General features: G+C 52.9%; 4 long non-coding RNA genes across 4 annotated transcripts; all 4 read right to left on the bottom strand.

Moving 5' to 3' along the window:
- Positions 1-29,277: 29,277 nt before the first annotated feature.
- On the bottom strand, positions 29,278-33,224 carry LOC128916144 (uncharacterized). Its single transcript, XR_008468852.1, has 6 exons — positions 33,142-33,224; positions 32,648-32,748; positions 32,180-32,215; positions 32,041-32,103; positions 31,657-31,836; positions 29,278-29,429 (listed from the first exon to the last, which is right to left on the bottom strand). It is a non-coding gene; the product is annotated as an uncharacterized LOC128916144 (long non-coding RNA).
- Positions 33,225-34,796: 1,572 nt separating this feature from the next.
- On the bottom strand, positions 34,797-36,126 carry LOC128916146 (uncharacterized). The gene is made up of 3 exons (XR_008468854.1): positions 35,947-36,126; positions 35,591-35,807; positions 34,797-34,863 (listed from the first exon to the last, which is right to left on the bottom strand). It is a non-coding gene; the product is annotated as an uncharacterized LOC128916146 (long non-coding RNA).
- A 77-nt stretch (positions 36,127-36,203) lies between these two features.
- On the bottom strand, positions 36,204-37,234 carry LOC128916145 (uncharacterized). Its single transcript, XR_008468853.1, has 3 exons — positions 37,157-37,234; positions 36,614-36,688; positions 36,204-36,405 (listed from the first exon to the last, which is right to left on the bottom strand). It is a non-coding gene; the product is annotated as an uncharacterized LOC128916145 (long non-coding RNA).
- A 553-nt stretch (positions 37,235-37,787) lies between these two features.
- Positions 37,788-46,572, bottom strand: LOC128916330 (uncharacterized). The gene is made up of 7 exons (XR_008468923.1): positions 45,177-46,572; positions 44,712-45,069; positions 44,308-44,626; positions 42,437-42,818; positions 40,688-40,976; positions 37,992-38,094; positions 37,788-37,917 (listed from the first exon to the last, which is right to left on the bottom strand). It is a non-coding gene; the product is annotated as an uncharacterized LOC128916330 (long non-coding RNA).
- Between the last annotated feature and the right edge of the window lie 25,517 nt (positions 46,573-72,089).

Raw genomic sequence — 72,089 nt, forward strand, 5'->3', positions numbered from 1 at the left:
TCCAAGAGCGTCTACAATGACAGTGAAGAGAACGACAGGGCAACGCAATGCAAGATGCAGCATGATACAGGGCGCTACAAGGCAATACGCAGCCAAATCAAGAACAAACTTTAAAAAAAAAAATGGAATATGGAGCAGTACATACCAGAACAGATCAGGTAGTCAGGGCGATTACAGGGCAATACAATGCAAGACAACACACGATACCGGGCAGGACGACACAAGATGTAGTCAAATAATGACCTGCTGATCGAAAACCCACGGACGAGTGCGCTGCAATCCCGGTCGCAGATGGCGGTTGATAAAACTGAGCGATAGAATCCAAGACTTAACATTATAGGGGGCAGTATAATGCAATAGGCAGTCACATAGAGAACAACCAATTATGAAACTGACAGTACAGTTCATTATGATGACAGAATATTTCAGATATCAATCAAGACTGTTCCAGAGCAATACAATGCAAGACCTAACAATATAGCGGGCGGTACAATCTGATACACAGTGAAATAAAAGCAACTGATTATAGGACTGCATGGTACTGAGAATTTTTTTAACACAATCTCGAAGCTGATAATAAATACAGTGACAGGGCTATACAATGCGAGACGTAGCACCACACCGGACAGTACAATCCAATACGCGGTCATATAAACAACAACCAATTATAGGACTGCACCGCATTATGAATCTTTTAACACAATCTGTAAAATGACAATCCAGACTACAACATGTCAATAGAATGCAAGACATAACAGTATAGTGGGCAAAACCAGGCAATATGCAGTTAAAGACCAGCAAATTATAGCATGGCACTGTATTGTGAATTTTTTAACGCAACGTCTAAAATCACAAATGAAACAATGACAGGGCAACACAACGCAAGACATAACATTGTACATGTCAGTACAACCCAATACCTGGTCAAATAAACAGCAAACAGTTATAGGACTGCACGGGGTTGCGAACTTTTTAAACGAATACACAGTCAAATAAAAAACAGCCACTTGTAGGACTGCAGTGGACTGAAATTTAACGCAATGTCTAAAACCAAACACGACAGTGACAGGACAATACAATGCGAGACAGCGTAACAGCGTACATGGCAGTACAATGCAATAAACCGTCAAATAAAAAACAGCTGATGAAGGAAGTGACAATATGGTGGCGTACAATGGCAGAATACATCAGATGACAATCAAGACAACAACAGAGCGATACAATGGAAGACATAACATCACACGGGGCAGTACGAGGCAATACACAGCCACATAAGAACTCATGAAAGACATCACAATACAGTCCAGTCCTAGGACAGATTCTCTAACGTGACCGTCAAGACAACAGGGCAATACAATGCAAGACGTAACACAGGCAATATGCAGTTGTGGCGGGCGCAGTGATAAAATTCACTCCTAAGAGAGACGTAACGCGATACGGGGCCCTACCAGGCGATACAGTCAAAGAAACAACAACCCATGAAAGAATTCACAATACGGCGCGGTCCTAGGACAGAACGTGTAAAATGACCATCGAGACAATGATTGGGTGATACGATGCAAGATGCAGCACCATAGCAGGTGGTAACAAGGCACCATGCAGCCAAATGAAGAACAACCGATTAAAAAACCCAGCATATGTTCAACTGTAATACCAGAAAAGATCAGAAGGCAATCAAGACAATGACAGCACTATAATGCGAGAAGTAACACAATACAGGGTAGTACAAGGCATTACACAGTCAAATAAAGAAGAACCGATTAAAAAAAACCACACAATACAGTGTGGTGCGATGCCAGAGTAGATCAGAATGCAGTCGAGATTAAAATGGGGCAATATAATGCGAGATGTTACACAACACAGGGCAGTACGAGGCGTTAGAAAGCCAAATGAAGGACAACCAATTAAAAAACCCGCAATACAGTGTGGTACGAGGCCCAAAGAGATCAGAAGGCAGTCAAGGCTATGATGGGGCAATATAATGCAAGACATAACACAACAGAGGGCGGTACAAGGCATTACACAGTCAAAGAACAACCAATTAAAAAAAAAAACACGCAATGCGGTGTGGTACAATACCAGAATAGATCACATAGCAGTCAAGAGCGTGGCGGGGCAACAAGATGCAAAACCGATACTGAGCCAGGCGGAGCAATACTATTTCAAATATACAAGAATATAATACAGGACCGAGTTCTTAAGCGTATGACACAAGACCAGAGACGGTCATTTGAGAAAATGGCAGTCTAGGAAATTACTGAGCAACGTAATGCAAAAACAACACGCTGCCCGGCAATGCAATATGTGGTCAGATACAGAACAATCCGTTCCAGAAACAACATATCGAATAGTACAACTCCACGGTCTCAGATGGCAGTCAAGATATATGCAGAGCAACACCATGCAAGACGTAACACAATACAGGGCAATACAATAAAATACATAGGGTAACTTAAGAACGATGAATCAAAAAACCTGCAATACAGAGATTACAATGGCAGACAGCCTGAGATGGCAGTCAAGACGATTACAGGGCAATACAACACAAGACGAAACACGATATGGGGCGGTACCCTGCAAAACCATCCCAGACGGCCATCGGGGAAATTACAGAGCAATATAATGCAAAAACAATGCCCTGCCCGACAACGCAATATATGGTCACGTACAAAACAATCCGTTAAAGAAACAACATACGGAACAATACCATGCGAGATGGTTTCAGATGGCGATTAAGGAAAATAGAGTGATGTGATGCAAAACCGAAATAGCACCAAGCAATGCAATACAATTTCAAATACACAGCCTTCAAATACACAACAAAATACTTAAGGATACAATGCCAGAGTGTCTCACGTGACAGTCAAGACAGTGACAGACCAAAATGATTTGAGACGTACCGTGATACACGGCAGAACAATGCAATACGTGGTCAAACGAAGAACAACCAAATAAAAAAAAATAATCCTTAGCACCATGCAGAACGATGACAGAATATATCAGATGGCTGTCAAGACAATGACAAAGCCATATGCTGGAAAACCAAAACACGGCCAGGCAACGCAATAGAGGTTCAAATACGCAGCCATGCGATTCAAAACAAAACATGGAAGGTTACCATGCCTGATCATCTCAGATGGCAGTCAAGACAATGACTAAGCAATACAACAAGAAACCGAGATACAGGCAGCCAAAGTGATACAATTTAAAGTACAGACTGATGGAAAGCCACACAAAATACAGAACTATACGATGCAACGCAGTCCGACGTGCCGGTCAAGACAATTATGGGGCGCTACAATACAAGACCGATACAGAGCCAGGCAATGCAATACTAGTTCGAATACACAATACAACACAAAACAAAAAATACATAAGCATACAATGCAAGACAGTCTCAGACAGCAGTCAAGACAGTTACAGAGCAACGCAACTCAAAACCAACACAGAGCCCGGCAACGCAATACAGTCAGATGCAGAACAATCCATCAAAGTAACAACATGGTGAACGGTACAACATGACAGTCTCAGATGGCTGTCAAGACGATAACCGAGCAATACAGTGCAAGATGTAACGGAATACAGGCGTTACCATGCTAAACCACCTGAGACTGCAGATGAGAACACTACAGAGCAATACAATTCCAGACTAAACACAATACAAGGCAGTGCAATGCAAGATAGTTTCACACATGTTCAGGACAATTACGGCTCCGCTTACATGCCCAAAGGGCACTGCTCCTGGAGAGCCTGGGGCACTACGCTAACTTTTAAATGCCTTGCTGCTATTTCCAACCCTGTCCCCTCCCCTCCCCAAGGAAGCTCCGCTGCTGGTACCTCAACTTTGCTGAGGGCCGGGACTCTGGAGCCCTGCTCGACAAGAAAAAAAAAGTTACCGTACATCAAATTGATTCATCCTGGAGTTGCTGGGTTTCCTCTTCATCATCTGCAAAAACAAACAATGGAACCCCGATTTGCACAAAATGGTGCCATCAGCCACCATTGTGTCCGTCAACACTAAGTTGTACTGCAATATCCCCCACATCAGATGCACCGTACCCTTCTGCTCACCTGCTCCGCATGGATTCCGGATTCGGACTTTGCGGCACTCTCTGGTTCTGGCACCTAAAACACCTAAGACACACAATATTACTGTTGAGCTTACAGGAAACCACCACCCCCATGCGTTACCTCTCTACTACCCAGCTCACCTCCAACACTCATCCGGCTCCAGAGGCGTGCAGCACCTGCAAAACCAAAGACAAACACTCCAGTGAGCTGCAATGTAGTACTGGGCTATTAGACACCAACATGTCCACAACTGCCTCACTTGCTGGGACTATTCAGTGGGCACGCAGCATCGCCCCTCTGACCCTGCGTGTCACACCAACCAAAGAAATGCATGCTGACATACCGCCCAAAACCCTAACACGTACGCACCTATTCCTGTTTCCCACTCCCTCACCTTGCCCGACCATCCTCCCAAGGCATGCAACCTGAAAGCTTGCAAACCACCTGTAAAACCCAACCAACATAGGTTGCTTAAAACTTGAAAGTTGCTCCCTCTGAGGAAGATGTGATACTTCAGCCCGCCCGCCGCTGCTGACCTTGACTGACTCATCCCCATCCCCACATCCCGTGTCATTCATTGCTTCAAAACTTCAAATTGAAAAGAACCAATTCATATAGCACTCAAAGCCACATCTTCTCTCTAATACCATGTGCTGACTCACCTTCTTACATTGCTCTCCTCTTCTACGCTGCCCTGCCAAGCTTGTCCTGTTGCATCTGCAAGAACAACATCAGAGAAATCACCCTGAGGTAGAGCAATAGAGTCATAACAACAAGAAGTCTTGCACCTTTTTACAAATACCATCTAAGGTCCAAATACAACCGCACACAAAGAAAATTACAAAAAAAATCCACACAAAAAGCAGCCATACCCTCTTCCACATGAACTCTTCTTCACTGCTGCTGTATTGCCTTTCCAACATGCCTCTGCTCTTTCCAAAGAAAACAGAAGAGGTATCTACACAGCCTCCCGATGGCTACCCTGAGAGAACTCTAACACCTTTGCCCCGATCTACATAAATTCGTCTACTACATATAGACTCTCCACACAATTCCGCCCACCCTGGACGCTACGCACCCGGGCAGGGCAGCCCCAAGCCAAACACTCACAGTTACAGACAGACACTACACAGAATGCTACAAACAACGCGCCTCAAAGATGAGAGAAAAAACTCTCAGCAAGAAAGATGACACGGGGACCAAAGTCACCGTTGTGCAAGAAAATCTGGGGGGATCGTGATGATGTCGACGTGAAGACGCTCTATGGAACCCCCAGAAACAGACTATAGAACGTGATGGTACGTAATAAGAATGGACTGTCGAGCTCAATAAGATGGACATGCAGGAAGCCTGGCTTCAAGACCTAAGAACGTAACAAGGCAGGGAAGAAATCCCAGTTGCGGAAGTGGGCCGTCCAGAAACTTCCGAGACACAAGACCGATGCATACTTTAAGATGCTAACGCAAGAAGAGCAGCAGCCGAATGGTGCTACGCCCATGGGCCCAAGCATTCGAGACCCTAAGGATGAAGCCTAGAGCCCCACGTCGTGGTCCTGGAGCTCAAAGATGATCTCAAGACCCAAAAAAGGGCTAAGATACACAACACAGACCACATGAATGACATGAAAACATGCACAGGCTGAAACTGCCCTGTCCGGGACGCACTAGCATCACACTGAACAATAAGCAACATCCTTTACCTTCCCAAATATGACTGTGCCCCAGGACAGCCCTCGCCATTACGCTAACGTCAGAGACCCTATTTGGCAATTGTCCACCACGGCCCCTCTCCGGCGCCTGACTCTCAACTTAGCTCTCGGAGGGCCAGGCATCTGAATCCTTCTTCGATGCAGTCCGCAAAAACCAGCCATCCAATACATTTCCGCAGTCACCAGGTTCCTCCTCTTCCTCTGCAAAAGGAAAAGAAAAAATAATCCCAGAGGCAGCCACAGCACCAGCAATAAGCATCCTGAGAGGAGATGCCAACCTCTCGCACGACACCCTCAGCCTCCCGAACGCTGTGGCATTCTGCTCGCCCGCTCTGCGCCAATTCCGGAGTCCGAGGCTGCAGTGACCTAAGAGACCAAGAAACACAACATTACCACTGCGCTTCTGCCAAACTGCCACACCATCAACTCCTATTTTCTGTCTTCCCATGGACTCTGGGCTCTGCTGCAGACCCACAGTCAGCTAAGCCCTGACCCGACCTACACCAGGGGCCTGCCGCAAGCCGCAAGGGTTCCAGGGACACGGCGGTACCCTGCGCACTGCGGGGGAAGTGAACAGGTGCCCTACATCCTGAAAGATGTTATGCCTTATATCCCTGCTGCTTTCCTGAGAAATGTGAAAACTCCATCTACGGCTGCAGACAAGATGCTCACCTGGTACCTGCGTAGTAATCTCATCATCTGCCCGATTGAGAAAAAATTCTATCGGCGTCTTACCCAGGATACGGCAAAGCCAGTGGAAAAAAAAAAACCTCCCCAAGAAAGGTCCATCTTCAATACAGCCAGGGATTCCAGGAAAATACGCCATGCCTGGAAAAGAGAAAACTATACCCTTAAACCATCTCGCTGCCCCCGAAACACTCGTTACAACATGACTGACCTGAAAAACCACAAGGAAGAGAAGCAGCATATGACACCCCTCTCTACTATACCTGCTACAAAACCTCACCTGGTCCTTAAGGTAGTACCACCTCCAACTTCTTACCTGCGGTTCTTTAAATGGGATAACATCTCCGCCCAAGTAGCTGAGGCGCCTCCAAAGCTGCGAGCGACAGAAAGATGGGCAGAGCTCTGACCCTAGAGAAGCCCGGCAGCAGAATGAGCTTCCCCAGCAGAGGCTGTGGGTTATATAGCCCGGGCCCTGCCCACTGCCTTTCCCACTATCACCTGGGAGAGGGGCCTGGCTGACCTCCACAAGGCATAGAGCCTGCCAGAGGAGCGGCCTTTTCTCACAGGCCTGAAAGTTACAGCATGCAAAACACCAAAACAGAGAAAGCGACCCTTAAAGGAAGTGACAATACGTGCTCTTTCATTACCATGACGTCAATTGTGTCAGCAACGGGGCCCAGTAGGTACGTAAACTTAATTAAACTTTTTCAGGACATAGAAAGAGAAAGACATCATCCTAACCTCCATAGGCAAGTAGATCATTAAGCCCGATAACCATGTTTTTAAAGAAAACACCATGTCTTCAGTTTCCTTGTAAAAGAAAACCCACAGTGTTAGTGGGGTCATACATCACTTCTAGCGAGACACCGCGTATTAGCCGACTTCTGCCAGAACTATGTTCTGGATAGGACCGACAGACAGAGCGCAATCAGAAGCTTGTATGCTGCCTGTAATGCAGTGGCTGAGAAAGAACCGAGGCTTGGGGCTGCCGCTCTCCTTGGCCAAGTCCGTTCCGGTGCCCTAACCATCATTGCTGTCGCAGTTTAGGCTGGGCATTAAAACAAGTGACAGATGCTCTCTTTTAATTTCTCTCATGAGGAAGGAAAGAATGTGAGGAAGACTTAGGAACTGAAAGAGAAACTGAACTCTTTCATAATGAAATATAAACAGAAAAGTAATACTGAGGAGAGACAACAATAACAGGAAAAAATGAAATAGATAAAATATATACACAAGCCGGTATCAGGCTCCCAGGATGACCATCGCTTCACCGAGACCGGACTTGGCAATGGATTGGAACCAGATTCTGGATCTGGTTGCATAAATGCATGGATAGGGATCAAGCCCTGTTGGACAGAGGAGTCCTCGGACACCAGCCGCTGAAGGAACGGTACCGACCCCTTCGATCCCTCCGCTTTTATACTGAGCGTGATGACGATGGAATGCAATACCCCATCAGTCAGATTCGGGTCACCGGTCCCATCTACTCTTCACCTTGGTGCAACCCCTCTACGCTTTTCTGCTTCCGACCCTCCGACAGGGCATATATAAAAGTTAGCTGAGCTGCACTGTTACAGCAATAAGCAAGAGCCTCTCTGCACAGCATCCCTTCGCATTAAGCGTAAATACAAGGTCTTGGTGCTCTGAAGGTGGACACTACCTGAAAAATGGATCATTATTTTCAGAGAGTTCAGTTCATTGGAAGAGACTTACCTGCAAAGTAAAATTACTGAAGAAAACACTGGTTCTGTTGTACCTCAGACCCTCACATGGCTACATAATCTCAAATGCAAATTAAAAAAAGAAGAACTGGCCAAATGTATTTATGGAGCTACCGGTCACATCCTCCCTTTATTACCTCGTGCCGAGCCACCTTTGTGCCGCACTCCTGTTGGCTCCCCTGCATCGCCCTGTCCATCTCATCTCTCTGCATCTAAAAAAAAACCCACCAATAATATCACACATTACCCTAACGTGGAGCAGTAGCTTAATTCCAAAGGTCTTGTTTCTACTTAAGAACCCTGTTCACCTAAGTCCAACTAAGTACACCTAAGTCCAACTGCCATCCAAAAAAAAGTAAGCCCGCAAAAATGAAACCCCACAGAAAGCAGCCTTACCGTCTTTGAGATACTGTCTCCTTCACTAACCGTGAACACCCTCTCCAAATTAGCTCTGCTTATGCCAGCGCCCACTAATGAAACACCCAGCCACACAGCCTCCCGAGAGCTAATCAATTTGAGACGACTACACAACCTTTGCCTGGGTCTAGGCAGATCCTCTTATTCACTACAGAGTCTCATCCTGATTCTGCCTACCCTGGACACTAAGCACCTGGGCAGGGCAGCCCCAAGCCAAACACACACAGTCGCAGACCAACACTGTGAAGAACACCATGAAAGACATGCCTGAAGAGACGAGAGAAAACTCTCAGCAAGAAGAATGACACCAGGACCAAAGTCACCATCGGGCAAGAAGACCTGAGGGACTGTGGTGGTGATGACGTGAAGAGGCTCTACGGAACCCCCTGAAACAAAGCGTAGAACTTCACAGTCCCCGATAAGAAGGGACTGTCGAGCACAACAAGATGTATGCGCAGGAAGCCTGGCTTCAAGACCTAAGAACATAACAAGGCAGGGAAGAAGTCCCAGTCGCAGAAGTGGGCCGTCAGGAAAATTCCAAGACACAAGGCCGATGCACGCCTAAAGCCTCTAACGCAAGAAGAGCAGCAGCCGAATGGCGCTATGCCCACGGATCCGAGCATTCGAGACCCTAAGGATGATGCCCGAGTCCTCACGCCATGCTCATTGAGCTTAAAGATGACCTCGAGACCTGAGAAAGGGCTAAGATGCAGAACACAGACCACACAAACGACACAACACACACAGGCTGAAACTGCCCTGCCCGGGACGCACCAGCGTCACGCTGACCAGTAAGCCACATGCTTCACCTTCCCAAATACGACTGTGCCCCGGGACAGCCCTCACCGCTACGCTAACATCAAAGACCCCATTTTGCAATTGTCCACCTCAGCCCCTCTCTGGCGCCTATCAACTTAACTTTTGGATGCCCGGGCAGCATCCAAATCCATCCTTGATGCAGTCCACAAAAACCAGCCATCCAATACATTCCTGTGGTCACCAGCTTCCTCCTCTTCCTCTCCAAAAGGAGAGGAAAAAAAATAATCCCCAAAGCATCCACAGCACGAGCAATAAGCATCCTGAGAAGAGATGCCGCCTCCACAACACCGTCACCCTCCTGAATGCCATACCCTGCATGCTGTGGGGAAAGGCGACAAGCCATCCCACACCCTGAAAGACATTATACCTTACATCCCTCTTCCTTTCCTGAGAAACGCAAACAATCCATCTACGGCTGCAGACAAGATGCTCACCCAGGCCCTGCAAAGTAATCTCGTCTGCCCCATTGATACAAATTCTATTGGCATCTTACCTGGGATACAGCAAAACCAGTGAAAAAAACCAAACACAAATAAGTTCCATCTTCAATACAGTCAGGGATTCCAGGAAAACACACCGCACCTAGAATAAAGAAGCCATACTGTTAAACCATCTCACTACCTCTGAACACTCATTACAACATGACTGCCCTGAAAAAGCACAAGGAAGAGAAACAGCATACAAGACCGCTCTCTACTATACACACTGCCAAACCTCACCTGGTCCTGAAAGTCTTACCACTGATTCTCTGAATGGGAGAACATCTCCGTCCCAGTAGCTGAGCCACCTCCAAAGCTGCAATCAACGGAAGGACCGTCAGAGTTCTGACCCTGGAGAAGCCTGGTGGCAGAATGAGCTCCCCCAGCAGAGGCCGTGGTTCATGTACCCCAGCCCCCGCCCACCCCCCTTCCCACCATCACCGGGGAAAGGGGCCTGGCCAACCTCTACAAGGCATAAATTCTGCCAGAGGAGCGGCTGCTCCTTTTCTCACATGCTTGAAGATTACAGTGTGCAAAACACCAAAACGGAGAAAGCAGCCCTTACGGGAAGTGACAATACGTGCTCTTTTACTACAGCTACATCAGTTGCGTCAGCAACGGGACCGTATAGAGAAGTAAACGTAATTAAACTTTTGCAGGGCATAGATAGAGATACATGTCATGCTAACCTACATAGGAAAGTAGATCATTAAGCGCAACAACAATATTTTTAACAAGACTCAATGTGCTTTAGCTTCCTTGTAAAAGAAACCCCACAATGGGTTATACAGCACTTCTAGCGAGACCACGCATATTACCCAACTTCTGCCAGAACTGTATTCTAGATAGGACCAACAGTCAGAGCACAAGCAGAGGCTTGTACGCTGCCTGTAATACAGCAGCTGAGAAAGAACTGACACTTTGGGCTGCTGGTCACCTCGCCCGAGTCCGCTCGGGTGCCCTACCTGTCATTGCTGTCGCAGTTTAAGCTGGGCATTAAAAACAAGCAACAGATGCTCCCTTTCAATTTCTCCCAAGGGAGAAAAGAATGAGAGGGATTTATGGATTGAAAATGAAACTGAACCATAATGAAATATTAACAGAAAAATAATACCAACAAAAGATAACAGTAACAAGAAACCAAGGAAATATATACAATATATACACAATGCGGTATCAAGCTCCCAGGATGACCATCACTTCACTGGCAGGCATGGGGAAAGTCCGAGACTGGAGTCAGCAGTGGAGGGGAACTGGAGTTCGGAGCTGGTTGCACAAACGCATAAATTGGGATGAAAGGATGACAAATGGACAGAGGAGTCCTCAGACGCTGGACATTGAAGGAAAGGTACTGACCCTTCGATCCCTCTAGCTTTTATACTGAGCATGATGAGGATGGGGTGAAATACACTGTCGGTCAGATCCGGTTCACCAGTCTGGTACGCTCTTCACCATGGGTGCGACCCGTCTACGCTCTTCCACTTCCAACCCTCCAACATGGCGCACACAGTTACCTGACACAGGTTGTTACAGCAATAAGTATAAGCAAGAGCCTCTCCCCATAGCATCCCTTGGCATTAAGTGTAAATATGAGGTCTTAGCACTTTGGAAGCTGATGGTACCTGAAAAATACGTCATTATCTTCAGAGAGTTCAGTTAGAAGAGACTTACCTGAAAAGTAAAATTACTGAAAGGAAAACTGGCTCTGTTGTACGTCAGACCGGCACATTCACACGAGGCTACGTCAGACCGGCACATTCACACGAGGCTACGTCAGACCGGCACATTCACACGAGGCTACGTCAGACCGGCACATTCACACGAGGCTACGTCAGACCGGCACATTCACACGAGGCTACGTCAGACCGGCACATTCACACGAGGCTACGTCAGACCGGCACATTCACACGAGGCTACGTCAGACCGGCACATTCACACGAGGCTACGTCAGACCGGCACATTCACACGAGGCTACGTCAGACCGGCACATTCACACGAGGCTACGTCAGACCGGCACATTCACACGAGGCTACGTCAGACCGGCACATTCACACGAAAAAAAGAAGTACTCAATTGTATTCATAGAGGTGCCAGTCACATCTTCCCTTTAATACCACGTGCCAAGCCACCTCCATACAGCACTCCTCTCAGCTCCCCTGCGTCACCCCACATGTCTCGTCTCTCTGTATCTAAAAAGAGATAAAAAAAACCACATCAAACATTACCCTGATGCAGAGCGATAGCTTAATTCCAAAGGTCTTCTTTCTACTCTGGAACACTGTAGAATTAGATTCAACTACAGCCTGCCATAAAAAAAGAGAAAGCCCACAAACGTTACACCTCACACAAAGCAGCCTGAACATCTTTGAGATAGTATCTCCTTCACTAACTGTGAACAGCCTCTCTGACTTGGCTCTGCTTCCGCCAACACCCACTAATGAAACATCCACGCACCCAACTTACTGAGAGCAAATCAATTCCAGATGACTACCCAACTGTTACGTCACTATTGGCGGATCCACATATTAACTATAGACTCTCATCACTATTCTGCCTGCCCTGGACTCTACATATCCAGGCAGGGGGGCTCCAAGCCAGACACACACACACAATCACAGACCAACGCTACACAGAACACTAAAAACAACGTGCCTCAAGGATGAGAGAAAACTCTCAGCAAGAAGGATGACACCCAGACGGAAGCCACTGTCAGGCAAAAAAACCTGGAGACCGTGGTGGTGATGTGAAGAGGCTCTATGGAAGCCCCTGAAACAAAGCGTAGAACATCATCATCTGTGATAAGAAGGGACTGGCAGGGCTGATAAGATGTATGCACAGGAAGACTGGCTTCAAGACCTAAGAACATAATGACATAGGGAAGAAGTCCCAGTTGTGGAAGTGGGTCATCCGGAAACTTCCAAGACGCAAGACCAATGCAAGCTTTAAGCTTCTAATGCAAGAAGAGCGGCAGCCGAATGGTGCTATGCCCATGGGTGCGGGTGTTTGAGACCCTAGGGAGGGTGCCTGAAGCGCCATGCTGTGCTCCTAGAGTTTAAAGACGACCTCGAGACCCAAGAAAGGTCTAAGACACAGAACACAGACCACATGAATGACACAACAACACACACAGGCTGGAACCGCCTTGCCCAGGAATGCCTAACAGTAAGCTGCATCCCTTACATGCCTAAAGGAGACTGCGCTCCAGGACAAACCTCTCCCCTATGCCAACTTCAAAGGCACCTTTTTGCAATTCTCAACCTTGTCCCCTCTCGGGCGCCAATCTCTCAACTTAGCTTGTGGAGGGTCAGGGGTCCGAATCCATCCTTGAGGCAGTCCACAGAAAACAGCCATCCAATACGTTCCTGTGGTCACCAGCTTCCTCCTCTTCCTCTGCAAAAGAAAAAAAAAAAGTTATCCCAAAAGCAGCCACAGCACCAGCAATAATCATCCTGAGAGGAGATACCAACCTCTTCCACAACACCCTCAGCCTCATGAACGTCAAGGCATTCTGCTCACGCGCTCAGCGCCAGTTCCAGAGTCTGACACTGCAGCAACAGTTATTCACAGCACCTAAGATACCAAGAAACACAACATTACCATTGTGCTACTGCCAAACCACCAGTCCCGTGCTCCTCCTCAATACTATCCAGCTTGCCTCAAATGCAAGAGCCTAGAGCACACCAGGCTCCGATGACACCTGAACCCATCTGCAAAACCTGTCTGAGAAGGACTCACGAACCCAGCTCCATTTTCTAGCCCTCCCCCTTTGCCAAAACCTTAGAAACCCCTTCTCTTCTCCCTGAGCTGCCAGGGAAGGAGCCCCACTTCTTCCCCACAGCTCCCACCCTTTATTTGCCAGCCCAAACACCCGGCATTGGACACTTCTCGGGAGCCACTCTTCCCAGCCTCTCCCTGACTCCCACCACCACCTCCTATCTTCTGTCTTCCCATGGACTGTGGGCTCTGCTGCAGACCCACAGAGTCAGCAAAGCCCTGACCCGACCTACATCAGGGGCCTGCCGCAAGCCACGAATGCTCCAGGGACACGTCAGAACACTACACACCGTGGGGGAAGGCAATGAGCTGCCCCACACCCTGAAAGACGTTATACCTTAGGTCCCTGCTGCTTTCTTGAGACAAGATGCACACCCAGTCTTGCAAAGTAATCTCATCTGCCCAATTGATACAAGTGTTATCGGCATCTTACCTGGGATACAGCAAAACCAGTAAAAAAAACCACCAAGAAAGTTCCATCTTCAATACAAACAGGGATTCCAGAAAAATGGCCATGCCTGGAAGAGAGAAAACCATACCCTTAAACCATCTCACCGCCCCAAAATGCTCATTACAACGTGACTCACCTGAAAAACCACAAGGATGAAAAGTAGCATACAAGGCCGCTCTCTACTATATGTGCTGCCAAACCTCACCTGGTCCTCAAGGTAGTACCACCTCCAGCTTCTTACTTGTGATTCTCTAAATGGGATGACATCTCCACCCAAGGAGCTGAGCCGCCTCCAAAGCTGCAATCGACTGAAGGACAGGCAGAGCTCTGACCGTGGAGACTCCTGGCAGCAGAATGAGCTTCCCCAGCAGAGGCTGTGGGTTATATGGTCTGGTCCCTGCCCACCGCCCTTCCCACCATCTCCTAGGAAAGGGGCCTGGCTGACCTCCAGAAGGCATAGAACCTGCAAGAGGAGCAGCTGCTCCTTCCCTCACAGGCCTGAGAAGTACAGCATGCAAAACACCAAAACGGAGAAAGCGACCCTTAGAGGAAATGACAATACGTGCTCTTTTATTACAACTACATCAGTTGTGTCAGCAACGGGGCCCAGTAGGTAAGTAAACTTAAACTTTTGCACGGTGTAGACAAAGAGAAAGACGTCATCCTGACCTAAATAGGCAAGAAGATCATTAATCACAATAACAATATTTTTATCAAGACTCAATGTGCTTTAGTTTCCTCGTAAAAGAAACCCCACAACGAGTCATACAGCATTTCTAGCAAGACAACGCATATAACCCGACTTCTGCCAGAACTGTGTTCTGGATCAGACCGACAGACAGTGCACAAGCAGGTGCTTGTACGCTGCCTGTAATGCAGTGGCTGAGAAAGAACCGAGGCTTGGGGCCGCCGCCCTCCTCAGCCGAGTCTGCTCCGGTGCCCTGTCTGTCGTTGCTGTTGTGCCTTAGGCCATGCAGTAAAACAAGTGACAAGTGCTCCCTTTTAACTTCTCTCCTGAGGCAGAAAAGAACAAGAGAGAGGGACTTAGGGACTGAAAGATAAACTGAACTGTAATGAAATCTTAACAGCAAAATAATACTGAGAAAAGACAACAGTAACAAGAAAACAATTAAATATATACAGGACATACACAACCCGATACGGAGCTCCCAGGATGACCACTGCGTTACTGGCTGGCATGGGGAAAGTCCGGGACCAGACTCGGTGACAGACTGGAACCAGATTCCAGACCTGGTTGCATAAATGCACGGATTGGGGTCAAAGGACAATGAACAGACAGAGGAGTCCTCAAAGGCCAGATGACAGGTACCAACCCCTTCGATCCCTCCACTTTTATACTGAGCGCGATGAGGATGGGATGCGATACCCCATCAGTCAGATTCGGGTCACCGGTCCTGTCTTCTCTTCACCGTGGGTGCAACCCCTCTACGCTTTTCTGCTTCTGACCCTCCGACAGGGCATATATAAAAGTTAGCTGCACTGTGCTGTTACAGCAATAAATATAAGCAAGAGCCTCTCTGCACAGCATCCCTTCGCATTAAGTGCGAATACAAGGTCTTGGCGCTCTGAAGGTGGATACTACCTGAAAAATACATCATTATTTTCAGAGAGTTCAGTTCATTGGAAGAGACTTACCTGCAAAGTAAAGTGACTGAAAACAACACTGGTTCTGTCGTACATCAGACCAGCACTTCCACACATGGCTACGTAACCTCACATTCACATGAAAAAAAGAAGTGGCCAAACGTATTCATGGAGCCGCCGATCACATCTTCCCTTTAATACCTCGGGCTGACCCACCTTTGTCCTGCATTCCCGTCAGCTCCCCTGCATATCCCTGGCCACCTCATCTCTCTGCACCTGAAAAAAAAGCAACACACCAACATCAAACATTACCCTAATGCAGAGCAGTAGCTTAATTCCAAAGGTCTTCTTTCTACTTAGGAACCCTGTTCACATAAGTCCAACTACAGCCTGTCATCCAAAAAAGAGAAGCCTGCAAACATTATACCCCACACCAAGCAGCCTGAACATCTTTCAGATACTGTCCCCTTCACTAGCTGCGAACACCTTCTCCAATTTGGCTCCGCTTATGCCAGCGCCCACTAATGAAACACCTGTCCATGCAGCCTCTCGAGAGCTAATCAATTCGAGACGACTGAGCAACCTTTGCCTGGTTGTAGACAGACTGTCATATTCACTACAGACTGCCGTCGTGATTCTGCCTACCCTGGACACTACACACCTGGGCAGGGTAGCCCCAAGCCAAACAAACACAGACTGATGCTACACAGAACACTACGAATGACACGCCTCAAGGATGAGAGAAAACTCTCAGCAAGAAGGATGACACCGGGACCAAAGTCACCGTCAGGCAAGACGACTTGCGGCACTGTGATGGTGACAATGTGAAGAGGCTCCACAGAACCCCCTGAAACAAAGTGAAGAACTTCACCGTTTCTGAGAAGGGACTGTTGAGCCTGACAAGATGGATGTGCAGGAAGCCTAGCTTCAAGACCTAAGAACGTAACGACACAGGAAAGAAGCCCCAGTCGCTGAAGTGGGCCATCCAGAAAGTTCCAAGACGCAAGACCGATGCACACTTTAAGATGCTAATGCAAGAGGAGAGGCAGACAGTTGGTGCTATGCCCACGGGTGCAGGCGTTTGATACCATAAGGATGGCGCCCGATGCACATTCCGTGCTCCTGAAGCTTAAAGATGATCGAGACCCAAAAAAAGGTCTAGGATGCAAGACACAGACAACACAAACGACACGACCACACACACAGGCTGGAACTGCCCTGCCCAGGATGCGCTAACATCACACTGGTCAGTTAGCTACTTCATTTACCCGCCCAAAGGACACTGTGCCCCAGAACAGCCCTCCCCACTACACTAACGTCAAAGACCCCATTACACAATTGTCAGCCTCCACCCCTCTCCGGTGCTGGTCTCTCAACTTAGCTTTTGGAGGGCTAGCATCTGATTCCATCCTTGACATAGTCCACAAAACACAACCATCCGACACGTTCCTGCGGTCACCAGCTTACTCCTCTTCCTCTGCAAAAGGAAGAGAAAAAGTAATCACAAAAGCAGCCACAACACCAGCAATAAGCATCCCGAGAGGAGATGCCGACCTCCTCCACAAAACCCCTCAGCCTCCTGAACGCTGACACAGCCTGATTGCCTGCTCTGCACCGATTCTAGAGTCAGATGCTGCAGCAACAGTTATTCACAGCACCTAAGATACCAAGAAACACAACATCTGCACTGCGCTTCTGCCAAACCACCAGTCCCGTGCTCCTCCTCGATGCTATCTGTCTTGCCTCAAATGCGAGAGCCTAGAGCAGACTAGATACCATCGACAACCAAACCCAATTACAAAACTGTTTGAGAAAGACACATGAACCCGCCTCCCTTTCCTAGCCATCCCCTAATGCCAAAACTTTAGAGACTCCCTCCCTTCTCCTGAACCGTCAGGGAAGGAGGCCCACTGCTTCCCCACAACTCCTGCCCCCTATTTTCCAACTGCTCCTCGGGACCTACTCTTCTGAGCCCTGCCCTGTGTTTGGCAGGCACCTCCTGTCTTCTGCCTTCACAGAGACTCCGGGCTCTGCTACAGACCCGGAAAGCCAGGAAAACTGTTACAGAAGCTACCGGTAGCCTCCTGCAATTTGCAAAAGGTTCAGGGCCACCGTGATACCCTGCGTGCTCTGGGGGGGAATGATGAGCCATCCCTACTGTTACATCCCTGCTGCTTTCTCAAAACAAATAAACTCAATATATAGATACATATAAGACACTCACCCTAAATCCTGCTCCCATATCTTGTAATGTACCTGATTAAGACTAATAAAAACACCAACTAACATAGCGTACATCAAAATTGGAAAAAGATACAAAATTTTATCTTCAATGAAGTCAGAAGTTACAGTAAAACACACATCACCTGCCATAAGCAAAAAAACCCAACACATACTATTAAACCATTTAAACAAACTAAATGCTCCCTACAAAACTAGAAATATGAAAAAAAAAAAGAGAAACAACGTATAACTACACTTTGTATGGCAACCACCCTTACATTGAAAAGTCTTACCTCTGATGTCTTACCTATACTAGTTTAAACGCTAAAACAAGCCTTCCCGAACAGCTGAACCCGAACAGCTGAACCAGCTCCAAAACAACACTTAAGAAGCTCCAGAGCTCTAACCCTGGAAAAGACCAGCAGCAGAATGAGCTCCTGACCTGAAGCTGTGGCTCATATACCCCAGGCCCCGCCTGTGGCCCTCAGGCCCCGCCCACCACCTTTCCCACAGTCCCCTGGGTAAAGGGTGGGGCAAAACCCCAGAGGCATAAAAGCAGCTGAAGGTGCATCAGGCAGTGTTATTTGCTTTAATTTTACCATCTATGAAGTAGTGAAGAGTAAGAATAACCCTTGCTAGAAAAAGCATTATCTGTTCCTCCTTTGCAGCTACATCTATCGCATCAACAATGTGTCCAGGTAAGCAATTTAATTATTTTTTTATGGAACATAGATAGAAAAAGATAAACATCAGACTTATCTCTATAGCAAAGTAGTTTATTCAATGCAATAACAACATTATCGTTAAAACTTATGTACTTGAGTGTCCTTCAAAAAAAAATACAAACCCAAACACAATATATTACTATGGGGTCATTCCTTATTTCTAGCGAGACCATGTGTACTACTGAACTCCTGCCAGAACCCCTTTTTGGATGGGAGCAAGTAACAAAATGGAATCTATAAGAAAACCTTCTCAAAAACATTTTCCTCTGTGAAATAAGTTACTTACTGTAAATTGCTGGCAATTTAAAGTCATATTGATGATCTTTTTGACTTTTTACTCAACAGTGCTACTTGAGTCCCAAAATACAGAAAGCAATAAAAAAGCATGGAAATACAAGTCATGTATTTCCTGAACCTGCATAAAGCACCCTAATTAACATCTAAGTAGCTAGAACAAAAACAAATAGTAAAAGGCAGCAAAAATCATTATAGCGGACATATTGATAGAAGTAGAGGAAGGCGAGGAGATCTGAGACTACGGTAGACATCTTTAGAAACCCAATACAAAGTAGAAAGATATTATAACACAGAAACCAAACACAAGGCTCAAGAGCACATAGATGACTTTGGAAAAAGTTCTCGCAGAAAGAGGTGTTATCGCATAGATTAGAGAGGTCGTGAAGGAGCCAGAGAAACTAAGTATATCTTAGTATGCGATGAGATCAACAGGGAATCGAGCAAAGTATGATTGTCCTCAGGGAACTGACTTTAGGCGCACCAAAAGGAAGAAAGAACAGAAAGACCGATGGGGTTAACAGTTGCGAACTCGGGAAAGGTTCTGAAGGGAAAAAAGGGGTGCAAAGTGTGCTCCAGAGCTAAAATGAGATTCTGGTGCGTAAGGGATTGTCATGGTTTTGACTGGATTGGCCAATCAGAACAACAGATGGCCCTTCCCCCCCCTCTCCTCAGAGAAGAGAGGAAGAGATAAGGAGATTTACAAGTTTAGAAAAAGAACTAACCTACTTCAATGAAAATAATAATAAATAAGAGAACAGTAAATAATAATAGAATAATAAAAATTAAAGAAAAAAGTATACAATATATATAAAACCGTATCGAGCTCCCAGGATGACGATCGCATCACCAGCAGACACAGGGAAAGTCCCAGACTGGAGTCAGCAATGGACAGGAGATGAATTCCGCAACTAGAGTCAGGAGTGCTTGAATCGGGATCAAAGGCAGACGAACAGACAGGGTCCTCCTCAGATGTTGGCCATTGAAGAAAGAGCGAGCCAGAGCAGCATTGCCCCTTTGATCCCTCAGCTTTTATACTGAGCGTGATACAGATGGAATGGAATACCCTATTGGTCAGTTTTGGGTCACCTGTCCCCTCTGCTCCTCCCTGCAGGTGTGACCCCTCTATGCTTCTCGGCTTCCAACCCTCTAATGGGGCAAGCAGCGAAGTTAGCTGACCGTGGTTGTTATAGCAATAAGTATAAGCAAGAGCCTCTGTGCGCACCATTCCTTGGTATAATCAAGTCTTATCACTCTGAGACTGACCAGTGTCTGAACAACATGCTGTTAATTTCAGACTTTAGTCAGTTAGAAGAGGCCCAGCTAAAAAGTAAAATTACAAATCAGAAAATTGGTTCTGTTTTACCTCAAACCAGGACAGGGATGTCTTGCGAGAGCTCGGCGATGGTAGAGGACAAGTCCCCGCCCGAGAGACCGAATAAGCCTCACAGATAACAAGACAGAACTCTGAAGGGAATTTTGACAAAGTACAGATGACGTCAGGGGACAGAATAGAGACATCCTAAACATCAAAGAAGAAGTTAAGGGTGCTCTGAAGAGCACAAAAAGCCAAAATCAAAAGGGAGCTGAAGTGCTGTGGAGTATAAGAAAGGACTCAGAAGACAAGGCTTTAAGAAGCGGAGGCGTTCTGAGGGGGTAGGGTAGGAAAAAAGGCTCGGACACGCAGCAAGGGTTTAGGAGCCTCAGGAGCGGGTATGGACAAACTACAGATGAATGAGTGAGAGCAGAACTCAATGGAGACACCCTCGATGGTAGAGAGAAAGATGAAGGGGTGCCACGGAGCAAAGAAACACGGGAGGCTCTGATGGAACAAAAGAGAGTGAAAGGGAGATAAAATGCTATGAGGAACTGTGGAGTTCGAGAAAGGTCTCAGGAGGCTTGGTGAGGGTGAAAAAAAGGGGCATCGAGGGGTGCTGATAGACAAAAGAAGGCTGGGAGGAGGACTAGGAGGAACTCGGATGATCATCTGAGGGGAGTACGGATGTTCCTGGGTGGCTGGAGACGAAATACGGGAATCCTAGGTAACATAGAGAAACACATGAGTGCGCTACATCTCAAAGATGGACCCACCTAAAATGCTATGAGATGCATGCCGGTCGCCGGGAAACTCCCGAGGGGCATCGTGACTGGGAGAAGAAGAGTCCCTATGGAGCCAGAGAGACATAAAAATGACAAGGAACATGATGATTAAATCTGGAGGGGATCTAGAGTGAGTAAATGTTGCCTTGGAGGCCAGGGAACTAATAGCTGCATGGCTATAAGGAGGAGAGGACAGAAGAACAGGGTTGGGTGTTGAAGAACAGCCCAGAAGACCCTCCTGCCTACCAGTGACATTCAGACTGGAACCCCTTGCTTCCTGAACTCCTTCTCAGGGAGGAGTCTAGGTGCGGCTGGATCCAGTCTTAGCCTCCGACTGTAAAGAACGGTTCTGCAAGAAGTTTGTCACAGACTTGGTTTAATATGGCTCGAGCCGAGGGACCCCCTCGATACTTTTCCTGTGCTTTGTGAAGTCTCACAATCTATGACATAAGCTATTCGTGCCCGTGTTCACGTGACAAGCGCGTCTCTTCTCCGATTGAATTGTTCAGCCCTTACATGTCCTCTTTGAGGACTGGAGTTTTGATGCAAGGGCTTTTACCCTCTTACTTGGTTTTCTGATCTCTTTGTCCCATCTCGCACCTGTATCTCATCCTTCTGCTGACTCAGGATAGAAAGGTCCCTTTTCTTAGTTTCCAAGAATTAGAGTTCCCTTTCCTTTGATCATAACGGTCGCTTAAATTTGTAATGTTAAGCATACACTCTTCATTAATATTACTTATACAATTTCATTGTGTTAGTTAAGTTCCAGTATATCAAATTCAAACACAACCACTATCCACCCTTCTTGGACTAAGGAGGAGTGCAGCCAAAGTCTGCTATGCTGCCAGGTTACATATTGCAGCCCAAGGCTCCGGCAGGTCTAAGCAAGACTTCAGTGTGTGACACTGTGTCACGTATACGGACTTGGGAAGCCTTCCGAGGGAAAGAGAGGGGTGTGCGAAGTCCATGACAAAGCTGAATATGTGCTAAGGGTAACCTCGGAGGCATCTATAGCTGTTGTGGGTTCAGGGTCCTGAATGGGCCATAGGGACGGAAGAAGGTGCAGGGACACGAGGAGGAAAGTGGAGGGGGGTGGTGGAACGGAGTGCAGATGTCCTCAGGAGGCTGGGGACCAAATGGAAGCATCCTAGATGGCGCAGAGGGTGATAACGTGGCTCTTAGGCACAAACACAGCTGAGGACAGGTTTCTGAGAGAAGGAGCTCAGACATAAAATTTTATAAGTCACAGGAATTAAGAAAAAAAGAAAAAACTGGAGAATAGAAATGGTGAACTCAAAACACTTAGAAAGAAAATCAAAAAAAAGAGGGCACTAAGGAAAGACAAGAAACAATTAAAAATAAAGACAGCAAAGGAGATAAGTGTAAAGAGAAAATCTTAAAAGCGTCCGTGATTAAAGGAGCAAGGAAACAAATTACAGAATAACAATGGCAAACTAAATCAGAGACGTAGAAAAAAAATTAAAAAGCAACAACGTTAAGGAAAGACAGTAAATAATTTTAAAGTGACAGCAAAGAGAACAAAGGTATACATAGCAAGAACACTGAAAAAGCAGTAGCTGGTAGAGTAAATAAAGAGAAATAGTTCAAAATAGGGACGGCGAACAAAGACAGATGTAGAAAGACAATTTTAAATGCAACAGCAGAAAGGAAAGACAAGTAATGATTCAATGAAAAGATAAGCCATAAAGACAACAAACACAAGACAAAAAAACCAAAATTTAAGAAGTGATGGGGATTGGGGAAACAAAACAAAATAATTAGGAAACACAGACGGCAAACTGCAATGGAGATGTAGAAAGAAAATTTTAAAAAGCCTCTGCATTAAAGAAATAAGAAAACAGTTAAAAATATACCCAGCGCACCAGATAAAAATGGACAAAAAGAACCTTTTAAAAGCAAGACTGATTACAGAAAGAAAGGAAAAAAATTAAAAACATAGCAAGAGCAAAATAAATAAAAAAGTGTAAACGCAAAGGAGTACAAGACCGATACAGAACAAGCAAAAATTGATACTGGCAGCTTCATAAAAGTAGACACAGAATTTTTAAAGCGAGGGGGTAAGAGAAAGACAGGAAAAATTAAAAGGTGAAAATGGCAAACTAGATAAAAGTTGATAGAAAGAAAATTTAAAAGACAAACAGATTAAGAAAACAGGGAGCAAAAAAAATAGGGTCAAACTGAATAAATAAAGACAAAGAAACAAAATTGGAAAAGTAACAAAGTAGAGGACAAGCAAGAAGAATTAAAAAACACAGACAGGGATCTGGGTAAATGGAAACACAGAAAGAAGATTTGGAAAGCAATGGGGTACTGGCCATACAGGTAGGTAGCAATTTAAATAGCAGGAGGTGGAGTCAGACTGACAGCCACAGAGAAAGGACACTGGAAGAGGGATGCGGGGTGGGGCAGAGGGAGTCACTGGAAATAGAGACGGGTTGCTGGGTAGAGGGAGACCTACAAATGCAAATTTCACAAGGAATAGCAAAGAAGGCAGTGTGGGAAGAATGAAATAATAGTGGATGGGGAGCTGGAAATGCAGAGGCACAGAAAGGAAACGGAGAAGGGGAGAAAGAACATGCTGGCATTAAGCAAAAGAGCAAAAAGCTTTGGGGAGCCAGAAGCCAGGACAAGCAAGGCAGCAGGCAGAGATCAGAAGAGGCATGGCAGGGAAAGGCCTGCACATGCACAAGAGGGCACACAACTCACCGCAGCTCCTGGCACGTGTGGGAGACCTTCCCTGCTCACAGGCTTCTCTCTCTGCCCCTTCATCCTCTGTGGTGCTGGCAGCCTGACCCTTGCCCACCTAGGAGCGGGCAGGGGGTGCCTTGATGCTCTTGTCCCATGAGGCTCACGAGGGCAGCCGACGCGGCAGCGAGCCCCCGGCACTCTGTGCTGGTGGTACCTTCGGTCAGGTATGGCTGAGAGGGATCCTTCCTTGCTGCGGGGACCGTCCCTTCCTGGCTGGAGGCACCTGCCTGTCAGAACCCCCTTCGTTTGACTCCTCAGTCAGCGCTGGCAGGCAGCTGTGCCCAGGCAGCCCCCTTGGAAGCTAGAGGCCCTTGGCAAAGCAGACCCATCCCCAGGCAGCCTTTCTTTTTGAGCCCTTGGCCCGGCCCATGCTCACCTCATGGGTCCCACCTAGGCTGCCTCAGCCCCAGCTGGAGCTTGCTGGGAAGAGGGGCCATTGCCAAAGCCCCACAGCACATCACCCCCTCCCCTGAGCCTCTCCCTGACCACCAGCTCTGCATCTTCTTCCTAGATGCTCTCCCTCCGCTTTTAGGGGGAACGCCATGTGACACACACCACCCACCCCACAACAAGGTCTTGTTTTGACTTAGAAATACCTTCCAGAGTAACACTACAACCTGCCGTTAAAAAAAAAAAACACCACACAACAACACAAAAAAACCACAAAACCACAAACTTTACACCCCACACAAAATAACACTCGAACTGAGAAGATGAATGCACAGGAAGCCTGGCTTCAAGACCTAAGATTTTAAGGATGCAGAGAAGAAGTCTCAGTCACTGAAAATGGATGGCTAGAGAAGAGAACGCATTTAGAAACACACACACAGTGATTCAACAAAGGTAGAAGTGCACGTGACAGCGCTTCACCAGATTCCATGGCCACGTACCCCGGATTATTTATTGCCTAGGGGCCAGGGTCAGATGAGCTGTCGGGGAGACCCTCCCCTTGAGTCACGAGGCTCAGAAAGGACCCCTTTGCTTTCTAAACTCCTTCTCCGAGAGGAGTCTAGGTGCGGCTGGATCCAATTCCTAGCCCCGGACTTGGGCAACCATTTCCCTCTAAAGGATTATATCTGTGCAATCAACCCTTTACATCGCTCAGCTAAGATTGCAAAGTTCTGCATGCTATTAGTCACTTACCCGGATTCTGCTGCGGCAAGGCATCTCTCAGCCTCGAGGAGCGGAACCTTACGAGAGCATCCCCGCTCAAGCGGAGGTGGTGGCAAATAGGCCGCTGCCGGGCAGGAAGGCTCCAAGGGCTCTTGTCCTGTCCACTATTTATAGAGGCAGCTAATTGACTTGTAGTCATATCAGCCTGGGAAAAAAATGTCTCAGTCCCCACTCCAGACGGTGTGTTGATTCTGTTGCCTGCGGGGAGGGGAGAAAAGGGGGCTGGGGGGGTGAGGGGGTGGGAAACAGGGCGGGAGGAGGGGACTGCACCACCACACCGATCAAACAAAGAACAGCCAGTTCAATAATTCACAATACAGTGCAGTACAACCCCAGACAGTCTAAAACAGTCGAAACAATGATAGACCAATAAAATGCAAGACGTAACACAACACACGGCAGCACAAGGCAATACGCAGCCAAATTAAGAACAACCGATCAACACACCCATGATACGGTGCCGTCCTACGACAGAATGTTTACAGCGACCGTCAAAACAACGATGGGGCAATGCAATGCAATGCATAACACACTACAGGACCATACGATGGAACACACAACCAAAGAACTAATCAGAAACTCACAATACAGTGCAGTACAATCCCAGAAAATCTAAAATAACAAGCGAGACTACATCGTCAGGGCAATACAATGCAAGACAAAGTTATCCAGGGCAGTACAGCGCCATACACAATCAAATAAAGAACCGACAATGAAAGAATTCACAGTACAGTGCCATACAATGGCAGACTATCTATCAGATGTCAGTCGAGACAATGACAGAGCAATACAACGCAACGTGTAACACGATACGGGGCGCTACAAGACACTACACAGTCAAAGAAGCAACAACCTATTAAAGATGTCACAATACAGTGCAGTCCTATGACAGAATGTATAAAATGACCGTCTAGACAATGACAGGGCAATACAACCCAAGAGAAAACACAGGGCACTACAAGGCAAAACACACTCAGATAAACAACAACCCCTTAAAAAAAAACCCACAATACAGTGCAGCACCCTGCCAGAATATATCACGTGTCACTGAGGACAATTACATGGCAATACAATGCCAAACGTAACACAACACGGGGCAGTACCATGCAAAACAGAATTAAAGAAAGAACAACCTGTCAAAACCCCAACGTACAGGGCAGCACTATCCCACGGAGCATCAGGTGGCGGTCGAGACAGTTACAGGACAACAGAATCCGAGACGTAACGTTAGACAGCGCAATACAGTGCAATAGTCAGTCAAATAAACAACCGAGGAAGGGACCCACAATACTGTGCGTTACAACACCACTAGATGTGAGACAGCAGGCAAGATAACAGAGCAATACAATGCACAACGTAAGACAATAGAGGACAGTATAATGCTAAGACGCATCAGATGGCAGTGAAAACAATGATGCGGCAATACAACTCGAGACCCAACACAAAGGCGGTAACACGGCAATACACGGTCAAAGAAAGAACACCCGGTAAAACCACCACAATACAGATGGCTACTATCCCAGAGCGTCTACAATGACAATGAAGAGAACAACAGCGCAATACAACGCAAGATAGAACACCATACATGGCACTACAAGGCAATACGCAGCCAAATAAAGAACAAATGTTTAGAAAAAACAGAAGACCAAGTGGTACACGCCGGAACGGATAAGATGGCAGTCAGGGTGATTACAGGGCAATACAATGCAAGACAAAATACAACACGGGGCAGGACGAGGCAATAGGTAGTCAAATAATGAACCGCCGATTGAAAACCCACAGACGAGTGCGCTGCAATCCTGGTCGCAGATGGCACTCGATAAAATGACTGAGCAACAGAATCCAAGACATAACATTATAGGGGGCATTATAATGCAATATGCAGTCAAACAGAGAACAACCCATTACAAAACTGACGAGACAGTTGTGGAATAAATACTAAATTGGCTAAAAAATACAAAAGTACAGCATTGTTCACACATTAAGGAAAAGTATAAAATCAAGAGGCTTCTGAGGTAGAAAATAGCCGCAGCTGGCATGAAGGACACAACATCTGTGGTTCCCTGATAAGCTACATGAGGTACGGGACGGGATGCAATTATTCCGTGGCTTTACCTTATGATGTATAGCGGATACAGGAATGGGATGATATCATGAAACAGATAAGCTGCCAATTAGCTGCCCACTAGATGCTCAGAGCCAACATTTTGTCAAATTTTGATGAAATGCTGTCCTTTGTGCGAACTTTGCTCATTATAATGTCATTATAATACCAAAACACACCTCCATCCCAAGGCTACCCGCCTCCAAGGTGCGACCACTCCTTCTTGAGTCTGCGCCCTGAATTTCTCGTAAACTATACCTTTAATTGTGAAGCGAGAGAAATTTACACCAATCATGATAAAAGCATGTATGACTAAAGTCACTCAAACTCCACCTTGAAGATAACAAATAGTATAAAAATAGCCCAAGAGAGGGGGGATACCCAGGGAAGACACCATCATAAAGAATTACATCACTGACTTCTGGGATCAGTCGACGGGCTGAGCCTCTCTTCCCCCCCATAGGGACGCCTTTGGGTAAGGCTTAGATTATACCGAGTGCTTCCTCGGGAAACTTAGAAATTTCTCTAGAGACTCTCTTTTTCTACATTTAAAGCCAGGCTGTATCGTTTATAACTTTGTCACGCGTTTTGTATATGTAACAATACTTTCATTTGCACGTGCTTTGCAGACAGTGTATTTATCACCGGCAATCCTAAGAACCTATATATCTGTTGTTTAAATAAACTGCACTTTTTTAAGTAACTAGTCGTTTTGGTTTCTCACTGAACGCGACCAAAGACTCGAGAGTGGCCGTGCTAGTTCAGGAGCACGACTAGACAGAAGGTGCAGTCCACTATTAGTGTATCCACATCGTAATAGTTTAATACATATTAAACGCAATTGGACTGATAGTGCTGAATTGGGCATCACTCAGAATTTAAACCTAGCCGCACCTAGCCTCCCACCTCGGTGAGGAGTGTTAGAACGCAAGGGGGTTTATCTTCTGCTAAAACCGCTTTGCCCCTTTTCACGCAACAACAGTGCACTACAATGAGAGAATATATCAATCAAGACGGTTCCAGAGCAATACACTGCAAGACCTAACAGTATACCAGGCGGTACAATCCGATACACGGTGAAATAAAAAGAAAACGACTCTAGAACTGCACGGTCTTGAGAATTTTTTAACACAATGGCTGAAATGACAATCAAAACAACGACAGGGTAACACAACACAAGACATAGCACTATATGGGTCAGTACAACCCGATACCCAGTCAAATAAACAGCAAACAATTATAGGACTGCACGGGATTGAGAATTGTTTAACGAATACACAGTTAAATAAACAACAGCCAGTTGTAGGACTGCAGTGGACTGTGAAATTTTTAAACACAAAGTCTAAAATCACAAACATGACAATGACAGGACAATACAATGCAAGACGTAACAGTGTACATGGCAGTACAATGCAATACACCGTCAAATAAAAAACAGCTGATGAAGGAAGTGACAATACAGTGGCATACAATGGCAGAATAGATCAGATGACCGTCGAGACAACAACAGAGCGGTACAACGCAAGATGTAACACCATATGGGGCACTACAAGGCAATACGCAACGAAACAACAACCCATGAAAGACATCACAATACAGTCCAGTCCTAGGACAGAATCTCTCAAGTGACCGTCAAGACGACAGGGCAATACAATGCAAGACATAACACAATATGGGGCCAGACAAGGCAATACACGGTTGTGGCAGGCGGAGCAATTAACTTTACTCCTAAGAGAAAAGTAGAGAAACATTTAGAAACATCAACACAGTGATTCAACAAAGGCAACAGCGCATGTGACGGCACTTCACCAGATTATTTACAGCATAGAAGCCAGGGTCACACTAGCTGTTAGGGAAACCCTCCCGTTGAGTCACGAGGCTCGGAAAGGACCCCCTTGCTTTCTAAACTCCTTCTCGGAGAGGAGCCTAGGCGCGGCTGGATCTAATCCTTGCCCCGGACTTGGGCAACCATTTACCTCTAAAGGATTTTAGCTGCGGCATCAATCCATTATATCACTGAGCTAAATCGCGAAGTTTGGCATGCTATTAGTCACTTACCCAGAATCTGTTATGGCAAGTCGTCTCTCAGCCTTGAAGACCAGAACCTTAAGCGAGTGTCCCCGCTCAAGGGGAGATGCTGGCGAACAGGCCGCTGCGTTGCAAGAGAGCTCAAAGGGCTCTTGGTCTGTCCACTAGTTATATAGCAAGCTAACTGACTCATAGTGCTTTGACTCTGTTGCCAGCCATCCCACAAAGTTCAAGTGACACTTGTAGCAACTCTCGCTGGTCGTTATAGCTTGAGCAGCAGCCTGGAGGAAAAAGGGGGGGTCACATCGCAACAGTGGTCAAATAACAAACAACTGGTTAGATATTGCACAATACAGTGCCAGACAGTCTAAAATAACCGGCAAGACAACGACAGGGCAATACAATGCAAGACCTAACGTTACACAGGGCGGTACAAGGCAACATACAATCAAATAAAGAACAGCCAATGAAGGAATTGACAGTAGAGCGCCATACAATGGTAGAATATATCAGAGGTCAGTCACCACAATGACAGAGCAATAGAAGGCAAGACGTAACTTGATATGGGGCGCTACCAGGCAATACACAGTCAGAGAAACAACAACCCATTAAAGAAGTCACAATACAGTGCAGTCCTAGGGCAGAATGCGTAACATGACCGTCAAGACAGTGACAGAGCAATACAATGCAAGACACAACACAATACGAGGCAGTAACAAGGCAATACACAGCCAGATAAAGAACAACCGATTAAAAAACCCAGAATATGTTGAAGTGTAATACTAGAATAGATCAGAAGGCAGTCAAGACTAAAATGGGGCAATATAACATGAGATGTAACACAATAGAGGGCGGTACAAGGCATTACACAGTCAAAAAACAACCACTTAAAAAAACACAATACAGTGTGGTACGATGCCAGAATACATCACATAGCAGTCAAGAGCATGATGGGGCAACACGATGCGAAACCAATAACCGAGCCAGGCAGAGCAATACTACTTCAAATACACAAGAACATAATACGGAACCGAATTCTTAAGCGTACGATGCAAGACCATCTCAAATGGCAGTTGAGGAAATTACTGAGCGACGTAATGCAAAAACAACACACTGCCTGGCAATGCAGTATGTGGTCAGATACAGAACAATCCGTTCCAGAAACAACATATCGAACAGTACAACTCCACAGTCTCAGATGGCAGTCAAGACATATACAGAGCAATACCATGCAAGATGTAACACAATGCAGGGCAATACGATAAAACACATAGGGTAACTTAAAAATGAATCAAAAAACCCGTAATACAGTGCTTACAATGGCAGACAATCTCAGATGGCGGTCGAGACAATTACAGGGCAATACAACGCAAGACGAAACATGATATGGGGCGGTACCCTGCAAAACCATCCCCGATGGCGATCACGGAAAATTAGAGCAATATAAGGCAAAAACAACGCCCTGCCCAACAACACAATATACGGTCACATACAAAACAATCCGTTAAAGAAACAACATACGGAACAATACCATGCGAGATGGTTTCAGATGGCGGTTAAGGAAACTACGTAGTGATGCAATGCAAAACCTAAATAGCACCAAACAATGCAATACAATTTCAAATACACAACCTTCAAATACAAAACAAAATACCTAAGGATACAATGCTAGAGTGTCTCATGTGACAGTCAAAACAGTGACAGACCAAAACGATTCGAGACGTACCGTGATACAGGGCAGAACAACGCAAGACGAGGTCAAAGGAAGAACAACCAAATAAAAATAATCTACCATACTGTGCGGTACAGTGACAATATATCATATTGCAGTCAAGACGATGACCAAGCGAGACGCTGCAAAACCAAAACATGGCCAGGCGAGGCAACAGATTTCAAATATGCAACAATGCAATTCAAAACAAAATATGGAAGGGTACCGTGCCTGATCGTCTCAGATAGCAGTCAAGACAATGACGAAGCGATACGACGCAAAACCGAGATATGGGTAGGCAAAGTGATACAATTTATAGTACAGAATGATGCAACGCCAAACAAAATACAGAACTATATGACGCAACACAGTCCGACCTGGCAGTCAGGACAACTACGGGGCGCTATGATGCAAAACCGATACAGAGCCGGGCAATGCAATACTATTTCAAATACAAAATACAATACAAAACAAAAAATACCTAAGCAGACAATGCGAGACAGTCTCAGACAGCAGCCAAGACAGTTACAGAGCAATGCAAAAACAACACAGAGCCCAGCAATGCAATACAGTCAGATGCAGAACAATCCATCAAAGTAACAATGTAGCGAACGGTACAATGTGACAGACTCAGATTGCAGTCAAGACAATGAATGAGCGATACAGTGTAAGACGTAATGGAATACAGGCGTTACCATGCCGGACCGTCTGAGACAGCAGACGGGAAAACTACAGAGCGATACAATTCCAGACAACACACAATACAAGGCAGTACAATGCAAGATAGTGTCACATACCGTCAGGACAATTACCGCTCCGCTTGCGTGCCTGAAGGGGACCGCTCCTGGACAGCCTGGAGCGCTGTGCTCACTTTTAAATGCCTCACTGCTATTTCCAACCCTGGCCCCTCCCCTCCCCCAGGAAGCTCCACTGCCGGTACCTCAACTTCCCTTTCTGAGGGGCAGGACTCTGGAGACCTGCTCGACAAGAAAAAAAAAAAGATTACCATATGTCAAATCGATGCATCCTGGAGTCACTGAGTTTCCTCTTCATCATCTGCAAAAACAAACAAGGGAACCCCAATTTCCACAAAATGGTGCCATCAGGCACCATCACATCCGTCAACACTAAGTTGTACTGCAATATCCCCCACATCAGATGCACCGTACCCTTCTGCTCACCTGCTCCACACAGATTCCAGATTCGGACGATGCGGCGCTCCCTGGTTCTGGCACCTAAGACAGCTAGACACACAATATTACTGTTGAGCTTACGGGAAACCACCACCCCCATGCGTTACCTCTCTACTACCCAGCTCACCTCAAACGCTCGTCCGGCTCCAGAGGCGTGCAGCACCTGCAAAACCAAAGACAAACACTCCAGTGAGCTGCAATATAGTACTGAGCTATTAGACACCAACGTGTCCACAACCGCCTCACTTGCTGGGACTACTCAGTGGGCGTGCAGCATCACCCCTCTGACCCTGTGTGTCACGCCAACTGAAGAAACTCATGCTGAGATACCGCCCAAAGCCCTACCAAATTCCCATGTCCCACTCCCTCACCTTGCCCGACCATCCTCCCCTGAGGCATGCAACCTGAAGGCTTGCAAACCACCTGTAAAACCCAACTGACATGGGTTGCTTAAAACTTGAAAGTTGCTCCCTCTGAGGAAGATGTGATACTTCAGCCCACCCGCCGCTGCTGACCTTGACTGACTCATCCCCATCCCCACATCCTATGTCATTCATTGCTTCAAAACTTCAAATTGAAAAGAACCAATACATACAGTACTCAAAGCCACATCTTCTCTCTAATACCATGTGCTGATTCACCTTCTTACATTGCTCCCCTCTCCTATGCTGCCCTGCCAAGCTTGTCCCGCTGCATCTGCAAGAACATCAAAGAAATCACCTTGAGGCAGAGCAATAGGGTCATAATAACAAAGTCTTGCACCTTTTACAAATACCACCTAAGATCCAAATACAACCTTACATGAAGAAAATTACAAAAAAAAAATCCGCACAAAAAGCAGCCATACCCTCTTCGACATGAACTCCTCTTCATTACTGCTGTATTACATTTCCAACATGCCTCTGATCTTCCCAAACAACAAAAATGCAAGAGCTGTCCACACAACGTCCCGATGGCTACCCTGAGATAACTCTAACACCTTTGCCCTGATCTACATAGATTCATATAATACATATAGACTCTCCACACGATTCCACCCACCCTGGACACTACGCGCCCGGGCAGGGCAGCCCCGAGCCAAACACTCACAGCTGCAGACAGATGCTACACAGAACACTGCAAATGATGCCACTCAAAGACGAGAGAAAACTCTCATCAAGAAAGATGACAACGGGAGCAAAGTCAGCATTGTGCAAGAAAATCTGGGGGATCGTGACGATGTCAACGTGAAGATGCTCTACGGAACCCCCTGAAACAAAGTGTAGAACATGATAGTACATAATAAGAAGGGACTGTCAACCCCAATAAGATAGACGTGCAGGAAGCCCGGCTTCAAGACCTAAGAACGTAACGATGCAGGGAAGAAGTCCCAGTCGTGGAAGTGGGCCGTGCGGAAACTTCCAAGACGCAAGACTGATGCACGCTTTAAGTTTCTAACGCAAGAAGAGCGGCAGCCAAATGGAGCTACGCCCACAGGTCCGAGCGTTCAAGACCCTAAGGATGAAACCTGATGCCCCACGTCAGGCTCCTGGACCTTAAAGATGATCTCGAGACCCGAAAAAGGGCTAAGATGCAAAACACGGACCATATGAACGACACGACAACAGACACAGGCTGGAACTGCCCCGCCCAGGATGCGCTAACATCATGCCGAACAGTAAACAACATCCTTGACCTGCCCAAAGGAGACCGTGCCCCGGGACAGCCCTCCTCACTACGCTAACATCAAAGCTCCCATTTGGCAATTGTCCACCTGCGCCCCTCTCCAGTGCCTGACTCTCAACTTAGCTTTCGGAGGGCCGGACATCTGAATCCTTCCCTGGTGCTGTCCAGCAAAACCAGCCATCCAATACATTCCCGCTGTCACCAGGTCCCTCCTCTTCCTCTGCAAAAGGAAAAGAAAAAAAAAATCCCAAAAGTAGCCACAGCACCAGCCATAAGCATCCTCAGAGGAGATACCAACCTCTCCCACAACACCCTCAGCCTCACCAACACCTTGGTGTTCCGCTCGCCTGCTCCGTGACGATTCCAGAGTCCAAGGCTGCCGTGATAGTTATTCACGGCACTTAAGATACTAAGAAACACAACATTACCATTGCGCTTCTGCCAAGCCACCAGTCCCATGCTCCTCCTCGATACTATCCAGCTCGCCTCAAATGCAAGAGCCTAGAACAGACCAGGCTCCGTCGACACCCAAACCCAACTGCAAAACCTGTCCGAGAGTCTTGTGAACGCACACCCCTTTCCTAACCATCCCTCAGTACCAAAACTTTAGAAAGCCCCTCTCTTCTCCCTGAGCCATGAGGGAAGGAGCCCCACTTCTTCCCCACAGCTCCCACCCTGTATTTGCCGGCCCGACCCCCCGGCATTGGCTGTTCCTTGGAAGCTGCTCTTCCGAGCCCCGCCTTCGCCAGGCACCTCCTATCTCCCATCTTCCCACAGACTCCGGGCCCTGCTAAAGACACACAGAGTCAGCGAAGCCCTGACCCGACCTACACCAGGGGCCTGCCGCAAGCCGCAAAGGCTCCAGGGACACAGCGAAACCCTGCGCACCATGGGGGAAGGTGATGAGGCGTCCCACACCCTGAAAGACATTATACCTTATGTCCCTGCTGCTTTCTTGAGAAATGCAAAAACTCCACCTAAGACTGCAGACAAGATGCACACCCAAGCCCTGTGAAGTAATCTCATCATCTGCCTGATTAAGAAAAGTGCTATCATTATTTACCTGGAATTCAGCAAAACCAGTGGAAAAAAACCCCAAAGTTCCATCTTCAATACAGACAGGGATTCCAGGAAAACACACCGCACCTGGAATAAAGAAAACCATACCGTTAAGCCATCTCACCACCTCTGAACACTCATTACAACATGACTGACCTGAAAAACCACAAGGAAGAGAAGCAGCATACAAGACCGCTCTCTACTATACATGCTGACAGACCTCACCTGGTCCTCAAGGTCTTACCACCTCCAGCTTCCTACCTGCGATTCTCTAAATGGGATAACATCTCCGCCCAAGGAGCTGAGCTGCCTCCAAAGCTGCAATCGACTGAAGGACCAGTGGAGCTCTAACCCTGGAGATGCCTGGCAGCAGAATGAGCTGCCCCAGCAGAGGCTGTGGTTTATATACCCCGGGCCCTGCCCACCGCCCTTCCCACCATCCCCTGGGAAAGGGCCCAGGCTGACCTCCACAAGGCATAGAGCCTGCCAGAGAAGCAGCTGCTCCTTTCCTCACAGGCCTGAGAAGTACAGCATGCAAAACACCAAAACAGAGAAAGCGACCCTTAGAGGAAATGACAATACATGCTCTTTTATTACAACTACATCAATTGTGTCAGCAACGGGGCCCGGTAGGTACGTAAACTTAATTAAAATTTTGCAGGGCGTAGACAGAAAGAGAAAGACATCATCCTAACTTCCATAGGCAAGTAGATCATTAAGCCCAATAACCACGTTTTTATCAAGACTCAATGTCCTTCAGTTTCCTTGTAAAGAAAATCCCACACGTCACTTCTATCGAGACCCCGCATATTACCCGACTTCTGCCAGAACTACGTTCTGGATAGGACCGACGGACAGAGCGTAAGCAGAGGCTTGTGTGCTGCCTGTAATACAACAGGATGAGAAAGAGCCGATGCTCTAGCCTGCCGCTTTCCTCAGCCGAGTCCGCTCCGGTGCCCTAACCATCGTTGCTGTTGCAGCTTAGGCTGGGCATTAAAACAAGAGACAGATGCTTTCTTTTAACTTCTCTCCTGAGGAAGGAAAGAATGGGAGGGAGACTTAGGGGCTGAAAGAGAAACTGAACTCTTTCATAATGAAATATAAACAGAAAAGTTATACCGAGGAGAAACAACAATAACAGGAAAACAATAAAATAGATAAAATATATACCCAACCCAGTATTGAGCACCCAGGATGACCATCGCTTCTCTGGCAGGCACGGGCAAAGTCCGAGACTGGACTTGGCGACGGATTGGAACTGGATTCTGGATCTGGTAGCACAAATGCATGGATGGGGATCGAAGGATGTCAAACAGACAGAAGAGTCCTCGGACACCAGCCGTTGAAGGAAAGGTACTGACCCCTTCGATGCCTCCACTTTTATACTGAGCATGATGAGGATGGGATGTGATAGCCCATCAGTCAGATTCAGGTCACCGGTCCCGTCTACTCTTCACCATGAGTGCGACCCATCTACCCTTTTCTGATCCAACCCTCCGACAGGGCATATATAAAGGTTAGCTGAGCTGTGTTGTTATAGCAATAGGTATAAGCAAGAGCCTCTCTGCATAGCATCCCTTCACATTAAGTGTAAACATAAGGTCTTAGCGCTCTGGAAGTGGATACTACCTGAAAAATATGTCATTATTTTCAGAGAGTTCAGTTAGTTGGAAGAGACTTACCTGAAAAGTAGAATTACTGAAAGGAAAACTGGTTCTGTTGTGCCTCAGTCCAGCACATTCGCACATGGCTATGCAACCTCACATTCACATGAAAAAAAAAGAAGAATTGCCCAATTGTATTCATGGAGCCACCGGTCAGATCTTCCCTTTAATACCTCATGCCGAGCCACCTTCGTACGGCGCTCCTCTCGGTTCCCCTGCGTTGCTCTGCCCGTCTCGTCTTTCTGCATCTAAAAAAAAAAAAACCCACACAATATCAAACATTACCCTGATGCAGAGCAGCAGCTTAATTCCAAAGGTCTTGTTTCTACTTAGAAACACGGTTCAACTAGGTCCAACTACAGCCTGCCATCAAAAAAAAAAGCCAGCCCACAAACATTACACCCCACACAAAGCAGCCTAAACATCTTTGAGATATTATCTCCTTCACTAATCATAAACAGCCTCTCCAAACTTTGCTCTGCTTATGCCAACATGCACTAATGAAACACCCATCCCCATAACCTACTGAGAGCTAATCAATTACAGATGACTACACAGCCTTTGCCTCAGTCTCAACAGATCCGCATATTAACTATAGACTCTCATCACTATTCTGCCCGCCCTGGACTCTACACACGCGGGCAGGGGGGGCTCCGAGCCAGACACACACACACAAGCACAGACCAACACTACACAGAACGCTAAAAACAACGCACCTCAAGGGTGAGAGAAAACTCTCAGCAAGAAGGATGACGTCCTGGACGGACATCACCGTCGGGCAAGAAGACCTGGAGACCACAAAGGTGATGTGAAGAGGCTCTATGGAAGCCCCTGAAACAAAGTGTAGAACGTCACCATCTGTGATAAGAAGGGACTGTCAAGACTGATAAGATGTATGTGCAGGAAGCCTGGCTTCAAGACCTAAGAACGTTAATGACATAGGGAAGAAGTCCCAGTTGCCGAAGTGGGCCGTCCAGAAGCTTCTGAGACACAAGACCAATCTATGCTTTAAGCTTCTAACGCAAGAAAAGTGGCAGCCGATTGGTGCTATGCCCACAGGTGCAGGCGTTCGAGACCCTAGGGAGGGTGCCCGAGGCGCCACGCCGTGCTCCTGGAGCTTAAAGGTGACCTCGAGACCCGAGAAAGGTCTACAACGCACAACACGGACCACACGAATGACACGACAACAGACATAGGCTGGAACCGCACTGCCCGGGATGCGCTAGCATCACACTGAGCAGTAAGCCACATCCTTGACCTGCCCAAAGGAGACTGTGCCCAGGGACAGCCCTCACCACTATGCTAACTTCAAAGACCCCTTTTTGCAGCTGTCAACCTCGTCCCCTTGGCCCCTCTCCGGCATCAGTCTCTCAACTTATCTTTTGGAGGGTCGGGGGTTGGAATCCATCCTTGACGCAATCCACAAAAAAACAGCCATCTGATATCTGCCTGCAGTCACCAAGTTCCTCCTCTTCCTCTGCAAAAGGAAAAAAAAAAATCTCACAAGCAGCCACAGCACCAGCAATAAGCACCTTGAGAGGAGATGCCAACCTCTTCTGCAACACCCGCATCCTCCCAAACGCCGTGGCGTTCCGCTCGCCTGCTCCACACCGATTCTGGAGGCCAAAGCTGCAGCGACAATTATTCACGGCACCTAAGATGCCAAGAAACACAACGTTACCATTGCATTTCTGTGAAATCACCAGTTCTGTGCTCCTCCTCGCTATTATCTGGCTCACCTCAAATGCAAGAGGCTAGAACAGACCAGACCCCATCAATACCCAAACCCAACTGCAAAACCTGTCCGAGAAAGACTCATGAACCCACGCCCCTTTCCTAGCCATCCCCCAGCACCAAAACTTTAGAAACCCCTTCTCTTCTCCCGAGCCGTCAGGGAAGGAGCCCCACTTCTTGACAGATCCACATATTAACTACAGACTCTCATCACTATTCTGCCTGCCCTGGACTCTACACACCCAGGCAGCAAGGCTCCGAGCCAGACACACAGTCACAGACCGACGCTACACAGAACGCTAAAAACAACACACCACAAAGATGAGAGAAAACTCTCAGCAAGAAGGATGACATCCGGACTGAGGTCACCGTCAGGCAAGACGACCTGGGGGACCGTGGGGATAGAAATGTCCCTTTCTTCATTTCCAAGAATTAGAGTTCCCTTTCCTTTGGTCATAACGGTCACTGTTATTCATAATGTTAAGCGTATAATCTTCATTAACATCACTTATGGAATTTCATTGTGTTAGTTAAGTTACAATGTATCAAAGTAAAACACAACTACTATCCATCCTTCTTGAACTAAGGAGGAGTTCAGACAAAGTTTGCTATGCTGCTAGGTTACATCTCGCAGGTAAGGCTTCGCCAGTCTAGGTACTTACGCTAAGCAAAACTTCAGTGTCGGACACCAGCTCACAGATATGGAGTTGGGAAGCCTTCTGAGGGAAAGAGAGGGGTGTGCGAGGTCCAAGACAAAGCTGAAGATGTGCTAAGGGCAACCTTGAAGGCATCTATAGCTGTCGTGACACCACAAGAGGGGTCCTGAATGGGCCAGAGAGACCGAAGAAGGTACAGGGACATGAGGAGGAAGTCCGGGGGGTACTGGAACAGAGTACAGACGTCCTCAGGAGGCCAGGGACCAAATGGAAGCATCCTAGATGGCGCAGAGGATGATAAGAGGGCTCTGAGGCACAAACAAACCCGAGGACAGGTTTCTGAGGGAAAGAGCTCAAACATAAAATTATGTAAGTAACAGGGATTAAGAAAATAAGGAAAAAATTAAAAAATAGAAACAGCGAACTTAAAACACGTAGAAAGAAAATCTAAAAACAAAAGGCACTAAGGAAGGATGAGAAATAATTAAAAATAAAGATGGCAAAGGAGATAAATGTAGACAGAAAATCTTAAGAGCATCCATGATTAAAGAAGCAAGGAAACAAATTACAAAATAACAATGGCAAACTAAATCAGAGACGTAGAAGGAAAAATTAAAAAGCAACAGCACTAAGGAAAGACAATAAATAATTTTAAAATGACAGCAAAGGGAACAAAAGTAGGCATAGTAAGAACAGTTAAAAAGTGCTAGCCAGTAGGGTAAATAAAGAGAAATATTACAAATTAGGGATGGCGAAAAAAAACAGATGTAGAAAGAAAATTTTAAATACAACGGTAGTAAGTAAAGACAAGAAATAATTAAAAGAAAAGATAAGCAATAAAGACAATAAACAGGATAAAAGTAAGAAATTTAAGAAGTGATGGGGATTGGCGAAACAAAAGGAAATAATTAGGAAATATGGACATCAAAATACAATGGAGATGTGGAAAGAAAATTTTAAAAAGCCTCTGCATTAATGAATTAGGAAAAAAAATTAAAAATACACACAGCGAATGAGATAAAAGTGGACAGAAAGAACCTTTTAAAAGCGAGAGTGGTTATGGAAAGAAAGGAAAAAAAAACAAACATAGGGACAGCGAACTAAATAAAAATGTTTACAGGCAATGAAGTACAAGACCGATGCAGAAGAAACAAAAATCGGTATTGGCAGCTTCATAAAAGTAGGCAGAGAATTTTTAAAGTGAGGTGGTAAGAGAAAGACAAGAAAAATAAAAAGGTGAGGATGGCAAACTGGATAAAAGTTGATAGAAAGAAAATTTAAAAAACAAACAGATTAAGAAAAGAGGGAGAAAAAAATAGGGTCAGCAAACTGAATAAATAAAGACAATGAAACAAAATTTTAAAAGTAACATAGCAGAGGACAAGCAAGAAGAATTAAAAAACATAGATGGGGATCTGGGTAAATGGAGACACAGAAAGAAAATTTGGAAAGCAACGGGGTACTGGTCATACAGGTAGGTAGGAAGTTAAATAGCAGGAGATGGAGTCAGACCGACAGCTACAGGCAGAGGACAATGGAAGAGGGATGCAGGGTGGAGCAGAGGGAGTCACTGGAAATAGAGACGGGTCGCTGGGTAGAGGGAGACCTACAAATGCAATTTTCACAAGGAATAGCGAAGAAGGCAGTGTGGGAAGAGTGAAATAATAGCGGATGGGGAGCTGGGAAGGCAGAGGCACAGAAAGGAAACGGAGAAGGGGACGGAGTACAGGGTGGCATTTGCAGAAGAGCAAAAACTTTTGGGGAGCCAGAGCCTGGGTCAGGCAAGGACGCAGGCAGAGATCGGGAGAAGCGTGGCAGGGAAGGGCCTGGACACACACGAGAGGGCAGGTGACTCACCGCAGCTCCTGGCACGTGTGGGAGACCTTCACTGCCCAGAGGCTTCTCTCTCTGCCCCTTCCTCCTTTGTGGTGCAGGCGGCCTGACCCTTGCCTGCCTAGGAGCGGGTGGTGGGTGCCTCAATGCTCTTCTCCCACAAGGCATCCCAGAGGCACGGTGGCTCACACACGCAGCCGACGGAGGCAGCGAACTCCCAGTGCTCTGTGCTGGTGGTGCCCTCGGTCAGGGATGGCTGGGAGGGATCCTTCCTCGCTGCGGGGACCGTCCTTTCCTGGCTGGAGGCACCTGCCTGTGGAACCCCCTTTATTTCATTCCTCAGCCAGCTCCAGCAGGCAGCCATGCCCAGGCACCCCTCTCCCCAGCTAGAAACCCTCAGCACAGCAGGCCCATCCCCACCTGCAGCCTTTTTAAGCCCTTGGCCCAGCCCATGCTCACCTCATGGGTCCCACCTGGGCTGCCTCAGCCCCAGCTGGAGCCCACTGGAAACAGGGGCCATTGCCAAAGCCCCACAGCACATCACCCCCTCCCCTCAGCCTCTCCCAGACAGCCAGCTCTGCACTCTGGGGGCAGCAAATGCATCCAGGGGGACAGAGGGGGCAGGAAGTGTTTCTTCCTTCATGCGCCCAAGAAATCCCGGCAGCGAGTTGGCTACGAGGCTCAGTGCCCAAAGGCGACAGGACAGCAGGAGAAAAGGGAAGGAAAAAGCAGGAGGAAGAACAGAGGGACATAGGGAAGGGGTGTGGGGCAGGAAGGCAGGGAAGGGGATGCCACCAAGAAGAGCAGAGAGAGGAGAGGGGAGAGACTGTGCAAAAATGCCCAGGGACAGAGAGATGGAAGGATAAATAAGAGAGACTGGGAGCAGGAGAGAGAGGCGGAAGGGACCAGCAGGACAAGAAAACAGAGACAAGACAAAGGAGCGGGGGGAAAGTAACATCATGAAGAAATAAAAAATAGAAACAGGGACCCCGACAGAAGTACACGTTGAAAGAAAACTTCGAAAAACAACAGGGTACAAGATACATTAGCAAAAAATAACAGGGAGCTATAGAAAAAAAATGAAAATAGTGACAGCGTGCAGGACAGAGAGGGAAGAATGGGGAATTATAGACAGGGAAATGGTTAGAAGGAGATGTAGACACAAAATTTCGAAAGGCACAGGATACAGGAACCATACCCAAGACTTAAAAGATAGGTACGCAGGACTGCACAGAAAGAGATGGAGGAAGACAATTATGAAAAGCGACAGGGTACAAGAACACGGGAAAGAAATTAAAATTTATTTTGGGGAGACAGACAGAGGGAAAGGTAGCAAGAATAATTTAAAACTAACTGGGATCAAGAAACATAAGCAAGAATTAGAAAGAAAGAGATGGAAAGTAAGAAATTAAGTTTCAAAAGAGATTGGGTACAAGAAACATAGTCAAGCATGAAAAAACAAGGACAGGGAGCGTAGTAGAAGTAATCTGTGGTAGATTGACCTTGGCTGGCCCCTGGGTACCCACCCAGCCACTCTGTCGCTGCCCTTCCTCAACGAGACAAGGGGAGAAATTAAAATCAAAAAGCTTGTAGGTTGAGACAAGGACAAAGAGATCGCTCATAGTCACAAGAGCAACAGACTTGATTTGGGGAAATTCATTTAATTGATTGTCAATCAAATAATGAGAAATAAAAATGAATTTAAAAAACACCTTCCCACTACCCCTCTTTTTTTCTGGGATCATCTTCACTCACGACTTGTCTACATCGTACCCCCGGACAACGCAGGGTGACAGGGAGTCAGGGCTGTGGTCGGTTCATCTCGCATTGTCTCTGCCGCTCCCTCCTCCTCGCCCTCTTTTTCTGCTCCAACAGCGGGGCCTCCACGGGTTGCAGGGGACTCTCTGCTCCGCTCCTGGCCAGTGTTGCTGACCACAGTGGTGTTTGACCAGCGGCAGGTCCCTCTCTGAGCTGGCTGTGCCCAACGTGGGGGGAGCTTCTGGTGTCTTCTCACAGAACCCACCCCTGCAGCCCCTGCCCCCGCAAAGACCTTGTCACGTAAACCCAATACAACAGCCATCTGCTCCAGGGCAGAGAAGCGGGGGCGGCAGGGAACAGGCAAAGGGAGCCACAGGGGAAAGAAGACAGCGATGGGCTACAGACCAGACAGGAGAAAGCAAGAGGGAGCCAGACAGAGAGAGAACCATGAAGACAAAAATTGGCTATGGGACAGATCTTTTAATACGGTAACATCATTTATATAATATAGCAGAGAGAGGTTTTTATTTTGAACTCCTTTTTATATACATAAACTCATATTTTTCAATATGTATAAAAATGAGAAATTGTTCTTTATTTCAATGCCTCATACCCATATATACAGGTTTTATTATTTTTTTAAACACACATTCCCCCCATGGATTTTCAGGCATTTTTGGGCTGTGAACTGCCTCTTTTAGGGGGAACCCAGTGTGACACTACACACCACCCTGAAAAGGTCTTCTTTTGACTTAGAAAGACCATCTGGAGTACAATTACAGCCTGACATTAAAAAAAAAAAATACACAAACATTACACCCCACACAAAGCAGCCTTAATGTCTTCGAGATGCAGTCTGTTTCACTACTGCTGAACAGCCCCTCCCACATAGCTCTGCTCATCCCAAAACCACCCCATTAATTAAGGAGCTGCCCACACCACCTGCTGATGGCTACTTGATGGGAGTTGACTCTACCACCTTTGCCTCAACAGTCTCGTTAGATCAACATATTAACCACAAACTCTTTTGCTGTTCCACCTACCCCTGACTCTACATGACCAGGCAGAGCAGCTCCGAGCCAAACACACACAAGCACAGACCAACACTACACAGAACACTACAAACAATGCCCCTCACCAATGAGGGAAAACTCTCAGCAAGAAGGATGACACCCAGACATAAGTGATTGTCAGGCAAGAAGACCTGCGGGACCATGACAGCAACATGAGAAGGCTGTAGGGAAACCCTAGGAAATGAGTACAACGTAATGGCCCGGGAAAACAAGTGACTCTCAAACGGAGAAGATGTACGTGCAGGAAGCCTGGCTTCCAGACCTAAGAACTTAAGGATGCAGGGAAGAAGTCCCAATCACTGAAAATGGATGGCTAGAGAACAGAGCTGCTCCTGCAGCCAGGAACAATGCTGCAAACGAGGACCGTCCAGAAACTTCTGAGATGCAGGACCCAGCCACACTTTAAGCTTATGATGCAAGAAAAGCAGCACCCGACTGGGGCAATGCCAATGAGTACAGGCATTCAAGGCTCTAGGGATGGTGCCTGAAGTACAGACCGTGCTCCTCAAGCCTAAAGAGGACATTGAGACCCAAGGAAGGTTTAAGACACAGAAAACACACCACACAAACAACACAACAGACACAGGCTGGAACCGCCCTGCCCGGCTCATGCTAGCATCGTGCTGAAGACTAACCCGCTCCCTTTACCTGCCCAAAGGGGACTGCTCCAGCCCTCTGCCCTTCTCTAAGATGCCTTCCTGCAACTCCCAAACTTCTCCCCTCCTCCCAAGCCCTCCCCAGCTCTGGCTGCTCAACTTATCTTTCAGAGGGCTGGAGGTCTTAAATCCCTTGTTGGCAAAAAAAACCCAGCACCTCAACTATCTGGGATATTCCTGTAGTCACCGGGTTCCTCTTCATCATCTGCAGTTAAAGAAAACAAAACAGTGCCAGCAAGAAGTTTCAGAGAGGTCAGCACCAACCTCTTCCACAACTTCCGCTTCCTCAAAAGCACAATGGGATTCCACTCGCCTGCTCCTTCCAGAATCAGATGCTGTTGCCATCATTGCTTGAGATACCAAGAAACAAAACGACTGTTGCACGTGTGAGAAGTCACCAGCCCCAAGCTCCTCCTCGCTACTGCCTCGGCTCACCTCTAATGCTCGTCCGCTTCCAAAGATGGCTCACAGGGCGCCTGCAAAACCAGAAGGTAAATACTTAACCAAGTTGCCATATAATACTTCACCATTAGTCACCAATATGGCCCACAACCACCTCACCTTCTCAGCCCACTCATCAGCATGCGGCTTAACCCCTCTGAGCCTGTCCCCTGCACCTGAAAAAAAAAAAAGCCAACCAAAAGGCATAGGCTGAGATACTGCCCAAAACCTCAGCTTGCCCACAGCCATTCCTGTCTCCTGCTCCTTTACCCTGGCCTCTCGCCCACCTGCCCTCTATGGTTTCGGGATGCCGCTTTGAGGCTTACAGACCACCTGGAAAACAGACCCAAAGGACACTTAAAACTTCACCCACCATACAACATCTGAGAAAGAATTGCTGCTTCAGCCCACTAGTCATTGCTCGCCTTGCCCGAGTCACATCCGGTGCCAATATCCTGCTTTACTCATCACTTCACACCTTCAAAATTAAAAAAAAACAAAAACAAAAACACCCCACCACCAAGCCATCATATAGTTGCATAGCCACCGGTCACATCTTCCCTCCAGCACCATGCACTGACCCACCTTCTTACGCGGCCCCACTTGCCGCGTCCGTCACTCTTTGGTACGCATCTTGTCCCTCCACAGCTGAAAAAATTAGTAAACAAGTCACCCAGAGGCTGATGAGTAGCTGGACAATTCCAGGGGTTTTGCTTCCATTTAGGAATACCATCTAGGCTCCAACTACAGCCTGCCATTAAAAAAAATGGGACCCAACCTTAATCCCCACACATATGAGCCTTCACACCTTCAAGCTGCTTCACGACCACCAAACAGGGCCTCCCAGAAGGCTCCAATCATCTCCACAAAACACTATGGAAATGACCGTCCCTGCTGATGGCTGCTTGATCCCAGATGACTGTAACACCTTTGCCTCAACAGTCTTGGCAGATCAACATATTACCCATAGACTCTTATTGCTGTTCCCCCTACCCCTGACTCTACACCCCCAGGCAGGGCAGCTCCACACCAAACACACCCACGTGCAGCCCAACACCACACAGCACTAGAGACAACGTGATTCCAAGATGAGAGAAAACTCTCCACAAGAAGAACAACTTTCAGACAAGAGATGCTGTTGGGCAAGAAGACCGACAGGGCCACAGCGCTGACGTGAGCAGGTTCTATGGCCAAGCCATAAAAGAGTCAAATGTAATGGCCCATTCCAAGAAGTTCCTGTCAAAACAGAGATGACATATGTGCAGGAAGCCTGGCTTCAAGACCTGAGAACGTAAGGATGCAGGGAAGAAATCCCCGTGTGTAAAAGTAGGTGGCTAGAGCTGCTAGAGCTCAGAGAACAGAGCTGCTCATGCAGCTGTGAACGACACTGCAGAAGAGGACCGTCCAGAAGCGTCTGAGAGGCAAGTCCGATTGGTGCTTTAAAATTGTTATGCAAGAAAAGAAGTGCCCATTGGGCACTCTGCAAATTAGCACAGGCATTCGAGATCCTATGGGGCTGCCCGAGGCACATGCCATGCCCCTTGAGTGCAGAGAGCAACAAGGACATGAAAACCTAAGGAAAGTCCAAGACACAGAAGACAGAGCACACAAACTACACAAGGCCGAAGACACAGGCCAGAACTGCCCTGCCCAGCACACACTAGCTTTGTGCTGAAGAGGAACCCGCTCCCATTACCTACTCAGAGGAGACTGCTCCCACATAGCCCTCTGCTCTACCCCGGCTTTAAATCTCTTCCCTGAAACCATCAACCTTGGCCCCCCTCCAGCACCTGTCCCTCTACTTAGCTTTCAGACGGCCAGGGCTCTGAATTCATCCTTGACAAAAAAAACACCACAAACTGCTAACTGATGTGTTCCTGAAGTCACCAGGTTCCTATTCATCTGCAAAACACAAAGAAACCACAGCTCCAGCAGCACCTGCCATGAGGGTAGATGACAACCTCTTCCACAACACCCTCATCCTCAGAGGTGCCACAGCAATCCTCTCACCCACTTCGCGCTGATTCCAGAGTCAGAGGCTGCAGCAACAATTATTTATGGCACCTAAGATACCAACAAACACAAAATTACCATTGCATTTCTGTGAAATCACCAGTCCCGTGCTCCTCCTCCATACTGTGCAGCTCACCTCAAATGCAAGAGACTAGAGCAGACCAGACCCTGTCGACACCCAAATCCAAAGGCAAAACCGATACGACAAAGGCTGATGAACCCGCCTCCCTCTCCTAGCCAACCCCCAGCACCAAAACTTGAGAAACTCCTTCCCTTCTCCGCAACTGTCAGGGGAGGACCCCTACTTCTTCCTGACAGTTCCTATCGTGTATTTGCGAACCTGAACCCCCTGCGTCAGCTGCTCCTCAGGACTCTTCTGAGCCGTGCCCTGCGTTCCGCAGGCACCTCCCATCTTCTCTCTTTCTACAGACTCTGGGCTCTGCATCAGACCCACAAAATAAGTAATGTCCTGATACAATCTACGGGGGGCCTGCTGCAAGCTGCAAAAACTCTAGGGACACCATTGCACTCTGCAGGAGATGGGGAAAGGTGATGAGCCATGCCATACCCTGAATGACGCTACGCCTTACATCCCTGCTGCTTTTTTGAGAAATGCTAAAGTGCCATATGCAGATGCATACAAAATGCTCACCCAAACCCTTACAAGATATTTTCTCATCATCAACCCAATTAAGAGAAACAATAGCAGCAACTCACACAGCATACTGCAAAACCAATAAAAAAACCCACAGTTGCCTCTTCAATACAGTCAGGAATTATAGGAAAATGCAGCGCTCCTAAAATAAATAAAAGCATACTATTAAAACATCTGGGCACCCCTAAACACTCATCACAAAGTTACTGACCTGAAAAAAAGGAAACAAAAAAGCAGCATACCGGTCAACTTTCTACTATACAGGTGGCTGGAGGTTTACTGGTCCTGAAGGTCTTAGCTCAGCCTTCTTAGCTCTGCCTCCCTAAATGCCAAAACACGCCTACCCAAACAGCTGAGCCTGCCCCAAAGCTGCAACAAACTGAAGAACCAGCAGAGCGCTAACCCCACAGGGGCCTAGCAGCAGAACTAGAGCCTATGCGAGCCTGTGGCTCATATACCCTGGGGCCCTGCCCACTGCCCTTCCCACAATCCCCTGGGAAAGGGGCGGGGCCACCCCTCCCCGACACCTCCCCCGCCTTCGCCAAGAAGACATGAAGGCAGCCACAGGAACAGCAGGCCCTTTTCTCCTGCTTTAAGTTCCCAGCAGGCAAGGCACCACTCCTGCTTATTTCCACTTGGGACTCATCTCTGGTGATTTTCTTACCGCTGTTGTTTGATTTCTGTCCAGTTGTTGCTGTAAAGAAGAGAATTCTGCAGGGGTGGCTTTATTTTTGCAATCTGAGGGGGCCCCTGGAGGACTAAAATGCCACAGAGACAAGCGCTGGAGGACTGAGGGGGCACTTCCGGGGTCCTGGAGGATGGCGGGGCCATGTAGGTGTACAGCCAGAAAACTGCTCAGCACAGACGGGGCGCAGTAACGAATAAGAGTCGAAACTGGAGCACCGGTGGCCGCTCTAGAGGCCGGGCGGGCGGCATTGATCGTGCCCCAGGTGGCACAGAGCTCACCGGACTCCCGGCAACAGAAAGCACCGCACATGCGCAGAACGGCTGTAAGGCAGAAAGTGCCGCACATCCGCAGTACAGCTCTATGGCACTGGGGGGCGCCATGCGCAGTACGCTTTTACTGCAGAAGACGCCGTGCATGCACCATACGCCTCTACGGGAGAAGGGGCCGCGCATGCGCTATACGTCTGTACGGCACTGGGGGGCGGCATGACCCGTACGGCTGTACGGCACAAGGGGGCGCCATGAGCCGTAAGGCTGTACAGCACAGAGGGCGCCATGAGCCGTACCGCTGTACGGAAAAGACGCCGCGCATGCGCAGTACCTGTGTAGGGCACAGAAGTCGCGATAAGCCGTACAGCTGTACGGAAAAGACGCCGCACATGCGCAATACGGCTGTACGGAAAAGACGCCGCGCATGCGCAGTACGTGTGTATGACTCTGGGGGGCGCCATGAGCCGTACGGCTGTATGGCACAGAGGGTGCCATGAGCCGTACGGCTGTACGGAAAACACGCCGCGCATGCGCAGTACGGCTGTAAGGCACTGGGGGGAGCCTAGAGCCGTACAACTGTGCGGCACAGAGGGCGCCATGAGCAGTACGGCTGTACGGAAAAGACGCCGGGCATGCGCAGTACGGCTGTACGGCACTGGGGGGTGCCATGAGCCGTACGGCTGTGGGGCACAGAGGGCGCCATGAGCCGTACGGCTGTACGGAAAAGACGCCGCGCATGCGCAGTACGGCTGTACGTCACTGGGGGGCGCCATGAGCCGTACGCCTGTGCGGCACAGAGGGCGCCATGAGCCGTACGGCTGTACGGAAAAGACGCGGCGCATGCGCAGTACGGTTGTACGTCACTGGGGGGCGCCATGAGCCCTATGGCTATACAGCAGAGGGGGGCGCCATGAGCCGGACGGCTGTACGGCAAAGAGGGCGCCATGAGCCGGACGGCTGTACGGAAAAGACGACGCGCATGCACAGTACGGCTGTACGGCACTGGGGGGCGCCATGAGCCCTAGGCCGGTACGGCACAGAGGGCGCCATGAGTCGTACGGCTGTACGGAAAAGAAGCCGCGGCTGCGCAGTACGGATGTACGCCACTGGGCGGCGCCATGAGACGTACGGCTGTGCAGCACAGAGGGCGGCATGAGCCGTACGGCTGTACGGAAAAGACGCCGCGCATGCGCAGTACGGCTGTACGGCAATAGGGGGCGCCATGAGCCCTACGGCTGTACGGAATATACGAGGCCCATGCGCATTACGGATGTACGTCACTGGGGGGCGCCATGAGACGTACGGCTGTGCGGCACAGAGGGCGCCATGAGCCGTACGGCTGTACGGAAAAGACGCCGCGCATGCGCAGTAAGGCTGTATGGCACTGGGGGGCGCCATGAGCCGTTCGGCTGTGCGGCACAAAAGGCGCAATGAGCCGTACGGCTGTACGGAAAAGACGCCGCGCATGCGCAGTAGGGCTGTACGGCACAGGGGAGCGCCATGAGCCTTACGGCTGTGCGCACAGACGGCGCCATGAGCCGTACGGCTGTACGGAAAAGACGCCGCACAGGCGCAGTACGGCTGTACGGCACTGGGGGGCGCCATGAGCCGTATGGCTGTACGGAACAGAGGGCGCCATGAGCCATACGGCTGTTCGGAAAAGACGCCGCGCATGCGCAGTACGACTCTACGTCACTGGGGGGCGCCATGAGACGTACGGCTGTGCGGCACAGGGGGCGCCATGAGCCGTACGGCTCTACGGAAAAGACGCCGTGCATACGCAGTACGGCTGTACGGCACTGGGCGGCGCCATGAGCCGTACGGCTGTGCGGCACAAAAGGCGCCATGAGCCGTAGGGCAGTACGGAAAAGACGCCGCGCATGCGCAGTACGGCTGCACGGCACTGGGGAGCGCCATGACCCCTACGGTTGTACAGCACAGGGGGGCGCCATGAGCCGTACGGCTGTACAGCACAGGGGGGCGCCATGAGCTGTACGGCTGTACGGAAAAACGCCGCGCATGCGCAGTACGGCTGTACGGCTCTGGGGGGCGCCATGAGCCGTACGGCTCTACGACACAGAGGTCGCCATGAGCCGTACGGCTGTACGGAAAAGACGTCGCCCATGCGCAGTACAGCTGTACGGCACTAGGGGGCGCCATGAGCCGTACGGCTGTACGACACAGAGGGCGCCATGAGCCGTACGGCTGTACGGAAAAACGCCGCGCATGCGCAGTACGGCTGTACGGAAAAGACGCCGCGCATGTGCACTACGGTTGCAAGGCACTGGGGGGCGCCATGAGCTGTTAGGCTGTACGGAAAAGACGCCGCGCATGCGCAGTACGGCTGTACGGCACTGGGGGCGCCATGAGCCCTACGGCTGTACGGAAAAGACGCCGCGCATGCGCAGTACGGTTGTACGGCACTGGGGGGCGCCATGAGACGTACGGCTCTACGACACAGAGATCTCCATGAGCCGTACGGCTGTACGGAAAAGACGCCGTGGCTATGCAGTACGGCTGTACGGCACTGGGGAGCGCCATGAGCCGTACGGCTGTACGGCACTGGAGAGCGCCATGAGACGTACGGCTGTGCGGCACAGAGGGCGCCATGAGCCGCACGGCTGTACGGAAAAGACGCCGCGCATGCGTAGTACGGCTGTACGGCACTGGGGGGCGCCATGAGCCGTATGGCTGTACGGCACTGGGGGGCGCCATGAGTCATACGGGTGTAAGGAATATGCGCCGCGCATGCGCAGTACGGCTGTACGGCACAGAGGGCGCCATGAGCCGTACGGCTGTACGGAAAAGTCACCGCGCATGCGCAGTACGGCTCTACGGCACAGAGGGTGGCATGAGCGGTACGGCTGTACGGAATATGCGCCGCGCATGCGCAGTACGGCTGTACGGCACTGGGCGGCGCCATGAACCGTACGGCTGTACGACACAGAGGGCACCATGAGCCGTACGGCTGTACGGAAAAGACGTCGCGCATACGCAGTACGGCTGTACGGCACTGGGGGGCGCCATGACCCTTACGGTTGTACAGCACAGGGGGGCGCCATGAGCCGTACGGCTGTACGGAAAAACGCCACGCATGCGCAGTGCGGCCGTACGGGAAAGATGCCGCGCATGCGCAGTACCGTTGCAAGTCACTGGGGGGCGCCATGAGCTGTTAGGCTGTACGGAAAAGACGCCGAACATGCGCAGTACGGCTGTACGGCACTGGGGGGCGCCATGAGCCCTACGTCTGTACGGAAAAGACGCCGCGGATGCACAGTACGGCTGTACGGCACTGGGGAGCGCCATGAGACGTACGGCTGTGCGACACGGAGGGCGCCATGAGCCGTACGGCTGTACGGAAAAGACGCCGCGCATGCGCAGTACGGCTGTACGGCACTGGGGGGCGCCATGAGCCCTACGGGTTTACGGAAAAGACGCCGTGCATGCGCAGTACGGCTCTACAACACTGGGGGGGGCCGTGAGCCGTACGGCTCTACGACACAGAGGGCGCCATGAGCCGTACGGCGGTACGGAAAAGACGCCGCGCATGCGCAGTACGGCTGTACGTCATTGGGGGGCGCCATGAGACGTACGGCTGTGCGGCACAGGGGGCGCCCTGAGCCGTACGGCTGTACGGAAAAGACGCCGCGCATACGCAGTACGGCTGTACGGCACTGGGCGGCGCCATGAGCCGTACGGCTGTGCGGCACAAAAGGCGTCATGAGCCGTAGGGCAGTACGGAAAAGACGACGCGCATGCGCAGTACGGCTGCACGGCACTGGGGGGCGCCATGACCCCTACGGTTGTACAGCACAGGGGGGCGCCATGAGCCGTACGGCTGTACAGCATAGGGGGGCGCCATGAGTTCTACGGCTGTACGGAAAAACAGAGCGCATGCGCAGTACGGCTGTACGGCAACGGGGGGCGCCATGAGCCCTAGGGCCATACGGAAAAGACGCCGCGCATGCGCAGTACAGCTGTACGGCACTGGGGGTCGCCATGAGCCGTACGGCTCTACGATACAGAGGTCGCCATGAGCCGTACGGCTGTACCGAAAAGACGCCGCGCATCCGCAGTACGGCTGGACGGCACTGGGGGGCGCCATGAGCCGTATGGCTGTACGGCACTGGGGGGCGCCATGAGCCGTACGGGTGTACGGAATGTGCGCCGCGCATGCGCAGTACGGCTGTACGGCACTGGGGGGCGCCATGAGCCGTACGGTTGTTCGGAAAAGACGCCGCGCATGCGCAGTACGGCTGTACGTCGTTGGGGGGCGCCATGACCCCTACGGCTGTACGGCACTGGGGGTCGCCATGAGCCGTACGGCTGTACAGCACAGGGGGCGCCATGAGCCGTACGGCTGTACCGAAAAGACGCCGCGCATGCGCAGTACGGCTCCACGGCACTGGGGGGCGCCATGAGACGTATGGCTGTACAGCACAGGGGGGCGCCATGAGCCGTACGGCTGTACGGAAAAACGCCGCTTATGCGCATTACAGCTGTAAGGCACTGGGGGGCGCCATGAGCCGTACGACTGTACGGCACAGAGGGCACCATGAGCCGTACGGCTGTACGGAAAAGACGCCGCGCATGCGCAGTACGGCTGTAAGGCACTGGGGGGCGCCATTAGCCGTACGGCTGTACGACACAGAGGGCACCATGAGCCGTACGGCTATACGGCACAGAGGGCGCCAACAGCCGTACGGCTGTTCGGAAAGACGCCGTGCATGCGCAGTACGGCTGTACGTCACTGGGGGCGCCCTGAGACGTACGGCTGTGCGGCACAGGGGGCGCCATGAGCCCTACGGCTGTACAGAAAACACGCCGCGCAGACGCAGTACGGCTGTACGGCACTGGGGGGCGCCATGACCCCAACGGTTGTACAGCACAGGGGGGCGCCATGAGCTGTACGGCTGTACGGAAAAACGCCGCGCATGCGCAGTACGGCTGTACGGAAAAGACGCCGCGCATGGGCACTACGATTGCAAGGCACTGGGGGGCGCCATGAGCTGTTAGGCTGTACGGAAAAGACGCCGCGCATGCGCAGTACGGCTGTACGGAACTGGGGGACGCCATGAGACGTACGGCTGTGCGCTACAGAGGGCGCCATGAGCCGTACGTCTGTACGGCACTGGGGGGCGCCATGAACCGTACGGCTGTACGGCACTGGGGGGGCTCCATGAACCGTCCGGCTGTACTGAAAGAAGCCGCGCAAGCTCAGTACGGCTGTACGGCATAGGGGGAGCCATGAGCCCTGCGGCAGTACGGAACAGAGGGCGCCATGAGCCATAGGGCAGTACGGAAAAGACGCCGCGCATGCGCAGTACTGCTGTACGTCACTGGGGGGCGCCATGAGCCGTACGGCTGTACGGCACAGAGGGCGCCATGAGCCATACGGCTCTACGGAAAAGACACCGCGCATGCGCAGTAAAGCTGTACAGCACTGGGGGGCGCCATGAGCCGTACGGCTCTACGACACAGAGGGCGCCATCAGCCGTACGTCTGTACGGAATATGCGCCGCGCATGCGCAGTAGGGCTGTGCGGCACAGGGGGGCGCCATGAGACGTACGGCTGTACGGAAAAGACGCCGCGCATGCGCAGTAAGGCTGTACGGCACTGGCGGGCGCCATGAGCCGTACGGCTGTACGGAAAAGACGCCGCGCATGCGCAGTACAGCTGTACGTCACTGGGGGGCGCCATGAGCCGCAGGGCTGTACGGCACAGAGGGCGCCATGAGCCGTACGGCTGTTCGGAAAAGACACCGCGCATGCGAACTACGGCTGTACGTCATTGGGGGGCGCCATGACCCCTACGGTTGTACAGCACAGGGGGGCGCCATGAGCCGTACGGCTGTACGGAAAAGACGCCGCGCATGCGCAGTACGGCTATACGGTACTGGGGGGCGCCATGAGCCGCACGGCTGTACGGAATATACGCCGCGCATGCGCAGTACGGCTGTACGGAAAAGACGCCGCGTATGCGCATTATAGCTGTAAGGCACTGGGGGGCGCCATGAGCCGTACGGCTGTACGGAAAAGACGCCGCGCATGCGCAGTACGGCTGTACGGCACTGGGGGGCGCCATGAGACGTACGGCTCTGCGGCACAGAGCGCGCCATGAGCCGTCTCGCTGTACGGAAAAGACGCCGCACATGCGCAGTATGGCTGTACGGCACTGGGGGGCGCCATGAGCCCTACGGCTATACGGAAAAGACGCCGCGCATGCGCAGTACGGCTGTACCGCACTGGGGGGGGCCATGAGCCGTACGGCTCTATGACACAGAGGGCACCATGAGCAGTACGGTTGTACGGAAAAGACGCCGCGCATGCGCAGTACGGCTGTACGGCAATGGGGGGCGCCATGAGACGTACGGCTGTGCGGCACAGGGGGCGCCCTGAGCCGTACGGCTGTACGGAAAAGACGCCGCGCATGCGCAGTATGGCTGTACGGCACTGGGGGGCGCCATGAGCCGTAGGGCTGTACGGCACAGAGGGCGCCATGAGCCGTACGGCTGTTCGGAAAAAACGCCGCGCATGCGAAGTACGGCTGTACGTCATTGGGGGGCGCCATGACCCCTACGGTTGTACAGCACAGGGGGGCGCCATGAGCCGTACGGCTGTACAGCACAGGGGGGCGCCATGAGCTGTACGGCTGTACGGAAAAACGCCGCGCATGCGCAGTACAGCTGTACGGCACTGGGGGGCGCCATGAGCCGTACGGCTCTACTACACAGAGGGCACCATGAGCCGAACGGCTATACGGCACAGGGGGGCGCCATGAGCCGTACGGCTGTACGGAAAAAAGCCGCGCATGCGCAGTACGGCTGTACCTCACTGGGGGGCGCCATGAAACGTACGGCTGTGCGGCACAGAGGGCGCCATGAGCCGTACGGCTGTACGGAAAAACGCCGCTCATGCGCACGACGGCTGTACGGAAAAGACGCCGCATGCGCACTACGATTACAAGGCACTGGGGGGCGCCATGAGCTATTCGGCTGTACAGAAAAGACGCCGCGCATGCGCAGTACGGCTGTACGGCACTGGGGGGCGCCATGAGCCCTACGGTTGTACGGAAAAGACGCCGCGGATGCGCAGTACGGCTGTACGGCACTGGGGAGCGCCATGAGACGTACGGCTGTGCGGCACAGAGGGCGCCATGGGCCGTACGGGTGTACGGAAAAGACGCCGCGCATGCGCAGTGCGGCTGCAGGGCATTGGGGGGCGCCATGACCCCTACGGTTGTACAGCACAGGGGGGCGCCATGAGCTGTACGGCTGTACGGAAAAATGCCGCGCATGCGCAGTACGGCTGTACGTCACTGGGGGGCGCCATGAAACGTACGGCTGTGCGGCACAGAGGGCGCCATGAGCCGTACGGCTGTACGGAAAAGACGCCGCGCATGCGCAGTACGGCTGTACGGCACTAGGGGGCACCATGAGCCGTATGGCTGTACGGCACTGGGGGGCGCCATGAGTCGTACGGGTGTACGGAATATGCGCCGCGCATGCGCAGTACGGCTATACGGTACTGGGGGGCGCCATGAGCCGCACGGCTGTACGGAATATACGCCGCGCATGCGCAGTACGGCTGTACGGAAAAGACGCCGCGTATGCGCATTATAGCTGTAAGGCACTGGGGGGCGCCATGAGCCGTACGGCTGTACGGCAGAGAAGGCGCCATGAGCCGTACGGCTGTACGGAAATGACGCTGCGCATGCGCAGTACGGCTGTACGGCACTGGGGGGCGCCATGAGCCGTACGGCTGTACGACACAGAGGTCGCTATGAGCCGTACGGCTGTACGGAAAAGACGCCGCGGCTGCGCAGTACGCATGTACGGCACAAGGGGGCGCCGTGAGCCGTACGGCTGTACGGCATAGAGGGCGCCATGAGCCGTACCTCTCTACGGAAAAGTCACCGCGCATGCGCAGTACGTCTGTACGGCACTGGGGGGCGCCATGAGACGTACGGCTGTGCGCTACAGAGGGCGCCATGAGCCGTAAGGCTGTACGGCCGAGGGCGCCGCGCATGCGCAGTACGGCTGTACGGCACTGGGGGGCGCCATGAGCCGTGCGGCTGTACAGAAAAGACGCCGCGCATGCGCAGTAAGGCTGTACGGCACTGGCGGGCGCCATGAGCCGTACGGCTGTGCGCACAGAGGGCGCCATGAGCCGTACGGCTCTACGAAAAATTCGCCGCGCATGCGCAGTACGGCTGTACGTCACTTGGGGGCGCCATGAGCCGTAGGGCTGTACGGCACAGAGGGCGCCATGAGCCGTACGGCTGTTCGGAAAAGACGCTGCGCATGCGAAGTACGGCTGTACGTCATTGCGGGGTGCCATGACCCCTACGGTGTACAGCACAGGGGGGCGGCATGAGCCATACGGCTGTACAGCACAGGGGGGCGCCATGACCGTACGGCTGTACGGAAAAACGCCGCGCATGCGCAGTACGGCTGTACGGCAACGTGGGGCGCCATGAGCCCTACGGCTATACGGAAAAGACGCCGCGCATGCGCAGTACAGCTGTACGGCACTGGGGGGCGCTATGAGCTGTACGGCTGTACGGAAAAACGCCGCGCATGCGCACGATGGCTGTACGGAAAAGACGCCGCGCATGGGCACTACGATTGCAAGGCACTGGGGGGCGCCATGAGCTGTTAGGCTGTACGGAAAAGAGGCCGCGCATGCGCAGTACGGCTGTACGGCACTGGGGGGCGCCATGAGACGTACGGCTCTACGACACTGGAGAGCGCCATGAGACGTACGGCTGTGCGCACAGAGGGCGCCATGAGCCGTACAGCTGTACGGAAAAGACGCCGCGCATGCGCAGTACGGCTGTACGTCACTGGGGGGCGCCATGAGCCGTAGGGCTGTACGGCACAGAGGGCGCCATGAGCCGTACGGCTGTTCGGAAAAGACGCCGCGCATGCGAAGTACGGCTGTACGTCATTGGGGGGCGCCATGACCCCTACGGTTGTACAGCACAGGGGGGCGCCATGAGCCGTACGGCTGTACAGCACAGGGGGGCGCCATGAGCTGTACGGCTGTACGGAAAAACGCCGCGCATGCGCAGTACGGCTGTACGGCAACGGGGGGCGCCATGAGCCCTACGGCTATACGGAAAAGAAGCCGCGCATGCGCAGTACAGCTGTACGGCACTGGGGGGCGCCATGAGCCGTACGGCTCTACTACACAGAGGGCACCATGAGCCGAACGGCTATACGGCACAGGGGGGCGCCATGAGCCGTACGGCTGTACGGAAAAACGCCGCGCATGCGCAGTACGGCTGTACCTCACTGGGGGGCGCCATGAAACGTACGGCTGTGCGGCACAGAGGGCGCCATGAGCCGTACGGCTGTACGGAAAAACGCCGGTCATGCGCACGACGGCTGTACGGAAAAGACGCCGCGCATGCGCACTACGATTACAAGGCACTGGGGGGCGCCATGAGCTATTCGGCTGTACAGAAAAGACGCCGCGCATGCGCAGTACGGCTGTACGGCACTGGGGGGCGCCATGAGCCCTACGGTTGTACGGAAAAGACGCCGCGGATGCGCAGTACGGCTGTACGGCACTGGGGAGCGCCATGAGACGTACGGCTGTGCGGCACAGAGGGCGCCATGGGCCGTACGGCTGTACAGCACAGGGGGGCACCATGAGCTGTACGGCTGTACGGAAAAACGCCGCGCATGCGCAGTACGGCTGTACGGCACTGGGGGGCGCCATGAGCCGTACGGCTGTACAGAAAAGACGCCGCGCATGCGCAGTAAGGCTGTACGGCACTGGCGGGCGCCATGAGCCATACGGCTGTGCGCACAGAGGGCGCCATGAGCCGTAGGGCTCTACGAAAAAGACGCCGCGCATGCGCAGTACGGCTGTACGTCACTGGGGGGCGCCATGAGCCGTACGGCTGTTCGGAAAAGACGCCGTGCATGCGAAGTACGGCTGTACGTCATTGGGGGGTGCCATGACCCCTACGGTTGTACAGCACAGGGGGGCGGCATGAGCCGTACGGCTGTACAGCACAGGGGGGCGCCATGACCGTACGGTTGTACGGAAAAACGCCGCGCATGCGCAGTACGGCTGTACGGCAACGTGGGGCGCCATGAGCCCTACGGCTATACGGAAAAGACGCCGCGCATGCGCAGTACAGTTGTACGGCACTGGGGGGCGCCATGAGCTGTACGGCTGTACGGAAAAACGCCGCGCATGCGCACGATGGCTGTACGGAAAAGACGCCGCGCATGGGCACTACGATTGCAAGGCACTGGGGGGTGCCATGAGTCGTACGGGTATACGGAATATGCGCCGCTCATGCGCAGTACGGCTGTACGGCACTGGGGGGCGCCATGAGCCGCACGGCTGTACAGGACAGGGGGGCGCCATGAGCCATACGGCTGTACGGAAAAGACGCCGCGCATGCGCAGTACGGCTGTACGTCATAGGGGGGCGCCATGACCCCTACGGTTGTACAGCACAGGGGGGCGCCATGAGCTGTACGGCTGTACGGAAAAACGCCGCGCATGCACAGTACGGCTGTACGGCACGGGGGGGGCGCCATGAGACGTACGGCTGTGCGGCACAGGGGGCGCCATGAGCCGTACGGCTGTTCCGAAAAGACGCCGCGCATGGGCAGTACGGCTGTAAGGCACTGCGGGGCGCCATGAGCCGTATGGCTGTACGGCACTGGGGGGCGCCATGAGTCGTACGGGTGTACGGAATATGCGCCGCGCATGCGCAGTATGGCTGTACGGCACTGGGGGGCGTCATGAGCCGCACGGTTGTACAGCACAGGGGGGCGCCATGAGACGTACGGCGGTACGGAAAAACGACGCTTATGCGCATTACAGCTGTAAGGCACTGGGGGGCGCCATGAGCCGTACGGCTGTACGGCACAGAGGGCGCCATGAGCCGTACGGCTGTTCGGAAAAGACGCCGCGCAGACGCAGTACGGCTGTACGGCACTGGGGGGCGCCATGACCCCAACGGTTGTACAGCACAGGGGGGCGCCATGAGCTGTACGGCTGTACGGAAAAACGCCGCGCATGCGCAGTACGGCTGTACGGAAAAGACGCCGCGCATGGGCACTACGATTGCAAGGCACTGGGGGGCGCCATGAGCTGTTAGGCTGTACGGAAAAGACGCCGCGCATGGGCAGTACGGCTGTACGGAACTGGTGGACGCCATGAGACGTACGGCTGTGCGCTACAGAGGGCGCCATGAGCCGTATGTCTGTACGGCACTGGGGGGCGCCATGAGCCGTACGGCTGTACGGCACTGGGGGGCTCCATGAACCGTCCGGCTGTACTGAAAGAAGCCGCGCAAGCTCAGTACGGCTGTACGGCATAGGTGGAGCCATGAGACCTGCGGCAGTTCGGAACAGAGAGCGCCATGAGCCATAGGGCAGTACGGAAAGGACGCCACGCATGCGCAGTACGGCTGTACGGCACTGGGGGGCGCCATGAGACGTACGGCTCTACGACACAGAGATCTCCATGAGCCCTACGGCTGTACGGAAAAGACGCCGCGGCTACCCAGTAAGGCTGTACGGCACTGGGGAGCGCCATGAGCCGTACGGCTGTACGGCACTGGAGAGCGCCATGAGACGTACGGCTGTGCGGCACGGAGGGCGCCATGAGCCGTACGGCTCTACGAAAAAGACGCCGCGCATGCGCAGTACGGCTGTACGTCACTGGGGGGCGCCATGAGCCGTACGGCTGTAGGGCACCGGGGGGCGCCATGAGTCGTACGGGTGTACGGAATATGCGCCGCGCTTGCGCAGTACGGCTTTACGGCACTGGGGGGCGCCATGACCCGCACGACTGTACAGCACAGGGGGGCGCCATGAGCCGTACGGCGGTACGGAAAAACGCCGCTTATGCGCATTACAGCTGTAAGGCGCCGGGGGGCGCCATGAGCCGTACGGCTGTACGGCACAGAGGGCGCCATGAGCCGTACGTCTGTACGGAAAGAAGCCGCGCATGCTCAGTACGGCTGTACGGCATAGGGGGAGCCATGAGCCCTGCGGCAGTACGGAACAGAGGGCGCCATGAGCCATAGGGCAGTACGGAAAAGACGCCGCGCATGCGCAGTACTGCTGTACGTCACTGGGGGGCGCCATGAGCCGTACGGCTGTACGGCACAGAGGGCGCCATGAGCCATACGGCTCTACGGAAAAGGCACCGCGCATGCGCAGTAAAGCTGTACAGCACTGGGGGGCGCCATGAGCCGTACGGCTCTACGACACAGAGGGCGCCATGAGCCGTACGTCTGTACGGAATATGCGCCGCGCATGCGCAGTAGGGCTGTGCGGCACAGGGGGGCGCCATGAGACGTACGGCTGTACGGAAAAGACGCCGCGCATGCGCAGTAAGGCTGTACGGCACTGGCGGGCGCCATGAGCCGTACGGCTGTACGGAAAAGACGCCGCGCATGCGCAGTACAGCTGTACGTCACTGGGGGGCGCCATGAGCCGCAAGGCTGTACGGCACAGAGGGCGCCATGAGCCGTACGGCTGTTCGGAAAAGACACCGCGCATGCGAACTACGGCTTTACGTCATTGGGGGGCGCCATGACCCCTACGGTTGTACAGCACAGGGGGGCGCCATGAGCCGTACGGCTGTACGGAAAAGACGCCGCGCATGCGCAGTACGGCTATACGGTACTGGGGGGCGCCATGAGCCGCACGGCTGTACGGAATATACGCCGCGCATGCGCAGTACGGCTGTACGGAAAAGACGCCGCGTATGCGCATTATAGCTGTAAGGCACTGGGGGGCGCCATGAGCCGTACGGCTGTACGGCACAGAAGGCGCCATGAGCCGTACGGCTGTACGGAAATGACGCTGCGCATGCGCAGTACGGCTGTACGGCACTGGGGGGCGCCATGAGCCGTACGGCTGTACGACACAGAGGTCGCTATGAGCCGTACGGCTGTACGGAAAAGACGCCGCGGCTGCGCAGTACGCATGTACGGCAGAAGGGGGCGCCGTGAGCCGTACGGCTGTACGGCATAGAGGGCGCCATGAGCCGTACCTCTCTACGGAAAAGTCACCGCGAATGCGCAGTACGTCTGTACGGCACTGGGGGGCGCCATGAGACGTACGGCTGTGCGCTACAGAGGGCGCCATGAGCCGTAAGGCTGTACGGCCGAGGGCGCCGCGCATGCGCAGTACGGCTGTACGGCACTGGGGGGCGCCATGAGCCGTACGGCTGTACAGAAAAGACGCCGCGCATGCGCAGTAAGGCTGTACGGCACTGGCGGGCGCCATGAGCCGTAGGGCTGTACGGCACAGAGGGCGCCATGAGCCGTACGGCTGTTCGGAAAAGACGCCGCGCATGCGAAGTACGGCTGTACGTCATTGCGGGGTGCCATGACCCCTACGGTGTACAGCACAGGGGGGCGGCATGAGCCATACGGCTGTACAGCACAGGGGGGCGCCATGACCGTACGGCTGTACGGAAAAACGCCGCGCATGCGCAGTACGGCTGTACGGCAACGTGGGGCGCCATGAGCCCTACGGCTATACGGAAAAGACGCCGCGCATGCGCAGTACAGCTGTACGGCATTGGGGGGCGCCATGAGCTGTACGGCTGTACGGAAAAACGCCGCGCATGCGCACGATGGCTGTACGGAAAAGACGCCGCGCATGGGCACTACGATTGCAAGGCACTGGGGGGCGCCATGAGCTGTTAGGCTGTACGGAAAAGAGGCCGCGCATGCGCAGTACGGCTGTACGGCACTGGGGGGCGCCATGAGACGTACGGCTCTACGACACTGGAGAGCGCCATGAGACGTACGGCTGTGCGCACAGACGGCGCCATGAGCCGTACGGCTGTACGGAAAAGACGCCGCGCATGCGCAGTACGGCTGTACGTCACTGGGGGGCGCCATGAGCCGTAGGGCTGTACGGCACAGAGGGCGCCATGAGCCGTACGGCTGTTCGGAAAAGACGCCGCGCATGCGAAGTACGGCTGTACGTCATTGGGGGGCGCCATGACCCCTACGGTTGTACAGCACAGGGGGGCGCCATGAGCCGTACGGCTTTACAGCACAGGGGGGCGCCATGAGCTGTACGGCTGTACGGAAAAACGCCGCGCATGCGCAGTACGGCTGTACGGCACTGGGGGGCGCCATGAGCCGTACGGCTCTACGACACAGAGGGCACCATGAGCCGTACGGCTATACGGCACAGAGGGCGCCAACAGCCGTACGGCTGTTCGGAAAGACGCCGCGCATGCGCAGTACGGCTCTACGTCACTGGGGGCGCCATGAGACGTACGGCTGTGCGGCACAGGGGGCGCCATGAGCTCTACGGCTATACAGAAGACACGCCGCGCAGACGCAGTACGGCTGTACGGCACTGGGCGGCGCCATGAGCCGTACGGCTGTGCGGCACAGAGGGCGCTATGAGCCGTAGGGCAGTACGGAGAAGACGACGCGCATGCGCAGTACGGTTGTACAGCACGGGGGGGCGCCATGAGCCGTACGGCTGTACAGCACAGGGGGGCGCCATGAGCTGTACGGCTGTACGGAAAAACGCCGCGCATGCGCAGTACGGCTGTACGGAAAAGACGCCGCATATGGGCACTACGATTGCAAGGCACTGGGGGGCGCCATGAGCTGTTAGGCTGTACGGAAAAGACGCCGCGCATGCGCAGTACGGCTGTACGGCACTGGGGGGCGACATGAGACGTACGGCTGTGCGGCACGGAGGGCGCCATGAGCCGTACGGCTGTACGGAAAAGACGCCGCGCATGCGCAGTACGGCTGTACGGCACTAGGGGGCGCCCTGAGCCGTATGGCTGTACGGCACTGAGGGGCGCCATGAGTCGTACGGGTGTACGGAATATGCGCCGCGCATGCGCAGTACGGCTATACGGTACTGGGGGGCGCCATGAGCCGCAAGGCTGTACGGAATATACGCCGCGCATGCGCGGTACGGCTGTACGGAAAAGACGCCGCGTATGCGCATTACAGCTGTAAGGCACTGGGGGGCGCCATGAGCCGTACGCCTGTACGGAAAAGACGCCGCGCATGCGCAGTACGGCTGTACGGCACTGGGGGGCGCCATGAGCCGTACGGCTGTGCGGCACAGAGCGCGCCATGAGCCGTCTCGCTGTACGGAAAAGACACCGCACATGCGCAGTACGGCTGTACGGCACTGGGGGGCGTCATGAGCCCTACGGCTACACGGAAAAGACGCCGCGCATGCGCAGTACGGCTGTACCGCACTGGGGGGGGCCATGAGCCGTACGGCTCTATGACACAGAGGGCACCATGAACCGTACGGTTGTACGGAAAAGACGCCGCGCATGCGCAGTACGGCTGTACGGCAATTGGGGGCGCCATGAGACGTACGGCTGTGCGGCACAGGGGGCGCCCTGAGCCGTACGGCTGTACGGAAAAGACGCCGCGCATGCGCAGTACGGCTGTACGGCACTGGGGGGCGACATGAGCCGCACGGCTGTACAGCACAGGGGGGCGCCATGAGCCGTACGGCGGTACGGAAAAACGCCGCGCATGCGCAGTACGGCTGTACGGAAAAGACGCCGCGCATGGGCACTACGATTGCAAGGCACTGGGGGGCGCCATGAGGTGTTAGGCTGTACGGAAAAGACGCCGCGCATGCGCAGTACGGCTGTACGGCACTGGGGGGCGCCATGAGACGTAAGGCTGTGCGGCACAGGGGGCGCCATGAGCCGTACGGCTGTACCGAAAAGACGCCGCGCATGCGCAGTACGGCTGTACGGCACTGGGGGGCGCCATGAGTCGTACGGGTGTACGGAATATGCGCCGCGCATGCGCAGTACGGCTGTACGGCACTGGGGGGCGCCATGAGCCGCACGGCTGTAGAGCACAGGGGGGCGCCATGAGCCGTACGGCGGTACGGAAAAACGCCGCTTATGCGCATTACAGCTGTAAGGCACTGGGGGGCGCCATAAGCCGTACGGCTGTACGGCACAGAAGGCGCCATGAGCCGTACGGCTGTACGGAAATGACGCTGCGCATGCGCAGTACGGCTGTACGGTACTAGGGGGCGCCATGAGCCGCAAGGCTGTACGGAATATACGCCGCCCATGCGCAGTACGGCTGTACGGAAAAGACGCCGCGTATGCGCATTACAGCTGTAAGGCACTGGGGGGCGCCATGAGCCGTACGCCTGTACGGAAAAGACGCCGCGCATGCGCAGTACGGCTGTACGGCACTGGGGGGCGCCATGAGCCGTATGGCTGTACGACACAGAGGTCGCTATGAGCCGTACGGCTGTACGGAAAAGACGCCGCGCATGCGCAGTACGGCTGTACCGCACTGGGGGGGGCCATGAGCCGTACGGCTCTATGACAGAGAGGGCACCATGAGCCGTACGGTTGTACGGAAAAGACGCCGCGCATGCGCAGTACGGCTGTACGGAAATGGGGGGCGCCATGAGACGTACGGCTGTACGGAAAAGACGCCGCGCATGCGCAGTACGGCTGTACGGCACTGGGGGGCGCCATGAGCCGTACGGCTGTGCGGCACAGAGCGCGCCATGAGCCGTCTCGCTGTACGGAAAAGACACCGCACATGCGCAGTACGGCTGTACGGCACTGGGGGGCGTCATGAGCCCTACGGCTACACGGAAAAGACGCCGCGCATGCGCAGTACGGCTGTACCGCACTGGGGGGGGCCATGAGCCGTACGGCTCTATGACACAGAGGGCACCATGAACCGTACGGTTGTACGGAAAAGACGCCGCGCATGCGCAGTACGGCTGTACGGCAATTGAGGGCGCCATGAGACGTACGGCTGTGCGGCACAGGGGGCGCCCTGAGCCGTACGGCTGTACGGAAAAGACGCCGCGCATGCGCAGTACGGCTGTACGGCACTGGGGGGCGACATGAGCCGCACGGCTGTACAGCACAGGGGGGCGCCATGAGCCGTACGGCGGTACGGAAAAACGCCGCGCATGCGCAGTACGGCTGTACGGAAAAGACGCCGCGCATGGGCACTACGATTGCAAGGCACTGGGGGGCGCCATGAGGTGTTAGGCTGTACGGAAAAGACGCCGCGCATGCGCAGTACGGCTGTACGGCACTGGGGGGCGCCATGAGACGTAAGGCTGTGCGGCACAGGGGGCGCCATGAGCCGTACGGCTGTACCGAAAAGACGCCGCGCATGCGCAGTACGGCTGTACGGCACTGGGGGGCGCCATGAGTCGTACGGGTGTACGGAATATGCGCCGCGCATGCGCAGTACGGCTGTACGGCACTGGGGGGCGCCATGAGCCGCACGGCTGTAGAGCACAGGGGGGCGCCATGAGCCGTACGGCGGTACGGAAAAACGCCGCTTATGCGCATTACAGCTGTAAGGCACTGGGGGGCGCCATAAGCCGTACGGCTGTACGGCACAGAAGGCGCCATGAGCCGTACGGCTGTACGGAAATGACGCTGCGCATGCGCAGTACGGCTGTACGGTACTAGGGGGCGCCATGAGCCGCAAGGCTGTACGGAATATACGCCGCCCATGCGCAGTACGGCTGTACGGAAAAGACGCCGCGTATGCGCATTACAGCTGTAAGGCACTGGGGGGCGCCATGAGCCGTACGCCTGTACGGAAAAGACGCCGCGCATGCGCAGTACGGCTGTACGGCACTGGGGGGCGCCATGAGCCGTATGGCTGTACGACACAGAGGTCGCTATGAGCCGTACGGCTGTACGGAAAAGACGCCGCGCATGCGCAGTACGGCTGTACGGCACTGGGGAGCGCCATGAGACGTACGGCTGTGCGGCACAGAGGGCGCCATGGGCCGTACGGGTGTACGGAAAAGACGCCGCGCATGCGCAGTACGGCTGCAGGGCATTGGGGGGCGCCATGACCCCTACGGTTGTACAGCACAGGGGGGCGCCATGAGCCGTACGGCTGTACAGCACAGGGGGGCACCATGAGCTGTACGGCTGTACGGAAAAACGCCGCGCATGCGCAGTACGGCTGTACGTCACTGGGGGGCGCCATGAAACGTACGGCTGTGCGGCACAGAGGGCGCCATGAGCCGTCCGTCTCTACGGAAAAGACGCCGCGCATGCGCAGTACGGCTGTACGGCACTAGGGGGCGCCATGAGCCGTATGGCTGTACGGCACTGGGGGGCGCCATGAGTCGTACGGGTGTACGGAATATGTGCCGCGCATGCGCAGTACGGCTATACGGTACTGGGGGGCGCCATGAGCCGCACGGCTGTACGGAATATACGCCGCGCATGCGCAGTATGGCTGTACGGAAAAGACGCCGCGTATGCGCATTATAGCTGTAAGGCACTGGGGGGCGCCATGAGCCGTACGGCTGTACGGCAGAGAAGGCGCCATGAGCCGTACGGCTGTACGGAAATGACGCTGCGCATGCGCAGTACGGCTGTACGGCACTGGGGGGCGCCATGAGCCGTACGGCTGTACGACACAGAGGTCGCTATGAGCCGCACGGCTGTACGGAAAAGACGCCGCGGCTGCGCAGTACGGATGTACGGCACAAGGGGGCGCCGTGAGCCGTACGGCTGTACGGCATAGAGGGCGCCATGAGCCGTACCTCTGTACGGAAAAGTCACCGCGCATGCGCAGTACGTCTGTACGGCACTGGGGGGCGCCATGAGACGTACGGCTGTGCGCTACAGAGGGCGCCATGAGCCGTAAGGCTGTACGGCCGAGGGCGCCGCGCATGCGCAGTACGGCTGTACGGCACTGGGGGGCGCCATGAGCCGTACGGCTGTACAGAAAAGACGCCGCGCATGCGCAGTAAGGCTGTACGGCACTGGCGGGCGCCATGAGCCGTACGGCTGTGCGCACAGAGGGCGCCATGAGCCGTACGGCTCTACGAAAAAGACGCCGCGCATGCGCAGTACGGCTGTACGTCACTGGGGGGCGCCATGAGCCGTAGGGCTGTACGGCACAAAGGGCGCCATGAGCCGTACGGCTGTTCGGAAAAGACGCCGCGCATGCGAAGTACGGCTGTACGTCATTGGGGGGCGCCATGACCCCTACGGTTGTACAGCACAGGGGGGCGGCATGAGCCGTACGGCTGTACATCACAGGGGGGTGCCATGACCGTACGGCTGTACGGAAAAACGCCGGGCATGCGCAGTGCGGCTGTACGGCAGCGTGGGGCGCCATGAGCCCTACGGCTATACGGAAAAGACGCCGCGCATGCGCAGTACAGCTGTACGGCACTGGGGGGCGCCATGAGCTGTACGGCTGTACCGAAAAACGCCGGGCATGCGCAGTACGGCTGTACGGCACTGGGGGGCGCCATGAAACGTACGGCTGTGCGGCACAGTGGGCGCCATGAGCCGTACGGCGGTACGGAAAAACGCCGCGCATGCGCACGACGGCTGTACGGAAAAGACGCCGCCCATGGGCACTACGATTGCAAGGCACTGGGGGGCGCCATGAGTTGTTAGGATGTACGGAAAAGACGCCGCGCATGCGCAGTACGGCTGTACGGCACTGGGGGGCGCCATGAGACGTACGGCTGTGCGGCACGAAGGGCGCCATGAGCTGTACGGCTGTACGGAAAAGACGCCTCGTATGCGCATTATAGCTGTAAGGCACTGGGGGGCGCCATGAGCCGTCTCGCTGTACGGAAAAGACGCCGCACATGCGCAGTACGGCTGTACGGCACTGGGGGGCGCCATGAGACGTACGGCTGTGCGGCACAGGGGGCGCCATGAGCCGTACCGCTGTACCGAAAAGACGCCGCGCATGCGCAGTACGGCTGTACGGCACTCGGGGGCGCCATGAGCCGCACGGCTGTACGACACAGAGGTCGCTGTGAGCCGTACGGCTGTACGGAAAAGACGCCGCGGCTCCGCAGTACGGATGTACGGCCAAAGGGGGCGCCGTGAGCCGTACGGCTGTACGGCACAGAGGGCGCCATGAGCCGTACGGCTGCACGGAAAAGTCACCGCGCATGCGCAGTACGTCTGTACGGCACTGGGGGACGCCATGAGACGTACGGCTGTGCGCTACAGAGGGCGCCATGAGTCGTACGTCTGTACGGAATATGCGCCGCGCATGCGCAGTACGGCTGTACGGCACTGGGGGGCGCCATGAGCCGTACGGCTGTACGGCACTGGGGGGCTCCATGAACCGTCCGGCTGTACGGAAAGAAGCCGCGCATGCTCAGTACGGCTGTACGGCATAGGGGGAGCCATGAGACCTGAGACAGTTCGGAACAGAGGGCGCCATGAGCCATAGGGCACTACGGAAAAGACGCCGCGCATGCGCAGTACTGCTGTACGGCACTGGGGGGCGCCATGAGCCTTACGGCTGTACGGCAGAGAGGGCGCCATGAGCCGTACGGCTAGAAGGAAAAGATGCCGCGCATTCGCAGTAGGGCTGTACATCACTGGGGGGCGCCATGAGCCGTAGGGCTGTACGGCACAGAGGGCGCCATGAGCCGTACGGCTGTTCGGAAAAGACGCCGCGCCTGCGAAGTACGGCTGTACGTCATTGGGGGGCGCCATGACCCCTACGGTTGTACAGCACAGGGGGGCGCCATGAGCCGTACTGCTGTAGAGCACAGGGGGGCGCCATGAGCTGTACGGCTGTACGGAAAAACGCCGCGCATGCGCAGTACGGCTGTACGTCACTGGGGGGCGCCATGAAACGTACGGCTGTGCGGCACAGAGGGCGCCATGAGCCCTACGGCTGTACGGAAAAACGCCGCGCATGCGCAGTACGGCTGTACGGAAAAGACGCCGCGCATGCGCAGTACGGCTGTACGGCACTGGCGGGCGCCATGAGCCGTACGGCTGTGCGGGACAGGGGGCGCCATGAACCGTACGGCTGTACGGAAAAACGCCGCGCATGCGCACGATGGCTGTACGGAAAAGACGCCGCGCATGGGCACTACGATTGCAAGGCACTGGGGGGCGCCATGAGCTGTTAGGCTGTACGGAAAAGACGCCGCGCATGCGCAGTACGGCTGTACTGCAACGGGGGGCGCCATGAGCCCTACGGCTATATGGAAAACACGCCGCGCATGCGCAGTACGGCTCTACGTCACTGGGGGCGCCATGAGACGTACGGCTGTGCGGCACAGGGGGCGCCATGAGCCCTACGGCTCTACAGGAAACACGCCGCGCAGACGCAGTACGGCTGTACGGCACTGGGCGGCGCCATGAGCCGTACGGCTGTGCGGCACAGAGGGCGCTATGAGCCGTAGGGCAGTACGGAGAAGACGACGCGCATGCGCAGTACGGTTGTACAGCACGGGGGGGCGCCATGAGCCGTACGGCTGTACAGCACAGGGGGGCGCCATGAGCTGTACGGCTGTACGGAAAAACGCCGCGCATGCGCAGTACGGCTGTACGGAAAAGACGCCGCATATGGGCACTACGATTGCAAGGCACTGGGGGGCGCCATGAGCTGTTAGGCTGTACGGAAAAGACGCCGCGCATGCGCAGTACGGCTGTACGGCACTGGGGGGCGACATGAGACGTACGGCTGTGCGGCACGGAGGGCGCCATGAGCCGTACGGCTGTACGGAAAAGACGCCGCGCATGCGCAGTACGGCTGTACGGCACTAGGGGGCGCCCTGAGCCGTATGGCTGTACGGCACTGAGGGGCGCCATGAGTCGTACGGGTGTACGGAATATGCGCCGCGCATGCGCAGTACGGCTATACGGTACTGGGGGGCGCCATGAGCCGCAAGGCTGTACGGAATATACGCCGCGCATGCGCGGTACGGCTGTACGGAAAAGACGCCGCGTATGCGCATTACAGCTGTAAGGCACTGGGGGGCGCCATGAGCCGTACGCCTGTACGGAAAAGACGCCGCGCATGCGCAGTACGGCTGTACGGCACTGGGGGGCGCCATGAGCCGTACGGCTGTGCGGCACAGAGCGCGCCATGAGCCGTCTCGCTGTACGGAAAAGACACCGCACATGCGCAGTACGGCTGTACGGCACTGGGGGGCGTCATGAGCCCTACGGCTACACGGAAAAGACGCCGCGCATGCGCAGTACGGCTGTACCGCACTGGGGGGGGCCATGAGCCGTACGGCTCTATGACACAGAGGGCACCATGAACCGTACGGTTGTACGGAAAAGACGCCGCGCATGCGCAGTACGGCTGTACGGCAATTGGGGGCGCCATGAGACGTACGGCTGTGCGGCACAGGGGGCGCCCTGAGCCGTACGGCTGTACGGAAAAGACGCCGCGCATGCGCAGTACGGCTGTACGGCACTGGGGGGCGACATGAGCCGCACGGCTGTACAGCACAGGGGGGCGCCATGAGCCGTACGGCGGTACGGAAAAACGCCGCGCATGCGCAGTACGGCTGTACGGAAAAGACGCCGCGCATGGGCACTACGATTGCAAGGCACTGGGGGGCGCCATGAGGTGTTAGGCTGTACGGAAAAGACGCCGCGCATGCGCAGTACGGCTGTACGGCACTGGGGGGCGCCATGAGACGTAAGGCTGTGCGGCACAGGGGGCGCCATGAGCCGTACGGCTGTACCGAAAAGACGCCGCGCATGCGCAGTACGGCTGTACGGCACTGGGGGGCGCCATGAGTCGTACGGGTGTACGGAATATGCGCCGCGCATGCGCAGTACGGCTGTACGGCACTGGGGGGCGCCATGAGCCGCACGGCTGTAGAGCACAGGGGGGCGCCATGAGCCGTACGGCGGTACGGAAAAACGCCGCTTATGCGCATTACAGCTGTAAGGCACTGGGGGGCGCCATAAGCCGTACGGCTGTACGGCACAGAAGGCGCCATGAGCCGTACGGCTGTACGGAAATGACGCTGCGCATGCGCAGTACGGCTGTACGGTACTAGGGGGCGCCATGAGCCGCAAGGCTGTACGGAATATACGCCGCCCATGCGCAGTACGGCTGTACGGAAAAGACGCCGCGTATGCGCATTACAGCTGTAAGGCACTGGGGGGCGCCATGAGCCGTACGCCTGTACGGAAAAGACGCCGCGCATGCGCAGTACGGCTGTACGGCACTGGGGGGCGCCATGAGCCGTATGGCTGTACGACACAGAGGTCGCTATGAGCCGTACGGCTGTACGGAAAAGACGCCGCGCATGCGCAGTACGGCTGTACCGCACTGGGGGGGGCCATGAGCCGTACGGCTCTATGACAGAGAGGGCACCATGAGCCGTACGGTTGTACGGAAAAGACGCCGCGCATGCGCAGTACGGCTGTACGGCAATGGGGGGCGCCATGAGACGTACGGCTGTACGGAAAAGACGCCGCGCATGCGCAGTACGGCTGTACGGCACTGGGGGGCGCCATGAGCCGTACGGCTGTGCGGCACAGAGCGCGCCATGAGCCGTCTCGCTGTACGGAAAAGACACCGCACATGCGCAGTACGGCTGTACGGCACTGGGGGGCGTCATGAGCCCTACGGCTACACGGAAAAGACGCCGCGCATGCGCAGTACGGCTGTACCGCACTGGGGGGGGCCATGAGCCGTACGGCTCTATGACACAGAGGGCACCATGAACCGTACGGTTGTACGGAAAAGACGCCGCGCATGCGCAGTACGGCTGTACGGCAATTGAGGGCGCCATGAGACGTACGGCTGTGCGGCACAGGGGGCGCCCTGAGCCGTACGGCTGTACGGAAAAGACGCCGCGCATGCGCAGTACGGCTGTACGGCACTGGGGGGCGACATGAGCCGCACGGCTGTACAGCACAGGGGGGCGCCATGAGCCGTACGGCGGTACGGAAAAACGCCGCGCATGCGCAGTACGGCTGTACGGAAAAGACGCCGCGCATGGGCACTACGATTGCAAGGCACTGGGGGGCGCCATGAGGTGTTAGGCTGTACGGAAAAGACGCCGCGCATGCGCAGTACGGCTGTACGGCACTGGGGGGCGCCATGAGACGTAA

This window comes from Rissa tridactyla, chromosome 11 (assembly GCF_028500815.1).
Source record: "Rissa tridactyla isolate bRisTri1 chromosome 11, bRisTri1.patW.cur.20221130, whole genome shotgun sequence".
NCBI lineage: Eukaryota > Metazoa > Chordata > Aves > Charadriiformes > Laridae > Rissa > Rissa tridactyla.